General features: G+C 36.3%; 4 protein-coding genes and 1 pseudogene across 5 annotated transcripts; 2 read left to right on the top strand and 3 right to left on the bottom strand.

Annotated features, from left to right (window-relative positions):
• Positions 1 to 3,569: 3,569 nt before the first annotated feature.
• On the bottom strand, positions 3,570 to 4,457 carry LOC143576926 (uncharacterized). The gene has a single exon (XM_077060902.1). It carries the CDS (start codon positions 4,455 to 4,457, stop codon positions 3,570 to 3,572), a length of 888 nt encoding a protein of 295 aa, XP_076917017.1.
• A 14,574-nt stretch (positions 4,458 to 19,031) lies between these two features.
• LOC143576925 (uncharacterized) lies at positions 19,032 to 19,550 on the bottom strand. Its single transcript, XM_077060901.1, has one exon. The coding sequence runs from the start codon at positions 19,548 to 19,550 to the stop codon at positions 19,032 to 19,034; it is 519 nt and encodes a 172-aa protein (XP_076917016.1).
• Positions 19,551 to 24,373: 4,823 nt separating this feature from the next.
• Positions 24,374 to 30,137, top strand: LOC143576928 (mannosyl-oligosaccharide 1,2-alpha-mannosidase MNS3-like). Its single transcript, XM_077060903.1, has 6 exons — positions 24,374 to 24,530; positions 25,763 to 26,652; positions 27,523 to 27,775; positions 28,666 to 28,863; positions 28,942 to 29,090; positions 29,731 to 30,137. Exons 1-6 carry the CDS (start codon positions 24,450 to 24,452, stop codon positions 29,987 to 29,989), a joined length of 1,830 nt encoding a protein of 609 aa, XP_076917018.1. The 5' UTR covers positions 24,374 to 24,449; the 3' UTR covers positions 29,990 to 30,137.
• Positions 30,138 to 30,175: 38 nt separating this feature from the next.
• On the bottom strand, positions 30,176 to 35,682 carry LOC143576927 (potassium channel KAT3-like; annotated as a pseudogene). The gene is made up of 11 exons (XR_013143025.1): positions 35,494 to 35,682; positions 35,162 to 35,418; positions 34,976 to 35,127; positions 34,216 to 34,532; positions 33,501 to 33,503; positions 33,015 to 33,252; positions 32,379 to 32,477; positions 32,242 to 32,274; positions 31,985 to 32,168; positions 30,643 to 31,233; positions 30,176 to 30,535 (listed from the first exon to the last, which is right to left on the bottom strand). The product of XR_013143025.1 is annotated as a potassium channel KAT3-like (transcript).
• Positions 35,683 to 38,447: 2,765 nt separating this feature from the next.
• Positions 38,448 to 38,948, top strand: LOC143576924 (uncharacterized). The gene has a single exon (XM_077060900.1). It carries the CDS (start codon positions 38,448 to 38,450, stop codon positions 38,946 to 38,948), a length of 501 nt encoding a protein of 166 aa, XP_076917015.1.
• The last annotated feature ends 33,141 nt before the right edge of the window (positions 38,949 to 72,089 follow it).

Raw genomic sequence — 72,089 nt, 5'->3', positions numbered from 1 at the left:
TGAAGAGAAAATTTCTTAATATTATTAAATAAACAAAATTTATTTTTTTTTAGTTTTCATTTGTCTTTTTTTTAATTACTTTATTATTATTACTTTTTTATATTCTTCAAATTTTTTTCTTATAGAGGATTGTTTAAAAATTGAATTGGATTTAATTTCGATATTGGTAATGATGTTGTTTACTCAAAATCAGTTAAGATAGCTATTGCACCTAGTACGATATTTGAACCCGTAAAGTTTACGATATCATAAAAAATATATTTTTTGAGTAAAACTCTGTTTTAACAATATTTAAACCAAAATGTCAGAAAAAATAATTAAACACAACAGGGAAACCATAAAAACAAATGTCGGTAGCATTTACAGACCCCAGTGATACCGATATTGATAAAATGTTCAGCCAAAAGTTGTTAGTTTGGTTCGTCATGGTACTGATAAATTAATGATACTCAAGTAGCTTATGATATATAAAGTAAATACTCTAGTATGAATACAATTTTGTATTTCATAAAATTTAAACCTGAATGTCCGAAAAAAAAAATAAACATTTTGCACCCCTAATACATATAAATGAAGCTCGAAGAAAAACAAATAAATAAATAAATAAAATGATATTAAAGCAATGAAAAAAACACAACACATGACTTTTATTTAAAATGGTTTTGATAATACGGGTATGTTATTCTAAAAAGAAGAACAAAAATAAGATTGAGTAAAAGGATTTATGATAAAAAAATGGCTTAAAAATCTAACAATAAATTAATAAAAAAACCATAACTAAAATAACGAACAAATTAAAAAAAAATTGTTTCCCACTCTTCCACGTTCTAAAAAAAACAATACTGAGAAAAAAAAAAGATTATTGTGCCTTTTCATTTATCATTATGTTTTTTTATTTATTTTTAATTTTAAATGTGTCTTTTTTTATTGATATTGTGTTATATTACTCAACATTGTGTTATAGTATACAACATTGTGTCATATTTTGCTCGAATGTATTATATTTTGCGATCTATTATGTTTTTTTTATTTATCATTTTGTTTTTTGTCTGTTGTCTTTTTTCTCGACATTGTGTTTTTTCAGTTTTATTAACAAGAAAGACGAGTTAAAAATTTTAGTTTTTTTTTTTTTACTTTTTTCGTTTTGATCTATATTTTGAGTTATGATTTTTTTTTTATTATTCTTGAACTCTTTAGGGTGTTTTTAGGCCACAAATAATTCTCATACTTATCATTTTTATCTCCCTTTGTATTTTAACATTTTCCTTAATAATACATATTTAAATATATAAATATAAGAGATAGTTTCCAAAAACATATTTTAAATGAAATAAAAAAATAAAAATAAAACTTAAGACTGCATTTAAAATTTATTGTAAATTTACCAATATGGTGACTCAAGTCAATGTTAATTAGCTTCCCTTATGTTCATTTCTTGATATATTGGTATTTTATGTAATTTTCTAAGTACAACTAGTCAATGACGAATTAATATGGCTCATCAAAATATGTAAAACAGACAAAATAGATATTAAATAACTCCCAATATATGTATTGAGTAGCGTATACGAGTATGGTTTTGATAATTGGTTTTGATAATATGGGTATGGTTATTCTATAAAGAAGAACAAAAATAAGATTGAGTAGAAGGATTTGTGATAAAAAAAATGGTTCAAAAATCTAACAATAAATTAATAAAAAAAACCATAACTAAAAAAAAGACAAAATTTTAAAAAAAACTTGTTTCCCACTCTTTACATTCTAAAAAAAACAATACGTAGAAAAAAAAAGATTATTGTGTCTTTTCATTTATCATTGTGTTTTTTTATTTATTTTTAATATTAAATGTGTCTTTTTTATTGATATTGTGTTATACTACTCAACATTGTGTTATAGTATACAACATTGTTTCATATTTTGCTCGAATGTGTTATATTTTGCTCGAATGTGTTATATTTTGCGATCTATTATGTCTTTTTTATTCACCATTTTGTTTTTTGTTTGTTGTCTTTTTTCTCGACATTGTGTTTTTTCAGTTTTATTAACAAGAAAGATGAGTTAAAAATTTTAGGTTTATTTTTTACTTTTTTTCGTTTTGATCTATATTTTAAGTTATGATTTTTTTTATTATTGTTCTTGAAATCTTTTTAGGGTGTTTTTAGACCACAAATAATTCTCATACTTATCATTTTTATCTTCCTTTGTGTTTTAATATTTTCCTTGATAACACATATTTAAATATATAAATATAAGAGATAGTTTCCAAAAACATTTTTTAAATAAAATAAATAAAATAAAAATAAAACTTAAGACTGCATTTAAAATTTATTGTAAATTTACCAATACGATGACTCAAGTCAATGTTAATTAGCTTCCCTTTTGTTCATTTCTTGATATATTGGTATTTTATGTAATTTTCTAAGTACAACTAGTCAATTATGAATTGACATGGCTCATCAAAATGTAAAACAGACAAAATAGATAATGTATAACTTCCAATATAGAGGAAATATAACTCAAATACCCTTATAACACATAACTAGTGTATCTCTTAATGAAATCTAACTAGGTTGCATCTATATATAATGTTAACTCTAACTTAACTAACAAGAAACCTAATAACCCTAACTTGGTCATTAAGCAACCCGTTAATAACTCCATTTATTTCTTGGGATGGGCCATATTATCGAGCCAAACAACAATTGAGACAACAACTCCCCCCCCCCCAATTGTTGTATCCGACTCACACCCTAGTTTCCGACTTGAAATAGACGGGTCTGCAACTTCACGCTTGTCATTCTTTTCTTGATTCTCCAGAGACATTTCTTGATCTCTTGCAGTGTTCTTTGAGCTCGAGTTAGCTTGAACAAACACTTGCTTATTTTGATCCTTAGATGTCTTTCCTTGGGCTTGATACTCTTTCTTGGCCGCACTTTTAGTTTCTTGAACAATCTTCTTTGGACTTTGAATTTTGGAACTTGGATCTTTTATTAAAATTTGTCGTGTACCAGTTTATCTTCTTTCACTTCAATTCTTAGAAGATCCTGACATGCAAATTTCTTCATTTCAAAGCTAGCGCGTTTACCAGGACTTGTTATTTTGTGGCTAATCTTGTATAATCGGTTCTTGGTCCTTATCACCTTCATCAAAAGTATACATGTATCTTCATTAATGGTTAGAAATTCATGCTTCATGTGAATCTCGCATCCACCTTTCGTTGCTTGACCAAGACTTAGGATATTACATTGTAAGCTTGGGATGTAATAGACATCGGTCAACAGGCGTTGCTCCTCCGTTTTTCCTTTAATTAAAACCGACCATTTTCCCTGAATATCAATACAAGATTCATCTTCAAACATCACCTTCCCCGTGACATGTTCATAAAAATACCTTTAATTAGGCATCATGTGATTCGATGCTCCGTTTTCGAGATACCAAACACCTTTCTCCGTCGCTTCGGTTTCGAAATGCTTTGGAATCACTTCGTCTTAATTCAAAAAAACCATTTCATGATCACGACTCATTATTAATAAAGTTGGATCCAAACTTCCGGTTCTATTTAAATTCACTTATTCCCTTTTCTCTTTTTTCTTCATACATTTGGGGAACATAGACGCAAAGTAACTGAATTCATCACAACGGTAACATTGAACATGTGATCTATCCTTTCTTCCCCTTTGACGATCATTGATTCTTCTTTGACCCTTCTGACTTGACCCACGATTTTGACCACCTCGGTTTTCACAACCATCTTGGTTCTTATCGTCCCAGTTTTTGCCTCGCCCTTTGTACATATTTTGGTTCAGATAAAAAGGACCGTTTCTTGAAATCATTAAGTCTCCCTGGTTATTGTTTTGGGTTTGCTCTTCTCGTATACGCTCCTCGTATGCCTTTAGGCGTCCCACAACATCGTCAAACCCAAAAGTTTTCAAATCAACCATTTGTTCAATCGAGTCTACCATTTGAATAAATTGTTTTGGTAACCAGTTAAGAAACTTCTTGGCTAACCGTGTTTCTTCGATTGTAGATCCTAGTGATGTCGCCTTAGAAGAGATTCCTAATAAATTGCTCATGAAGTCATCAACCGAACTCGAATCCTTCATCTTTAAAGGATAAAGCTCCAATAATAGGGTTTGGAGTCTTGCTTCCCATACTCGTTCGATGCCTAGATGTCGGGTATTTATCACTTCCCACATCTCTTCAGCTGAACCGAGATTGCCAACTTGCATAATCTGCTCTTCGGGTATAGATTGAAACAAGAGTGCAATTGCTATATTATCTATCTTTGCATCTACTCCTATTCCCAGTTCAATTGCATCCCACATGCCATAAACATTAAAAATAGCCCGGGTCCGCATCGCCCAAATCGTATAATTTTTCGAAGTCAACATCGGACATTGGAGCGTCGTCGGGTTACTACTAACACTACCCTTCGCAGGTTTTAATGTATTGCCCATGCTCGGCAGATAAATAAAACCTTGGTTAAAACCTAACTCGTTCAACCCGTTTAAAGAAACTATGAATCGAACCTTACTTGTCCAACTCAAATAGCAATCAACAAGATAGAATAAAAACTAAAACAAACTGTTTCGTTTTCCTTCAAATTCTTTCAACTTCAAAATAATTCAAGAATGTGACATTGACTTTTGAACCATATAACCAATCAAGCTAGAGATATCTTACTTTTTCTCCTTGTCTATTCCCAAAACAAAGAAGAAAAGGCACTATCACCATAACAGCTTCAAATCTTCAAGAGCAAGATTCGCCTTTATATCAAACCCGCACCGTTCTGATTATTTAAAAGAATGACGAACAGCCACGTTATCGAGTCAACAACTTTAATTGATGTGGTCGATATACTATTTATCAATCATGACTTTGATCAATAAACACCAAGATCTTAATCGCTCTAATACCAATTCAAGGGCGAATTGATATGGCTCACCAAAACGTTAAATACACAAAATAGATATTGCATAACTCTCAATATATTATAGAGGAAATACACTCAAAAACCCCTATTACACATAACTTGTGTATCTCTTAATGAACCATAACTAGGTTGCATCTATTTATAATGTTAACTCTAACTTAGCTTCCAAGAAACCTAATAATCCTAACTTTGTCATTAAGCAACCCGTTAATAACTCCTTTTAATTCTTGGGTTGGGCCATATTATCGGGCTAAACAACAATTGAGCCAACAACTAGTAGTTGTCTGGCTGTGCGTTGCGGTGACATACGGCTAAGAAATAAATGCTTTACGAAGTCCTTAAGCGGGCCGGGATCTCGGCAAAAAAGGAAGCCCCGGTGAACTTCTTGACCGACCCTTTAGATGGGAGATCAACCCTACGACCCGCTGACATTCTTGTTTTTGGATGGGAATGAGGTAAGCACGCGTGCGTTGATTTGACAGGTGTGTCCCCCCTCGTTGGGCTATGGGACCACGGGTTTGTGGTGGGTCAAACAAGGCAGAGGCGGGTAAAGTAGCTAAGCACGAGAAAGCTTTCCTTGAGAATCAGCATGTGTTCGTACCGTTTGCTTCTGACACCTTTGGCGCTCTCGGCCCTAAGGCGGTACAGTTCCCTAAGCGGGTTCAGCAGGTGGTAGCAGTAACTCGGCTCATGCTAAGGGGAACGTTGTTTTAGTAGAGTAGGGTTTGCTATTCAGAAAGGGGGTAGCGGTGCAGCTCGTTACCCGTCTATCTGCCGTTAGTATGTAATTATCTTTGTTTTAAAGTTGATTAAAATGATATATCAACTAACTAAAACTGAATTGTAGTGGAGTTCCTTGTAAAAGAGTACCCTAGCTAACATCTACATTAGAATTCTAAATTGTTAGCAAACCTCAAAAAAAACTACCATATTAATCTACTTCCCAACATTAGTTATCCAAAAAGCAACATGCATTCAACACTTTAAATTCAATGCAAAGGAATTAATCCAAAAGAACAATAAAAACCTATACAACATCTAAAGACCTGGCCCCAAAAGTTTTTGTTTTCCCTTTTTAAAAAAAGTATTTCTAAGCTAAACTTAGAAAGTAATCAAACATTTCGAAAGCGATAAGCTAAACTTAGAAGTGACTGAAAGAAAGCAATCAAACATTTCGAAAGCGATAATCAAGTAAATAGAATGATAGTTTGACAAGTGACAATTTAAGAGGCCAATAACATACAATTGTCCATTTCATAAAACTACTTTTTGGGAACATTAATATATTTCTCTAAAGCAAAATATTGATTGACGCATATAGAAAGCAATAATTGTCACATGCAGCAACTTATCAACTTGGATCATAAAGCAGAAGGTTGAAGGTTTAATGGTTATAACAACGTTTCTATCTAATTATGGCAAAAGGATTTTACTTGGGAACATGAAATGCTTATAATGCATTCAACAACCTGTCAAGAAATATAAACCAATGTCTTCATATTAATTTCAAACAGTTTCAAGAAATATAGAACTAAAAACTGCATGGTCTTTGCAATACAAGGAGATTAAAAAACAAAAAACTATAGAAAGTAATGATCAAACTTAATTGAGAGAATAGGAACAAGATTGGATTGGCAGTGGCTTTTAACCCATTAATCAGAGAAAGGGTTTTTTTTGTGTATTGTGCTTGTTTCTTTCAACAACCCTCGTAATATAACAAAGGAGAAAGCGGCCACCGACACCAAAAAGCTTCCTCTCCAAGCTAAGCCCACTAAGAAAAGACAGCCCAGTGAAGATCAGGATTTGCAGCTATTGATATAGCTGCGTTATTATCACAATGTAAGGATACAAGAAGATCTACGTTGACTTTTAACTCTTTTAATAAATTTTTTATCCAAATAATCTCTTCAGTACATGCACACATAGCCCTGTACTCGGCTTCAGCGGATGAGCGGGACACAATCAGCTGCTTCTTGCTTCTCCAAGCCACACGTTATTCGCCAAGGAAAACACAGAAACCTGTTACAGACCGTCGAGTATCTAGGCACTTAGCCCGGTCCGAATCAGAGTAACCAGAGATATTAAAATATGCCCCCTTTTTGAATAAAACTCCCAAACCAGGAGCTTTCTTTAAGTATCTTAATAATCTCAAAGCAAGTTGTAAATGAGCATTAGACGGTTTATACGTATATTGACTTAAGAACTGAACCGTATAACAAATATCTGGTCTTGTATGGGAAAAATATATTAATTTCCCAATTAATTTTTGATACCCGGTAATATTTGTTAAAAAAGATTTATCTTTATCACATATGTTCATGACAACATAATTTTGTTCTATAGGAGTGTTAGCCGGTTTGCATGCACTCATGCCATACTCAGCTAACAACTCCATATAATATTTTCTTTGAGACAAACAAATTCCTTGGTCTGACTTAACAACTTCAATACCCAAAAAATATTTAAGTAGACCCAAATCTTTAATCAAAAAATACGTTTTTAACATTTGTTTAACTTCATCAATAGCAATAACATCATTTCCAGTCACTACAATATCATCAACATAAACAAGTAAAATAGCAATCACAGATTTTTCAGACTTAACAAACAAAGGATAGTCACACATAGACTGGGTAAATCCCATTTTTAACAAAGCAGAAACAAGTTTAGCATTCCACATTCGTGGTGCTTGTTTTAAGCCTTATAGAGACTTAACAAGTTTACACACACGAGTATCATTTTTTGAGAAATATCCATCAGGCAATTGCATATAGACATCTTCATGTAATTCACCATACAAAAAAGCATTATCGACATCTAATTGAAACAAAGACCAATTATTTTCAACAACCAAACTTATAACACACCTAACAGTAACCATTTTAACAATCGAAGAGAATCTCTCATCAAAGTCAACTCCTTCTCTCTGGTTGTAACCCTTAGCTACTAAGCATGCCTTATATCGATCAATTTCACCATTGGATTTATATTTTATTTTATAAACCCATTGAAAGCCTATAGCTTTTTTGTCATTAGACAACTCAACAAGTTCCCAAGTATTATTTCTATAAAGAGAATTCATTTCATCATTCATGGCATTAACCCAATTAGTATCCTTTGAGGCTTCATAGTAATTTCTAGGCTCAACTGTTTTGTTGAGACTAGACACAAAAGAAAAATTCTCAACAGATAAATTAGAGTAATTAACCACCTTTTCAAAACCATACTTTACTTTTTCTTTAACAACAAAATCACTAAGTTTTTTTGGTAAAGCTGAACTCCTAGAAGATTTTCTAAGAGGAGGTTAAATAGGAATACCCTCAGAAGAGCTTTTTCACTTTCAACTCTAGGTGAATCTACCTCACTAGTGCCATCTCTAGAGCTACCGGATTGTGAAACATTAGTTTCATCTGAAGCCCTAGAGTTGCTACTAGGCTGCTGATCCTCACTAGAGTGATCAATGTGCACCCCCACATCATCATCGGGATTTACATCATTTAAGGAACATTTGGAAGCATCTTCATCATACAAATAAAAAAAATTAAATTATTTACAGATGAGGATTCATAATTTTCAAAAGTTTTCCGGGAGTCATTATTTTAAAAGGAAAAATATTTTCATAAAACTTCACATCTCTTGAAAAAATAACTTTTTTATTATCTAAACTCCACAACTTATAGCCCTTTTTTTTATTAGAATAACCTATGAAAACACATTTCTCAGACTTACTATCAAACTTATTATTACCATTTAAAATAGTACTAAAACACAAGCAACCAAAGTTCCTTAAATGTAACAGCGAGGGTTTAAAACCAAAAAGACACTCATAGGGGGTTTTACCTTCTAACACAAAGGATGGTGTCATGTTAATAATATACGCAGCAGTTAGAACACATTCAGACAAAAAAAATTAGTGGAACATTCCCTTGAAAAAAAAGTGATCTAGCAACATTCAATAAATGCTTATGTTTTCTCTCCACAACATCGTTTTGTTGTGGAGTATAGGTACACTAGGTATGATGAATCACACCCTTGTCTCTAAAAAAGTCTGAACTTGACTATTAACAAACTCAGATCCATTATCACTTCTGATAATCTTAACTGTTTTATCAAACTGAGTTTTTAACAAATAAAAAAATGTCTCAATATTAAAGAAAACTTCATCTTTATTTTCATTAAAAGAATCCAAACGGCCCTTGTATAGCCATCAAAAATAGTTAGAAAAAAATCTATAACCTTCCTTACTTTTAACTCCATAAGGACCCCATACATCAACATGTATAAGGTCACCTATATGTTTAGATTGATGATCACTCAAAGGAAAAGGTTCTCTGTGTTGTTTAGCCATGTGACAAGTTTCACACGGATAGTCATTTTTCTGAAAATTAAACTTCAAATCAGTTTGTAAGACATTTAGAACATTATCAGAAGGATGCTCTAGCCTAGTATTCCACATATTTAAGGTATCAAAATTACTTAAGCACACCTGAAAAGAGCTAGACCCATCACCACAAAAATAGAGACCATCAACTTGATTACCAGTCACCAGGATTCTCCTTGTGAGTAAATCCTGAAGATAACAATTATTTTCATCATAGATAACTTTAATCTTACTATCCTTAGCAAGCTTATGAACAGACAATAAATTCACATGATACTCAGGAACCACAAGCACATCGGTTAAAATAACATTTTCACTCAATTTTATACTACCAATTTTAGACACTATCGCATTGAACCGTTAGGATGTTTAACAGTTACATTAAAGTCAGACACATTTACTTGATCAAACACATTTTTATCAGATTTTATCAAGTGTTGGTTGGCACCTGAGTTACATAGGGATGCAAAGTTACTAGCAAAACAGAAAACTCTATCACTGAAACTACTAGCAGAAAAGGAACCAAGAGGTTTAACAGGTTTAACAACTTGGACACCTAGTCAGGAGTAAGAGAAGTACCATAACTACAACCTGATGGATCAGACTTATGTTGAACAACATTATTAGACACAGCAGATTTATTAGATTGATTATGTGGTTGACCCCCTCTGGTTCTTGGTCCCGGGGGTACCCAACAATTTCAAAACATCTTTCAACAGTGTGCCCAAACTTATCGCTGTAAGGCCCCGTCACCGGTGTCTCACATTTGGACATTGGATTTACTCATCAACATAGTTCTAATCATCAGAGTTAATAAATCATTCGTGGAATATAAAAACTTTCATAAGATATTACATAACTTGTCTTAAACAAACATCTTTGTCTTTTAAAATAAACAAAACATTAAACATAAACTGATAAACGTCCCGACTCTTCCTCATCCTACTCACCTGCGTGCATACTAAAAGTCAGCAACGCTTAGTGAGTTCTAGTTAATCACGTAACATACAATTCATTCTCATACATTCTTCCCGTATCCGAAGACACGTATTACAACCTTAACCTAGTATAAATATCCATAGGAGGATCGTCACGTAATATCTATTAAAGGAACCACTACTACTACCCATACTATATATTTATTCTCCATAAGAGGAACACTCTATATACTTTCCATAGAAGGAACACTATGTTATGCATAGAAGGAACACTATACTATCCATAGAAGGAACACTACACTATCCATAGAAGGAACACTACACTATCCATAGAAGGAACATTATACATTATACATAGAAGAAACTCTATATATTATTCATAGAAGGAACATTGCATATACACTATCATTTAATATCCATGTAAGGAACTAATTTCTTCCCTTGGCAATACGTGCAATATCCGAAGATCGTTCACGTACCGACAAGCTTTCTTTCATAACGTCCATACGTCATTCTTACATTACATACAATATTCATATCTTTATTCATAACCTGACAGTACGTGCAATATCCGAAGATCATTCACATACTGACAGGCAATCAATCGTATCTATCACGTATATCATACATGGCATACACTTACCATTTAAGGTAAGTGTATTAATTGTCACATCGAGTATGCACACAGCCCCGAAAACATAACACAGAAATGGGGCTAGAAACTCAACTGAATCCTGTTGCGTTCGCCGTTAATTGTTATCTCCTTTTTTAATTGTGCACGGCTAACTGTTGAATATATATATATATATATAAATTAATTAACCGTATAATTATTTAAGTTGGTATTTTAATTAACCAACACTTTTCTAAGTTGGGCTTGTTTAGTTAGATGGGTTATGGGCTTAAAGCTTGCGGGTTTAGTTAGGTCAGGCCCATCTATCCATTAAAGCACTTAGGCCCAACTAGGGTCAGGCCCAAACAGAAACTGGGTCAGCCGAGAACTCTTGGCAGAGAACCCCTGCTTGACCGAGAACCCATGTTGACCAAAACTCATACCTGACCGAAACCCGTATTCGACCGAGAACTCGGTGGCCGAGAAATCAGTGGCCGAGAACCCATGCTTATCGAAAACTCTAACTAACCGAGGACTATTGGTGACCGAGAACCCCAGTCACCGAGAATCCATTTTACTTTCAGTTCGCATCATCCTACCCTTAGATCCATTTTAGGCTATACTAACGGTTATCGATCCGAAATGGCTCTTTTAACTACCAATAACCCAACCCTCCTTAGTCGTTTTACATTTGCTACGTTCCATCATCAAGATCTAGTCCGTTTCTGGCATAAAGCTCGAACCTTTAATCCACAAAACGTTCTTTACTAGATTTAGGGTTTCCTTTAATCAAACCGTTCACAAGCATAAGTTTGTTAAGTCCATTTAACATCAAGTTTGCTACTTTATGGTTTGTCTAAGTTCAATCTACTGTAGGTTTGAGTTTCATGATCATTGGTTCTTAAAAAGGTAACCTTTAAGATCAAGAGCATACCTTTATGATGCACCTCAAGCTACGGTTAGGGCAAGTACGTGATCTTGGCCTTTTTTGCTTGCTTGTATAACAACGATTATGTCCAAATAATGTTTTCTTGCTCTTTTTTGACCTTCTCTCTCTCGGCCGCCACTGTAGAAGGTGTGTGTGTGTGTGTGTGTGTTTTAAGGTGTAGAATGGATGGAAATGGAAAGGATTAGAGTTTTAGGGGGTATTTATACTCCCTTAAGCCCATGGACCTAATGCCCATCTTTCCTTTTTAGTCTATGATTAATCCATCTAATTAGCCTACATATCTTTCCCTCTTTACTATTATTTTATTTCTTTATCAACTCAAGTACTAGTCTATTATCGGAAATAATATATAAAATATTATTATTCAAAATTTTGGGATGTTACAAGTCTTCTCTCCTTAAAGGGGTTTGGTCCCCGAAACCTAGCTTACTCCTGTAAAGGAACACTTCTAATATTCACACACTTGCCGAATCCTCTTTTATGACATTCGTCAATTTCGGGTCTCGTTTGTATTCGTTTTTGTATTCGTTTATCATGTAAACCGACCCATTTTGTAAACCAAAGCTTATGATATAATCAAAATGATGGATTTTATGTTATAATATTGTTTTACACTTGTTTGGTCTTGAAAACATTTTTTTGGTCCTTAAAACTCTTTAAAAATGACTTAAACCAAACTTTGGGGACTATTATTGCCATTTACCAAAAAACTTGTTTGACCATTTCAACCATCACATGCATCTTTACCCTATTTGTATGAACCATACTCTTACCATTATAAAATCAAGGCTCCATACACCATTTTGGTTGTTCATCTTCTCCAAATCTCTCTCAAATCCAAGTATTCATCTTCAACATTTTGTTATTTTGATTTCTTAAGGTCAACTAACTATAGTCTTTCATTTTAACTTGTTCATCTAATATTACTAACACTTGAATATGGTGGTACAACATATATATAATACACACCCCTTGTGTCCTTTATTTGTTAGTTCACCGACTCCGGTTGGTTAAGTTTCGAATGTCATAAGGCAAGGCTTCATGGAGGACTTCGTGTTCTTAATATATATTTACACACACATAACTTATTATACATATCACTTATGACTAAATTCTAACCCTTTTTAGTTTGTTCATCTTATTTACAAGTTCCATGGTGTGGGTTTGTATAAGACTAACCTCGGTTTAACCGAAACTAGTCCAAACCGGAAACCGAATTTTTGTTTACTAGGTTTGTTAAAATAGTTGTTTAAACATGTTTATAGCTAGATTTGAGTTTCAAAAATCATTTTACAAGTTCTTTGATATTAAGCATATGAAATCCATCTATGAACTCGTTGGGAGATGGAAACCGAACTAAACCGAAAGTTTTGCTTAAAAGACTTGTAGTTAACTTTATAGTTGTAAAATTTAAGTTTTCTTCATTTATAAATCAATATACAAGTTCTATGATATTTGGGCATGTAGAAACCATCTATGAACAATTTTTGAGATGGAGACCGAACCAAACCGAACTATACCGACTTTTACTCGCTTAAGACACACAAGTGTGTTTTTAACTATCAAGACTTGTATATTTCTTTAAAAATAGTTTACAAAATGATTTTAATTATTTTCTTAAGTACTTTGATCCAACTTGATCTCATCACATAGTTTGGACCGACAAAACCGAACACTTGCTTAACGTGCGTTGTTAGTTCTAAACAATAGATCTACATACTTGGTTAAGTGTTAGTATATTTTAATGAGTTATCTCATAAAAATTAATATGTTGGAAAGTTGACTTTGGGTTTGACCATTTGTCAAGACCCGAACCGACAACCCGAACACTCGTTAAAGACCCGTTTTAGTATCTTTGTCCCAAAGGAACTTGCATTTTAGCATTTTTCCCACCTTATTACTTAACATTGGTTAAATAAATATTAAGATTAGATACTTTAACCCGGTTTCGAGCAAACTTACATTTTTAAAGGATTGTTATTATAAATTCTTAAATAGTTACATTTTAAACCTTGAACTTTAATTGTTTACTTTTTGCAACAATTATTTTATTTAAAGATCTTCAAGACAACCATTCTAAATCCAAGATTGTATTGTCATTTAGGCCTTGCTCGTTAAACTTCATCCATCCGGTTATTCATCTTTTACCGATCAAGTTTTATACTTGAACGTGAGTAACTTCATACCCCGTTTTCTATCTTTTATTTTGGGGGTGACATTTCATCTTATCTAAACTAAATGTTTTATACTTGGGTCTTAAACCACAAACGTTGTTGTATACTTTACTTGAATAATTGCTCGATTTGGTGTTCTATGCTTATTTGCCTATGTGTTTATCATTTTTGGATGGTGGAACTATAAATCCTAGACCATTTGGCAACCCCTCATGGCAAGGTGTCGTTAACGTAATGCAATTAACGATAACTATAAAATCCTAAACTATTTGGCAACCCCTTATAGTTGGGTGTCGCTAACTTGTTAGCGATAACTATTTATCCAAGTTTATAGCTATTATTTATGGTTTTGTATACTAGTTTTGTGGCTTTTCATACTATATATCTATTGTTCAAACTTATGAATTGCTCACCAACCTTTGTGTTGATAAACTTTATTTTATGAAATGTTACAGGTTTGCATCTAGGTTGATTTTGGAGTTCGGTGAAGAAAACGTCACAAATACCGTTAGGATATTAGCAAAAATGAACAATATTTGATTTGCTATATTTTGTTGTATTTGACTTATGAATATTTGGTTATGTGACATTTTCGATGTTGTGAAATGAAATGAGTTTGTTAAATATTGTCGCTTTAAATAGTGTCATGCGCTTATGAGCAATCCTTACACCCCGGCATGTTCCGCTGCCTTTGATCGGGGTGTGACATCTTTGTTTTCTGGATTATCCTTCTTTCTTCTGACTTTGCAGTCACCGAGTGGTGTTCACGGGTTTTAGCTATTTGTGGTAGCTCGTTCCTGAGGCCCTCGATGTACCAAGTCTCATCTCGTCCCTCCAAGGGACGTTGTTTCGTACTATATAACACTACTAATTAAACGACATTTTATCATAACGTATGTAATCATGCATCTAAGACAATTCATATAATTAATAAACACCAGTCTAAACTTCAATGTAAAGAAACACACATTGAGTCTAATACGTCAAACATAAATTAAACTTATGGCTAGTAGCTAGCCTTCTTGAATGGTCTTCTCTAAGCAAACGAAGGAAACTGTTCTCAAGCATTCTTCTCTGCCATGCTCTCGTCCCTTGGCTTCCTGCAGTCCCTTGCTAGGTGTCCATGCCCTCCACAGTTATGACACCTATGGTGATCCTTGCACTCCCAAGAGGAATGTCCTGCTCTCCCACACATGTAGCAAACACCTAATCCCACTCTGCATTCTCCCGGGTGCTTCTTTCCACATTTTTCACAAACAGTGAACTCATAATGCCTTGCCTTCTTCTTACGTGGATCCTCTTCGTTAGCTTCCTTCGGTTTTGGGGCGGGGTTCTTTTTCTTTGGTTCGCTCTTCTCCTCTTCACTGGTGGCAAGGTCCTCATAAACCATCTCGGCCAATTCCACAGCTGAGTCAAACGTTGCGGGTTTACTAGCCTTAACCAAAGTGCGAACATTCTGTGGAAGTCCCCTGATGTAACACTTGACCGTCTTAGATTCAGTGTTCACCATGTCAGGTACCAGCCTAGACATGCGGTTGAATTCAGTAGTATACTCCCGGTGGGTCATCTTACCGGCCTTCAAATTCAAGAATTTCATCTCCGCCCTTTCAACTTTAGCATCGGCACAGAACCTCTTCATCACCAACTCTTTCAGATCCTCCCACTTCATTGCCCTAATCTCCTATTGACCTTTCCTCTGTTCAACCGTCTCCCACCAGTACATTGCTTCGTCGCCGAATGATTGAGTAGCATAACCCACAGCTTGGCCAGGACGGCATTTGATGATGCGGATAATTTTATCCATGGTGGTTATCCATTGAAGGGTAGCGATTACGTATTCCAAACCAGTTAGCTTCGGCGGGTCACATCCCTTGAAGGACTTATAGTTGCACCCACTTCGGCCTCTTTTCCTGTCATCGACTTTCACAGACTTAACCCCACTCGAAGCATCCCTCTCTCCTACCATCACCACCCGCCTCTCCAGCAGTTTTTTCACGGCTTCAAGCAGACCCTTAAGGGGTCAAGTTCTTCACAGCAGTGGCTACAGCTTGAAAGACAGCTGCTTGAATTGCGGGATCCAGTTGAACCCCTTCATTGTTGTTCTAGTTTCCTCCAGCTGTGCTTCCATCATCTCCGGTGTTAGAAGCTGTTTTCACCGAAGGTCTTTGGACACGACGAGGCCTGCCACGACGTCCAGTGCGACCTCCAGCTCTCACAATGTCTCCAGTTCCCACGTTCCCTCCCGTTCCATCCATCGTATTCTAAAAGGGAAAACACAAACGTCATCACTCAAGGAACTGTTTAGTACAAGGATAGTAAGGCTAACAGGTAATAACAGTGGCCAGCTGTGATTAGATAATCACGTTACTTTCCGTGTCCTACACACTTCCCTTTATGAGTCTATTTGTGCTGGTTCTACTATAAGTAGTTAGTCAATTAAAACAATCAATTGATCCTATCCCTAACATTCACATATCCTTCCTTAGCATTTTACATACGTTATTTAACCATAGACTTTACCTTTACTGAGCTTGCTTGAGCGACACATGCCATTCTTGAACTGGCATCTTCTTTCTTTTTCTTATTTAAATATCATTCTCTGTTCAAGTCTAAGCATGTAGGATGCTTAAATCTCTCGAACTTTGATCTGATACCAACTTGTAAGGCCCCGTCACCGGTGCCTCACATTTGGACGTTGGATTTACTCATAAACATAGTTCTAATAATCAAAGTTAATAAATCATTCGCGGAATATAAAAACTTTCATAAGATATTACATAACTTGTCTTAAACAAACATCTTTGTCTTTTAAAATAAACAAAACATTAAACATAAACTTATAAACGTCCCGAGTCTTCCGATGCCAGCCTCTCATTTCATGCCACGTGTTCCCCTCAAGCGAGCTGCCTCATCCTACTCACCTGCGTGCATACTAAAAGTCAGTTACGCTGAGTGAGTTCTAGTTAATCACATAACATACAATTCATTCTCATACATTCTTCCCGTATCCGAAGACATGCATTACTACCTTAACCTTGTATAAATATCCATAGGAGGATCGTCACGTAATATCTATTAGAAGAACCACTACTATTACCCGTACTATATATATATTCTCCATAAGAGGAACACTCTGTATACTATCCATAGAAGGAACACTATCCTATCCATAGAAAGAACACTATGCTATCCGTAGAAGGAACACTATACTATCCATAGAAGGAACACTACACTATCCATAGAAGGAACACTATACTATCCATAGAAGGAACATTATACATTATCCATAGAAGAAACTCTATATATTATTCATAGAAGGAACACTGTATATAAACTATCATTTAATATCCATGTAACGAACTAATTTCTTCCCTTGGCAATACGTGCAATATCCGAAGATCGTTCACGTACCGACAAGCTTTCTTTCATAACGTCCATACGTCATTCTTACATTACATACAATATTCATATCTTTAGTCATAACCTGACAGTACATGCAATATCCGAAGATCATTCACGTACCGACAGGCAATCAATCGTATCTATCACGTATATCATACATGACATACACTTACCATTTAAGGTAAGTGTATTAACTGTCACATCGAGTATGCACACAACCCCGAAAACGTAACACAGAAATGGGGCTAGAAACTAACTTGAATCCTGTTGAGTTCGCAGTTAATTATTATCCCTTTCTTTAATTGTGCACGGCTAACTGTTGAATATATATATATATATATATATATATGTATGTATGTATGTATATTAATTAACCGTATAATTATTTAAGTTGGTATTTTAATTAACCAACACTTTTCTAAGTTGGGCTTGTTTAGTTAGATGGGTTATGGGCTTAAAGCTTGCGGGTTTAGTTAGGTTAGGCCCATCTGTCCATTACAGCACTTAGGCCCAACTAGGGTTAGGCCCAAACATAAACTGGGTCAGCAGAGAACTCTTGGCAGAGAACCCCTGCTTGACCGAGAACCCATGTTGACCAAAACTCATACCTGACCGAAAACCCGTATCCGACCGACAACTCGGTGGCCGAGAACTCAGTGGCCGAGAACCCATGCTTATCAAAAACTCTAACTAACCGAGGACTCTTGGTGACCGAGAACCAGTCACCGAGAATGCATTTTACTTTCAGTTCGGATCTTCCTACCTTTAGATCCATTTTAGGCTATATTAACGGTTATCAGTCCGAAATGGCTCTTTTAACTACCAATAACCCAACCCTCCTTAGTCGTTTTACATTCGCTACGTTCCATCATCAAGATCTAGTCCGTTTCTGGCATAAAGCTCGAACCTTTAATCCTTAAAACGTTCTTTACTATATTTAGGGTTTCCTTTAATCAAACCGTTCACAACCATAAGTTTGTTAAGTCCATTTAACATCAAGTTTGCTACTTTATGGTTTGTCTAAGTTCGATCTACTCTAGGTTTGAGTTTCATGATCATTGGTTCTTAAAAACGTAACCTTTAAGATCAAGAGCATACCTTTATGATGCACCTCAAGCTACGGTTAGGGCTAGTACGTGATCTTGGCCTTTTTTGCTTGCTCGTATAACAACGATTATGTCCAAATAATGTTTGCTTGCTCTTTCTTGACTTTCTCTCTATCGGCCGCCACTAGTAGAAGGTGTGTATGTGTTTTAAGGTGTAGGCAAGGTGTAGAATGGATGGAAATGGAAAGGATTAGGGTTTTAGTGGGTATTTATACTCCCTTAAGCCCATGGACCTAAGGCACATCTTTCCTTTTTAGTCAATGATTAATATATCTAATTAGCCTATATATCTTTCCCTCTTTACTATTATTTTATTTCTTTATCAACTCAAGTACTTGTCTATTATCGGTAATAATATATAAAATATTATTATTCAAAACTTTGGGATGTTACAATTGCAATGAGTGCACTTAAGGTTAGGGTTAGGCCTCATGTTGAACTTCTTTTTTGAGTCATAAGATTGATTAGTTTTAGAAAAGAAACCCATATTTTGGGTTTGATATTTTGATGTCCCACTAGAATTTCTATGAGATTCCTACCTAGACACAATTGAGAAAGCAATATTAATGGTGGGTAAAGGGTCTTTAGTTAACAAGGAAGTTCTAACAGACTGATAAGTATCATCAAGACCCATCAAAAATTGCATAAGTTTTATAAGATGATAAAAGTCATTGAATTTTCCAAAAGCATTGCAACTACAAGAAGGCAATTGAACCATAGCATCAAACTGTTTCCACATAGTATTAAGCCTATGATAATAATCTGAGACTGTACTACAATTTTGATTAACAGAATTTATCTTTTGATATAAACTAAACATGGCTGAACCATCTACCTTATCATATCTTTCTTTTAATTCTTCCCACACATCAAAAGCAAATATAGAAAACACTTGTCCTAAATACAACTCATCAGAAACAGAATTAAGAATCCATGAAAAGACCACAGAATTACACATGTCCCATTGTTTAGCAAGAATCTCATTATTAGTTGATCTTTTACAAGATTTATCGATAAAACCAATTTTATTTTTAACTTGTAAAGCAAGAAGCATAGCATTTGCCCAAACAAATGTAATTCTCTGTTCCTTTCAACTTAATGTTTATCACAGTTAAGGTTCTAGAATCACTTGCGTGAAGATGCAAGGGATCACTAGCATCTAATTTACTAATTTCAGTAACAATAGAACTACTAGAATTACTCATTTATCAAACAAGAATAGAAAACAGAAAAACGAGCAACCACACAGCACAAAGTGACAAATAACCTGGACGACTAGCCTAGAACATCAAGGCCTATTGCCAACAGAAAGTAAAAAAGATATGGAACGATCTCACCAGGATTTTAGCAAGCCACCGATATTTATCACCTTCACTTAGGGTGATTAAGAAGAAAAAGATAACAACACCTTCCTTTTGAGTTGTTTCTTCAATTTCAGAATATAACCCCCTTTGAGAATAACAGCAACACAATAAGCCCTAATCTTCTTTAATGCGAAGAAAAAAATAGGGTTTCTTGATAAGAACCCTACATCTTGGTAGTGGCAGCAACAAAGAAGTAGCGTATACTAAGGACAAGAGAGACGCAGCGGAATTATAAATCACCAGACTTGTAGCCTGATTCCAATCGGAGACACCACCACAAACGTATAGATCGACTTCTACAGGTAACCAACTAATACAGATCAATTAATTGGCTCTTGATACCATGTCAAGAAACATAAACCAATGTCTTCTTATTAATTTCAAACAGAATCAAGATATATAGAACTAAAAATTGCTTGGTCTTTGCAATACATGGAGATTAAAAAACAAAAAAAACTATAGAAAATAATGATCAAACTTAATTGAGAGAATAGGAACAAGATTGGATTGGTAGAGGCTTTTAACCCATTAATCAAAGAAAGGGTTTTTTTGTGTATTGTGCTTGTTTCTTTCAACAAACCTCGTATTATAACAAAGGAGAAAGCGGCCACCAACACCAAGAAGCTTCCTCTCCAAGCTAAGCCCACTAAGAAAAGACAGCCCAGTAGAGACCAGCAACCAAGACGTATTACAAGCCCATAACCAATATACTCATCATCCACATGTTAAAAACAATATATTAGACAAAGTATAAAAGTGTAAAACCAATATAAAAATGAAAAATATCATGTTATTTTAACAACCCCCCTCAGTTTTATATCCAAATATATTAAACAAACCCATGTTTTGTAACATAACAGAATGTTTACTTACCAAAAGTCCTTTGGTAAACATGTCAGCCAATTGCTTGTCAGATCTTATAGACACGGTCTTAATCACACCAGATGATATTCTTTCTCGCAGGAAAAACAAGTCAACCTCAAAATGCTTTGTTCGATTATGAAAAATAGGATTTGCAGCTATTGATATAGCTGCGTTATTATCACAATGTAAGGATACAGGAATATCTACGTTGACTTTTAACTCTTTTAATAAATTTTTTATCCAAATAATCTCTTCAGTACATGCACACATAGCCCTGTACTCGGCTTCAGCGGATGAGCGGGACACAATCAGCTGCTTCTTGCTTCTCCAAGCCACAAGTTATTCGCCAAGGAAAACACAGAAACCTGTTACAGACCGTCGAGTATCTAGGCACTTAGCCCGGTCCGAATCAGAGTAACCAGAGATATTAAAATATGTCCCCTTTTTGAATAAAACTCCCAAACCAGGAGCTTTCTTTAAGTATCTTAATAATCTCAAAGCAAGTTGTAAATGAGCATTAGACGGTTTATACATATATTGACTTAAGAACTGAACCGTATAGCAAATATCTGGTCTTGTATGGGAAAGATATATTAATTTCCCAATTAATTTTTGATACCCGGTAATATTTGTTAAAAAAGATTTATCTTTATCACATATGTTCATGACAACATAATTTTGTTCTATAGGAGTGTTAGCCGGTTTGCATGCGCTCATGCCATACTCAGCTAACAACTCCATACAATATTTTCTTTGAGACAAACAAATTCCTTGGTCTGACTTAACAACTTCAATACCCAAAAAATATTTAAGTAGACCCAAATCTTTAATCAAAAAATTCGTTTTTAACATTTGTTTTAACTTCATCAATAGCAATAACATCGTTTCCGGTCACTACAATATCATCAACATAAACAAGTAAAATAACAATCATAGATTTTTCAGAATTAACAAACAAAGAATAGTCACACATAGACTGGGTAAATACCATTTTTAACAAAGCAGAAACAAGTTTAGCATTCCACATTCCTGGTGCTTGCTTTAAGCCGTATAGAGACTTAACAAGTTTACACACATGAGTATCATTTTTTGAGAAATATCCGTAAGGCAATTGCATATAGACATCTTCATGTAATTCACCATATAAAAAAGCATTATTGTTTTCAGAAGCTCTTGTTAATAATAAAAATGTTAGTATACATAATTAGTGTGCACAAAAATAAATATGTTAGCACATGAATAAAATGTTAGTATGCATAAATAAATGTTAGTTTCATAAAAGTAATTAGATTCATAATTAAAAAAAAAACAAATTGAATTTTAATAATCTCAATTAAATGATATAGCTGATAATAATCTCAACTTAGTTTATTCCCACCATGAAAAGTAGTGGGTTTTGAAGCCACTTGGTGCAAACTACTTTTACCTTTTTATTCCTGGTTACAATCCAAAGAAAAAAAAATGCACTACTGAATCAAAAATCAATTCCGTCTTAACGTCGTTAGCTTTAAATATAGTTTCGTTCCTAGTCTTTCAAATGACCCACCACGTAATAAACATAATTCATTCCACAAGTTGTTTCTTCTTAGATAGATGGCGTTTTCGAGCCAAGTATAAAAGTCTTTCAGTTCAGTTTTGTTCGGTTCAATTAGATTCAACCAAGAGAGGATCGATTTCCAAGCCGCTAAAAGCCACTTCACAATAAGTAAAGATATGATCATTTGATTCTATGTCTCTTGAACAAAACAGACACATTGTAAACTGGACATCTAACCCTTTATTAGAAAGAGTGATCATGGTAGGTAGCCTATCCAAAAAAAATCTCCAGGCAAAGATGTTAACTTTTTTGAGAATACATGAACTCCATCTAGTTTGCCACGCTACTTCCGGGAGCATTTTATTAATATATGCTTGGTCGACTTCTTGATCAAGATATAAACGGGTCGCACTGATAATGCGTTATGATATAACTATTATTAACACGAGATTGGTGTAGACTAATTAAAATATTAGGGTGTATCTTTCATTGAACACAAATGTGACATTTATACTACAAAATCCACCAAGATACATTGTATATGTACTAGTAGAAAGCCCGCGTTTTGCGCCAGGGACGCACCGGAAGTTTGGCTAGGTAGTGACTCACTTTGTTATGATACAGAGGCTTACTACTTATAATTTTTTTTTTTAAAATACACATATCCAATACAATCAATATTATTCTTAAGCCCAAGCCTAAATTAACTATTAGGCGTTAGCGTTTTGATAATTCAGAGCCTAATACATATCACCATTCGCAAGAAGGGTGCTCATATGATGTTTAGTAAAATCCATATGCTAGAAATGTAAAAGGCAAGATTTAGCATAATATTATAGTCCATTTTATAATGGAAAAAGAAGTTATATATAATGTAAAACTGAATCATACTAGAGATACCTTAAACACATTATTCCTCAATCCCTATAAAGCAATCTGATATCAATATAGAGCATTAGAACATTTTGCTTAAATTGCTTCTAAAATTATAACACATACCAAATGATAGCGCAGTATATATTTTTCCATTTTAGTAACTATTTTGACATCTAACTATGGGTGTTTATGGTTTGGTTTGAAACTGTGAAACCGTTCAAACCGGTCATCGGTTTGGTTTCACGGTTGGTTTTTTCATTAACTATCGGTCGGTTGGTTTCAAAAAATTCAAAGCGTAGCGAACGGTTTGGTTTACGGTTTACAACGACAACCAACCGTATACAACCGAACCAGACCTTATGATTTAATTATTTTTAATTTTTAATTTTTAAATATTTATATTTTATATGTATATACATATTCAAATTTATTACTATACATAATTAATTTAGGTTTATTGGATTTTAATAATCTCTATTAAATGGTATTGGCTGATAATAATCCCTATTCATTTTATCACCACTAGCGGTCCCAAATTTAATAAAGTTGCCCCCCAGTAAAAAGAATTTAACGCCGTTATACTTTTTTCCGAATTTCAAACTAATATTTTAAGGTTTTTGATCGGAACAATGATATGAATCGACTGATGTAAAACTTACCCCGAAACAGTGATCTATTTCCATAACACATAACACATTTCCGGTTCAACCCGATCAATAAAAAGTGACTCAAAAGTTGTAAACCGATATCTATCTATTTCCAATTGAACCGGTTCGATTTTTAAAAATGATAGAAAGAAGAAGGTTGGAGACGGTGATAAGAGTTTCTCTACACAACAATGCAGGTATGGTTAAAGGAAACTTTCGAATCCCGTTGTTTAGCCCGAAACATCTCTAACTATTAACGGTCATGCCAACTATGGGTAAGCATACACCGGATAAAGCCCGAGAGACCTGCCCCAAATCAGACGTAATTATTTACAATAGGGTTGGTTTCCAGGTCCTAAAAATACCATTAAACAAGTACATGCCGGGTTTGACCATTTTCCAGGTCCTAAAAATACCATTAAACAAGTCTAGGTCCAGAGTCTTGAGAATACCACTAAATAGTTTCAAGGTCGAACATAGTTAACCGAACCGAACCAAACCAAACCAACACTTATTATACCTATCAACTCTGTTTGAAGTACAACCAGCAGGAACACAACACAAGCATATAATAATAATAATAATAATTAAGTGAGAATCGTCCGGTAATCGGAGCTTCAGATAATATAACAGATCTAGAATCATCCAAAACCCTAGCTCTTTCAATGTCATCCAAGACACTGCCGTACTCAATGAAAGATATACGATACGATAATGCAAAGTTTCGTCGTCGATCCTTGTTTCAGGTACCTACCTGCTCGATCTCATCATTTTCACCGGTTATTTTCAAATTCGATTGAATCCGAACGTATTGAGAGTATTTGATTGTAATTTTGTGTTTAATTACTGTTTCATTGACCGATTCGGTTAGTTTTTCGGTTTCCGGCTCGGTTCGGTTAATTTCCGTTAGTAACTAAAATCAAACTAGGCTAAAATATCCACTTACAATTACATAAAATGGATGCATGAAATGAGATATAAATACATGAAATAGAGGTATACATGCATGAAATGGAGGTATAAAAGCTAAAATATCAGTTAATTTCGGTTCGGTTATTGCTCGCCCCTAGTTTTAGGCGCTGGTATTTAGTTCTAATTGCATTAGGTATGATGTATGTGGTGTGTAAGCTGTAAGTTACATGAATTGATAACTGTGATTCTGGATTCATGAGTAGGATTCAGTATCTCCATATTATTATTGTTATTGTTGTTAATTTATTAACGTAGTTGTTAAAAGCCCTACCCTAGCTTCTTGCGCCTAGGACCAATATATGCGCTTCTATTTCCTAGGCCCTCGCTTCTTGAAGTTGACGACACCTCTTTTGGTATTGATGACGGATCAAGAACAATGATCATTTGAACTTTTACTATTTATTACTTTTTGAACATTTTGTTATTCAAGTTTTGGAATTACATTTGAATATTGACTCTTTTAGAACTTTTGGTACTAATTAGATGATATTAAATGCTGTATAATAGCTTTTGTCTATTTTATACAAAGAATAGTATTATTTTACTAATACATAATATATTTTAATTTTTTTTATTTAAGTGCTTTTTTTTTTTCTTGGGCCCTCACTTTTTCTGCGTCTTGCGCCCTCACTTTTTCTGCGTCTTGCGCCTAGCACGTTTGATAACTATTATTATCATGAATGATCAATCCTTGATATATTAAAGCGTGAGAGGCTCCGAAGCATTTAGGTCCTGAAAATCGAGGCGAGAGCTTCAAGCGCGGGGCAATCACATGTTATGTAATATTTAATGATGAGATCAAGGATCAATCCAAATTGAATTGTAGATTTGCTTTTACTTTTCTGCAACAGTTGGATAATACATTGATACGTGTAAACATGTAGCAGAAATTAAGCATTAAGTGATGTGTAAAGCTAAATATGATGATATTAGTTACAGAAAGTTTTCTGATGATATCGAGATCAATAAGTATTCAATTATTAATGGTAATATTATATTTATGCAGGTTATTTCACAGACTTTTTTCACTAAAAAAGTGAAGCGCGAATGTATGTCTTGTAGTACAGGAAAGTTTCTAGCTTTATTGATGATCTGTGGGTTAACATATATTATGCTCAATCACACAACTCCTATACATTCTATAACTAATCATGTATCTAATGGTGGCATTGGAGTTAGAAGGTTTTGGAGAAAGCCACCTCAGCTGCCACCTAGATTATCGCCAGATGAAGTAAATAATATCAATAAAACAAATATGGGATCTGAATCGACAGCTAGACAAGAAAGTGTTAAAAATGCGTTTATACATGCATGGTCCGGTTACAAAAGCTATGCAATGGGTTATGATGAACTTATGCCAATAAGCAAACGAGGCGTTGACGGTTTAGGTGGTCTCGGGGCTACTGTTGTAGATGCTTTAGATACCGCCATGGTAATGAAACTCGATGATATTGTTACCGAAGCTGGTTCGTGGATCGAAAACCATCTTCCGGAACGAATATCTAGTAAAGGTCAAGTTAATCTGTTTGAAACCACGATTCGTGTTGTCGGTGGTCTTTTGAGTTCTTATCATTTGAGTAGTTCGAATTATACAAAAGTGGGACCAAAACCGTCTGTTTATTTAGAAACTGCTAAAAACTTGGCGGATAGGCTTTTAGCGGGCTTTACGTCTAGTCCGACTGCGATTCCGTTTAGTGATGTGATTTTGCATGATCGGACCGCACATGCAGCTCCCGATGGACTCAGTAGCACATCGGAAGCTACCACCTTGCAACTCGAGTTTAATTATCTTAGTTTTCTTACGGGTGATCCGAAGTACGGGTTTGAAGCAATGAAGGTTCTAGAACATGTGAAGAATCTTCCAAAATCTGAAGGACTTGTTCCCATCTACATTAGGTATGAACTTTATGAACAATTTCATGTAGTAACTTAACTGCACAATAGGGTTCGATTTGGGGCTTAAACCGAACCAAAAACCGAAATTTTGGTTTTTGAAAACCGTTCAGTTTTTTATTTTCACAATGAGTTTGGTTTCGGTTTTTCGGTTGGGCTCAATAATTTTGGGCTGAAAAATGCCCAAAATTATGAATTTGGGTGTGAAACTTTGGGCCTAAGTTTCTTTTATGTTTTTTAATTATTATTGATTATTACACATTCTGGATCTAATTTTTTGGATTGCACCTTTTATTAATATTCTTTTTTTTACAAGGTACTTTAGATCGGTTTTTTCGGTTTGGTTTGGTTAATGCAAACCAAAGTTGAAGCTAAAATTCGATTTGAAAAAAAACATAAAACCAAAAGTAGGTTTTTGACTGGGTTTGGTTATTTGGTTTAGTTACATCTAGGGGTGTAAACGAGCCAAGCCGCTCGTGAGCTACTTGAGATTGGCTCGTTTAATTAATGAGCCTGAGCCCAAGCTTCACTTATCGAGCTCGAGCTTGCTTGCGAGCCCAAACGAGTTTATTATTTGTTATTTTATATCTAATACATTAAATAAATTTGTTTATAATAACTATTATTGTAAGAAATTCTGATAAAAATAATATATATTATGATTTGTTTCAAAAGTTACAATGAAAATATGTATGCAAATAGTTCTAAAAATATAAATTAATTAATAAATATAAGCGAGCTGAGCCGATCTTTAAAAATTAAGTTGGAAACGAGCTGAAATTGACTCTCATAAATTAAACAAGCTGAGCTCAACCACAAGCGCTTTTCTTTGCTACACCTTGACTGAAAATATTGACTTTTATTAACTGCCAGCCCATCATCTGGTGAATTTTCTGGAAGCAATATAAGATTAGGTTCTCGAGGTGACAGTTATTATGAATACCTTATCAAAGTGTGGCTTCAACAAAGACAAAGTAATTGGACATATTTACATGACATGTATGTTGAAGCCGTTAAAGGCATCAAGCATCTTCTTGTTAAAAAGTCAAAGCCCAATGGGCTCGTTTTTGTTGGCGAGTTGCCTGATGGGCTTGATGGTGGATTTAGCCCAAAAATGGATCATCTGGTGAGTTGTATATTGTCTTCTGGTTGTTACTTGTCACATTATACCATTACATCTGTAAAGATACCGAACGCTCAGTGAACTGTTCGGCTGGAAGTTTGTTTATGTATGAATAAACGAATGAACATGAACAAAAACTTTTGTTCATTTAGTTAAATGAATGAACATGAACACATGTCTCATTCGTTCATTAACGCTTGTGCATGCTCATTAGTATACATTGTTTTAAGTTCGTTAGTGTACATTCTTTTATTATTTTTAGAACAGATTGATGTTCATGTTTACTACTTTACTTTTAGTCGGTGTTCCCTCTGTTATGTTGGTTTATCTTAGTTCAGTTATGTTCGTTCGTTTGTGTTCATTTAATTTATTTACAAACGAACGAACATGAACAATTTTTTTTTTCATTTAGTTAAACAAACAAACATGAAAGCATGTCTTGTTTGTTTGTTTATGTTAATTTAAATTCGTTTATGCTCTTTTGGTTACGCTTATTTATGTTTGTTCGTTTATACATTCATTTAAAATTTGTTGGCTCATTACAACTTAGTCTCGTTTTTAATAACTTTTTAGATCCCACACATTGTTCTTCATGTTACTCTTAATTCTTAGGTTTTAGCTTAGTTACGTTCATCTATGTTCAGTTATGTTCGTTTACGTTCGTGAACCGTTCGTTTATATTGTTAACGAACGAACATAAACGAACACGAACATGTTCATATTCTTAACGAACAAACATGGACCAGAAATCCATGTTCGTCTAACTGTTTGTGTTCTATCATTTGCTTGGCTAAAGTTAAACACACGAACATGAACATGCTCCATTCGTGTTCATTCAGTTTGCTTACAAGCTTATGCATGTGTACAATAATTTAATAATCTCACATATATAGGTCTGCTTCTTACCCGGCACTCTTGCACTTGGAGCCACCAAGGGTTTGACCAAGACAAAGGCTATGGAAAATAATTTGTTGACTTTTGAAGACCTTGAAAACCTTAAACTAGCCGAAGAACTTGCTAAAACTTGCTTTGAGATGTATGCTGTCACATCCACTGGGTTGGCTCCCGAGATTGCTTATTTCAATTCAGAGGTTTGTTGTTTTAATTGTCCTTTTTTTCCAAATAGTTTATTCTTCTAAATATTATGTTTCGGCATCTACTTTAACCAGGGCTATTCCGAGAACGGTCTTGATGGAGGAAACAAGACTTCTGAGTATGTACATGATATTGTTATTAAACACCCAGATCGACACAACCTTTTGCGTCCTGAAACCGTAGAATCATTGTTTATTCTATACCGTATAACCAAAGATTCAAAGTACGTTTTAACATCTTTACTGGGGATTATAAATTTATAATATACGTTACCATTAGGCCTGTAAACGAACCGAACCAACACGAACGGTGCATGTTCATGCTCATGTTTGCTTGTTTAACCTAAACTGAACAAACAATAGAACATGAAAAAAATAAACGTATGGAGTTTTCTTGTTCGTGTTCGTTCGTTAAAAAATTTAACTTGTTTATGTTCGTTCATTAACTGTATATAAACGAGAAGTTCATGAACGTAAACGAACAAACATAACTGAAAACATCTTATTGTTGGGACTTAAAATTAATAGTATTAGACTAAAATATGATGCACCTAAAAGTTTTAATGAATATAAAAACGAACAAAATGAAACAAACATAAACTAACAAGCATAAATGAGCATAAACGAACGAGCATTACCAAACGAGCATAAACGAACAAAATGAACGAATGAGACGTGCTTTTCATTTTCATTCGGTTATCTAAGTGAACAAAAATTTTTGTTTGTGTTTGTTCGAACATAAGCAGACTTCCCAATAAATGGTTCACTGAACGTTCGGTTCGTATACAGTCCATTCATCGTAATTTGAATACCTGGTCATTCCAGTATTTATTAATATATTTTTTTGGGAATTTATTATTACAGATATCGTGAATGGGGTTGGTCAATCTTTGAGGCGTTTGAGAAGTACACAAAGGTTGACTCTGGTGGCTACAGTTCTCTTGATGATGTCACCGTGATTCCACCTAGACGAAGAGACAAAATGGAAACGTTTTTCTTGGGTGAAACGCTTAAGTATTTATATTTATTATTTAGTGACAGTAACGTTATCCCGTTAACAGAGTTTGTGTTTAACACCGAAGCTCATCCCATTCCTATTATTACAAAAGACCAAAAGGAATGAAATCATCTATATTATACAAAGGATAGTCAAGAGAATTTAAGTGAGCACATCATGATACAGTGAAGGATTTGACCATATTGATACTCAACTACACAAACATTTGATCAATTGTGAACCTAAAGAACCCTTTGATACATTTTTAACCTTCAAATGTGTATTATCATTACATATGTTTATCTGTGATATTTTTACCGAGTGAAAGAGTAGATAGAACATATATTGTTATAACTGTTTTCGAAGGCAATGAGTTAAGATTATTGAGTCGGTTATACTTACTGTCAAGATCCCATCATTTAGTCACTTTTGTTTGATTTTGATTTAATAGAGTTATAGAAACCTGTTGAAGACGTGAAGCTACCCGCTCTAATTTCTCTTAATTTATATTATACTGCTTCTAATGCTCAATAGGTGACATTCAATCCCTACATTGATGATCATTTGGAAGGAAAAACAAGTGGTCCTCATCGTTGATAACACTCAGATCATCTACTTCTGCACCCTCAGAGTTCACAACTTTTGCAAAATTTTGGCCCCCAAACTTTTGACCTGCAGTTGCACAATACCCAAGGTAATGAAGAGGTATCACACATTATGTTTTTGTTGCATGTTTACTGTCACTCAAACGTGTTTATGATTGATTATATAAAGCTTACCTGCAATGATCAACAATTCTTCTAATGAATCTGGTAGGATTATGAGCTTTGGAAGCTTCTTTTCTGACATTTTTTCCTGGAAGTTTGCATGAATGGTAACCCTTTTCATCTGTTTTTCAACTTTCGCGTCAGCAGGCTCGGTGCATGAAGTGGAGCAACATGGGTCCTTGTTTGTTTTTGGTAAGTACCTACCGTCATGCTCGATGGATTCTGTTTGTGTTCGTTTTTCTTGTTTTCTTGACTTAATAGAAAGTCATATATGCTTTTGTTTTCTTGCTGTTTAGCTAGAGATTTTGGTGTGCACCCTCGTACATCAGGCTTGTTTACATTTGCTCCTCCTTCTAAAAGAAGTCTTACCATTTCTAAATGGCCTTGGTTTACAGCAACATGAAGCGCCGTTTGACCTTCCTCTGCTGGTATGTTGACTTTAATTTCATTCTTATTTGATATATGATGGTTTATCTGTTCTTTCTTGTTTATATCACTTGTATTTAAATACTCTACATCACTTGATTCCCATGTGACCTGATTTTCATCCTGATATTTATGTAAATCAGTAGAAGAATTCTCCATGGATAGTCCTTTCATTTTCTGCACATAGATAAGCACAAAGGTGTACATATTTCTTAGGTTCATAATAAACTAAAGATATATGACTTCAAATTAGACGTGACAATTGTGACCCGTTTGAAATGGGTCAAGTAAACAAGTTTAGCTAAAAAGGGAAATTGTTAAATGGGCTGAAGGAGCTGAAAGTTGCCCAAAACCTAAATAGCTGAACCGTGACCGGAATAACTGATGTACTCGAACTAAAATAATAAAAACCCAATAAAAACCGACGATTAGGTTTAATGTTTGTTCAATTATTTTTTGGTTCGGTTTCGGTGTTATTATCAACCAAAAACCGAAAACACGGAACCAAATCAGTTGGAACCTTGCAGATCCAAAAACACCGATTTTAAGTAATTTGTAAGAATTTAATAAATGATGTAGCCCGAAAGTTTTTGGTCCAAATGTTTAATAATCAATTAATCATTATTTAGCAAAATATTTAGATCCAAAGATCAAGGCCCAAATTTCATTATAATTTGTGTCATTAATTTTTCGGCCCAAAGTTTTCAAGCCCAAATGATAAAACCGAAAAATAGAAACTAAACCGAACCCATTGTGAAAACCGAAATCTGAAACCGAGCGGTTTTCAAAAACCTAAAAATCAGGTTTGGTTTATGTCCAAAACCGATCTATGCACACACCTAACTTTACATACAACATCCTAAATCGTTTTATTCAAGGACTTAGATTATTATTTTAATAACACTGTTTCTGTTATCATATTTAATACCTTGTAAAAATTGTTCAAGATAATAAAACAGTCTTGTGTATTTGTGTGAATAATCCGTAGTAGCGCAGAACCTTCCATCCTTAGTATCTGAGAAATCTCATTTGTTTGATATGTGAATGGCTGAGGTGTGTTGTTTAAAACTCCTGTCTCCAAATATTTCTCCCGACACAACCTTTCCTATGATCTGCAAGTTAACGTTTCAGAATTAAGGTGGTTTTCTTGTTTCTGAACCGACCATTCCAATAGGAATACAGTACCTGATCTTGCCCGTCTTTTTGTGCAATTATATCCTGCCATTGGAAAATAAATTACCAACCCATATATATTTCACATACCTTAAGTTAATAGTTTGAGATACTATGCATTATGTATTTAGGTAATTATGTTAACTTACTACTGCTCCGGTAACGAGTATGTACAAATTAGTTGGAATCTCATTTTGTAGAATGACGACTTCCTTTGGTGGAAAATACTCTGCTTCCATTTCAGAAACCTGTTCATAATATAGTAAAACACTACATTATTAACCATAGGTTTGTAAACGAACTGAACGGATTTTCGTGTTTGTTCGATAAGAAAATGAGTGTGTTCGTGTTCATTTGTTAACAGTATAAACGAACGGTTCATGAACATAGATGACCAAACATAACTGAGCGAACACCAATTAAAATTAAACGTGAACATCAATCTTTCGAGTGTAAAAAGTTAATAAAACTAGACTAAATTGTAGTGGTTCTATAAAATTTTACTGAATGTATAAATAGACGTAACCGAACGAAATTAAACACATAAATAAAGATCATAAATGAATGTAAATGAACGAACATAAATGAACTAGACATGTGTTCACGTTCATTCGTTTTACGATATGAAGAAGAAAATTTGTTCATGTTCGTTCATTTATTAAATAAACGGACATAAACGAACTTCTTGCCGAGCAGTTCACTGAACGCTTGGATCGTTTACAGGCCTAGTTATTTGTGAAAAATGTGCATTGATTTTTATTATTGAATAATGAAAAGAATATTACCAGCTGAAAAAGACACTCATGTGAAATGCCATTAAACAAATGGGCTTTCTGTACAATGGGGTAAAAAAGATGGCGGGAAATGCTGGCACGGATGGCTTTTGGCAGACAGTTTAAGGTATCTTGCTGTTTTAACCCGCGCGTTTTGTAATCTAGGCAGATGTGAGACAGTATTTGCTCTCTAATCTGTGGTGGAAGATGATTCCGTTTCGCAAATTCTGAAGCGGCAGTTACTTTATCCCTATGCACCAACAGGTTTGCCTCATAAGTAAAATTCACACATTATCAGTTTGATATCTAATATGTTTGCTATCGCCTCATTTGATATTAATATAATATTTTTGTGGTTATATGACTATATCTCGTGTCAGTAGGTTGATATCCTTGTATAATGGTAAAAGAAAGTATATAATGTTTTTCTTTGCTAAGGGTAGGGGTGTAAATGGGTCGAGCCTGAACTCGACTAGTCTCAAGCTCGACTCGTTTAACTTACTAGAGCTCAAGCTTGGCTCGTTTCGAGCTTTTTTTCTAAAGCTCGAGCTCGGCTCGTTTATTATTGTTATTATTAATTACTTTTTACATTTATAATATAACATTTATTAGTTATCTATATAATAAAAACCAAACTTGGATTGTGAGGGAAACACACTATTAATGGAACAGTGATCTTGAATATTAAAATAATATAAAACTAAATAATTGTTTTCTTTTTTAGTAATTTTTTTTCTCTAATAAATTGTGTTCTTTAACTTAAAAAAAATTAAATACGCGGCTGTGATTATTTTTTTTCTCAACGTTCCAATATAGATTCTATTAAAACGGAGTTGTATTCGAAACAAAACATTTTTTAAGTATCGTAAACTATACTGTGTAGTGTGTACCAGTACTGTACCATTACTGTGACGAACCAAACCGATTTTATCATAAAAAGTTAATATAAATAGTAGGCTCCTTTAGGCTCGTGATGCAGCTCGAGCTTGATATTTGAAGCTTGGACTTGGGCTCATTTATTAAACAAGCTTATTGATCTCGAGTAGTTAACGAGAAGTTTGACGCGTTTACACTTTACTCACCTAGTTACCTTTTGATTAACATATATGAATTACTTATGCCTAAACGTTGTTAAAAATAACTTAAACGTTAAAAATAACGTTTTAACATCTTGAACATAAGACTGAAAGATCAAAAAGCACAAACGACTTACAAAGTCTCTTGTTTTCCGGTCCAGTGAACAACAAGATTTGTCATGTTCCCAATGAGGTAAGCTGTTAATCCCAAGTTGAATAACATATAGCAGATACTAAACACCATCTCTTGTGTATTCTCAGCATGGAGATCCCCATAACCGGTAGTTGTTAAAGTCACAATTGACCAATACAATGCTGTTACATACCTATCCCAGATGCTTTCGGCTTTGAAATTCGGATAAACTGCACCTATCCATGTTTTATTTGGGTCTGGATATCTATCGGCTATTAAGTAGTGAAAGCATCCCGCACAGTGTATCGAAAAGAGGGTCACCTATGTTTAAATATAGATAGCCTAAATATAATTAAAATTTACTTATCCACAGATTAAAAACGTTCATTTAGATAATTAGTTTTTAGGTCTGTAAATGAACTAATGTTCAATGAATAGTTCGTGAACTGTTCGGTGAGAAATTCATTTATTTTTAAAACAAATGAATAATGAACGAAAAAAGTTATTTATCTATGCTTAGTTGTGTTAATTTGTTTACGTTTGTGAAAAATTCGTTAATACTATTTATGAACGAACACAAACAACCACAAACATTTTCATGTTCTTAATGAACGAAAACAAGCAAGAAAATCATGTTCGTGTTCGATTGTTTGTTCGGTTAAAGTTAAACGAATGAGCATGAACATACTCCGTTTATGCTTGTTTGGTAAAAAATTTATGTAAGCGTTTATGTTCGTTTGGTAAAAAAAGATTAGGTTGCTTACCGATATCAGCTTGGTGCATCTCACCCAGAAATAGTTAAACCTGATGTCCTTTTCAAGCCTGAATCGAACCATGTAGAGATTTTGTCACTTGTTTTTTTAGGTATACTTTACTAATGCAAAATTTTTGTTGACAAGTACCTGTTCACAAGTACCTGTTCACCATGCTACATTTTTGTTGTTAGTAACATATGCATTGAATTTTAGAAAAAAAATGCGAATATAATGACCTCACTGCTATTTTCTTGTGATCATCAACAAGAGCATACGTCCGGCTATCTAGATACGCAACAAAGAAAGTTAGAATAATATCAATGGCAAAGAAGCCATTGACAATGTTGTCGAAGATTCGTAAGGCGCCTTCTTTTTTATCAAGAAAGGCTAAATCAAATGGTGAAATCCATGCCGAGTAAATGACTAATATGATCAGAAACATCTCCCATGCCCTTAAGAAGAAAATAAAGGTTAGAAAGTGGAAAAAAAAGGTGTCCTTTACTATAACCGATTTATCGTATGCTCACCTATAGCGTCTATCAAACGGGTTGATTGTGTATTTTCTTAGAGCAACCGAACGGTTATAATTGGCTCCTAGAGACGGGAGTAGATCACTCGAGAAGAAGCCACTGTGTGTAGACTTTCCCGTTTGACAATCCTCGATACATATACATCTTAACAAGTTGTTGGAAAACGACATTTTGTAGCAACTAATTAGAGAGTTAAGGGTTAAAAGTTGGTTATTGGTGAAGGTGTTTATATACTACTACAAAAGTGGTGGCTGCTGAAATGATCACAAGATTTTCATGGGTTTTGGCCTTTTTTATTGGTGGAAAAAGAGAAGATGATGGTTATTAATTGAAGTGGTGGACATGATGCAGTTGAATAAATGGTCCTAGAATTGGTGTGGTGTGGGGCGATTTCATGTCAAATTCTAGATATTAACCATACAAGAAGGTCGCGCTAGCTTGAGTCTGATGCATGCGTTCTTATCATACATTTACGTAACAGACTATTTCCACAGGCCGAACCCGTAACCTTCAGGTGGCATGTTGTCTCATGGCTAATCCCTCTCATCTCAACATTCTAAAAAGTAATAGTTTTCAATGTTTATGCTTTACACCACGTCGTCACTTTACTTGATGGACTCCTATGACGATTTCTTTACCGTCTATGATCGAAGCATCCTAACATTTGGTATTGACTAATGTTATATTTTGTGCGGTCTAAGGTGTGTTTGATAGACACCATGAGAATGTGGTTACCAATTCGCTTGGAAATCCTGCTGTATGAATACACTAACATGCAACTTTACGAGCTTAGATACCCGAATTCTTTGAAAAATTTCAAATTTTTTAAAAAAGGGATTTTGTGTCTTATTTGAAAAAGAAATTATTACAAGGTTCTTGTAGAATTAGGAAATTGGGGTGTTTGGAATATAAATTTGGTTTGGAAAGAAAAGGAAGCAATGGATGCATCCAACTTAGAATAAAACACAAAAGAAGAATGTGAATTGGTTTTGGCTACACCCTCTTCTAAATTTTGTGCCTATCAACTTCAAGCCTAGTGAATCAAATTAATGGGAATCAAACGTAGTCGTTTTTAGTTTCATCCTTCAAAACTATTATTGATAGTGTAGTTGAAGTAGAAACCGGTCAAACTAGGGGTGTTCATCAGTTTGGTTCATTATTAGCTTTTCACTTGAACTGAATACCAAATTTGATTTCAGTTTAGTAACGATTTCAAAAGAAAAAAAAGGAATTTTAACAAGATTTTATCTAGGAGTGTTCATCTATTAAGGTTCCTCGGTTCGGTTTTCTCGTTTTGTAAGGGTCAAATGTTTAATAAGATGAATAAATGGGAAAATTCATAGCTCAATATATTAATATGATTTTTGGTACAATTAAATTAAATTTCTTAAAGCCTGACTGAAAAATGAATAACAAGTAACCGAACCAAAAAGCGAAAACTAAATATGTTTTGGTTTGGTTTCAAATGGTTTTTTTCTGTTTGATCAATGTCTTAATTCAAACTTGTTTTTTTAACTAATCTATAGTCTCACACAAACAATTCTCGTGGCTCACTCCTTCACATTCCAATTCGACGTGTTACCTGAAAAATACATATCACTTAATATTAGCAAAGTTAAATGAATACATATAGGGTCTAGCCATGAATTAAATTCAGAATTTACAACATAATTCATCCTAAATATTCATTAACCAATTATTTTACATATATTTGAGACATCATATGATTCAAATTCACAAAAAAACATCAATCTAAGTGTAGGAGAACTTTAAGATTAGGAAGTCAATGGTGTATGAGTGTGATAATTATAACACTAAAAAGTAAAATATACCAAGTCAAAATGTGTCAAACCAAACTTAATTCGACCAACTAAATTCTCACTAATCAAGTTCTCGAAATCCGAAATTCGTATGCTCCCAATTTAGTTGTGGGAACCGCAATTTGAGAATCGAACACCTTCAACATAACCTTACGAATGTAAGTTTCTGCCATTTGAGAATATACTAAACTACATTTTTAACACATAAAGTCTAAAATTAGCACATAATTACATAGCAATATTTAATGTCACTCGATGTATATTTGCTTACAAATTGAATAATTTGGGTAAGTTAAGTACATTTATCCTTAAATAGATTATATAAGTGTATACTAACTTTTAAAAAGTCTTATGTATTGCGACTATATGGTCCTAGCCAAAGTTGATTAATTATCTACAGATTAACTAAAATTTCAATAAGCATAGTATTTTTCATAAAATTTATCAAAAAATGAATTTATGACCAAACAACTCTTGTTTGTTTCTAATCATTTGTATATAGAATAGAACTCAGCTTAGTTGACTACTGGGTCGGAGAATTATAAATTTATTTAAATGACAATTTCAGCCGAAAATTATATATTTACACAGTTAACCTCAAATTTTGACATTTTATGACATTTTTGTTAAAATTTTAAAATAATTAATCGAAATCACATTAAATTATACTTATTATGAATTATGTATTTATGGTGACTCTCCACCATTATATTGTGACTCTCCATGTACTTAACTTATCTATGTGTTTATTGTGTAATCAATGTAATGAGCCTATAAATAGAGAGCTCATACTCCATATTAAAATATCAATAAGAACTCATTCTCCAATCTTCTCTATTTTGCTAATAGGTTTATAATATGTTATCAGCACGACTCTTGAAAGTTTAATCCACATTATCATACGGTGAGTATGCATATCTTGAGATGTGTTAGAGATTTTATTGTTTCCATATAATATGTTATATAATGAAATCATCCACACCTTATTATGGTGATCGGTTGTATATATTGTCATCATATTGCTATGTTTCTTTCATAATAATCAAAACTGTAACCAATGTTGTTTCAACATTGATGTGAATATAACTTGAGTGACATATTAATTCATGTGTTTTGATATAATAGTTCAATATGTCAAGCCTAGCAAAGCTTGAATTTTTAGCTTTGGATATTACCGGAAAGACCTATTTGGCATTGGTGTTGGATGTGAAAATACATTTAAATGCCAACAATCTTGGTGACACAATTAAAGAAGGTAATACAACATCCACCCAAGATAAGGCAAAGGCGATGATTTTCCTTCGCCATCATATCCACGCCGACTTAAAAACCGAGTACTTAACGGTTAAGGGTCCACTTGACTTGTGGACCAAATTAACAGAAAGATATGATCACCAAAAAACAGTAATATTACCAAGAGCTCGTTATGATTGGGTCAACTTAAGGTTACAAGATTTTAAATCAATAAGCGAGTATATCTCGGCTATGTTTAGAATAACCTCACAATTGATTTTACGAGGGCAAAATATTACTGATGAGGATATGATGGAAAAAACATTATCCACATTTCACGCATCGAATGTGATATTGCAGCAGCAATATCGTGAAAGGGGTTTTTACAAAATATTGTGACCTTATTTCATATTTACTTGTGGCCGAACAAAACAATGAGCTCTTGATGAAAAATCATGAGACCTGACCGGTTGGCACAACCCCATTCCCTGAAGCAAATGTGGCAACATATAACGACCAAAGTGGAAGTCGTGGTCGTGGTTACCATCGTGGCTGTGGTCATGGTCGTGATCGTGGACGTGGATATAATCGGGGAAGTTATCATGGTGTTCAATTTAAGAACACAAGATCCTATCATAAAGGGCAAGAAAATGAAAAGAAGCCCAAGTATGAAAGTGATAAAAAGACAAATGTAACCACATCAAATGCATGTCACCGATGTGGAAGTAATAACCATTGGGCACGTACTTGTCGTACACCAAAACATTTGGTGACACTCTACCAACAATCAGTCAAAAATAAAGGAAAATGAACATAAACAAACTTTACATATGGCACCATTGATATCCCCAATGATCACAATGAGTATACTAATACAACTGCTTTTGATGTGGATGATTTCATTATTGATCCAATCGATATGAATTCCGGTGATATCATGGATGATACACCCAAGTTGGATGCTTCAAATTTCCATTACATATGAATGATTGGACTTTAATAAATGTTTTCCTTTATGTTATGTCTAGATGTTTTTTGGTTTTCTTTATGTTATGTCTGGACATTTATTTTGAAATAATATTTTCATTTTAAGCATATGGTATATTTTGGACTACTTGTGTTTGAAACGCGTAAGCCATTTTATTTATGTGATTTTTTTTGTTTTGAAGTGTATGGAGCAGTTAAAACGTCATATTAATGATGAAGACATATGTCTAATCGATAATGCAACCACGCATACAATTTTCAAGAAAAGAAATTTTTTCTCCAATTTAATTATAAAAGAGGCAAACGTTGGTACTATATTGGGTAGTTCAAAATTAGTTGAAGGCTTTGGAGAAGCAAATGTTGTATTTCCGGGTGGAACACGTTTCAAATTTAATAATGCATTGTTTGCCCCATTGTCTCAAAGAAATTTAATAAGTTTTAAAGATATTCGTCTAAATGAATATCATCTTGAGACAACATGTGAGGGACATGATGAGTATTTTCAAATCACAAGTACGATTTCGGGTGAAAAACATGTATTAGAAAAGTTAACCGCACTTGCCTCCGGTTTGTACTATACTAAAATTAATATAATCGAATCAAATATGGTCATAAACCAGAAGTTTATGGACTGGGAAAATTTTATTATTTGGCATGATCAGTTAGGCCATCCCCGATCAATTATGATGCGAAAAATTATTGAAAATATATGCGGGCGTCCTTTGAAAAAACAAAAGGTTCTTCAGCCTAAGGACATTACATGTGTTGCATGCTCGCAAGGAAAATTAATTACTCGTCCATCACCGGCTAAGGTGGGGACCGAATCTCTTAGTTTTTTAGAAAGAATACATGGTGATATATGTGGGCCTAAAAATCCCCTAGTGGACCATTTAGATACTTTATGGTCCTGATTGATGCATCAACTAGATGGTCTCATGTGTGCTTATTGTCAAGTCGTAATATGGCATTTGCACGACTACTTGCTCAATTAATAAGTTTAAGAGCACATTTCCCATATTACCCCATTAAGAAAATTCGGTTAGACAATGCTGGTGAATTTACATCCCAAACATTTAATTATTATTATTGCATGTCTATTGGGATAAGTGTGGAGCATCCTGTACCTCATGTCCACACACAAAATGGGCTTGCTGAATCGCTTGTTAAGCGACTTCAAATGATTGCAAGACCAATTATTATGAAACCAAAATTACCGGTTATTGCTTGGGGGCATGCGATTTTACATGCAACAACACTAATTCGCATCAGGACAACGAGCTATCATACGTCTTCCCCACTAAATTTGGTTTTTGGTCATGAACCAAATGTTTCCCATCTAAGGATTTTTGGTTGTGTCGTTTATGTTCCAATCGCTCCACCACAACGTACAAAGATGGGACCTCAAAGGAGGTTAGGAATATATGTTGGGTATGAATCACCATCCATTATTAAGTATTTAGAGCCAATAACAGGAGATTTGTTTACGACTCGTTTTGCTGATTGTCATTTTGATGAATCAGCATTCCCAAAATTGAGGGGAGATGAAAAGCAGCTAAAAGGTGATATATGTTGGAATGAACTATCATTATCTCATTTGGATCCTCGAACTAAACAGTGTTAACATGAAGTTCAAAGAATAATTCATTTACAAAGATTAGCAAATCAATTACCAGATGCATTTACTGACCCAAAGAGAGTGACTAAGTCACATATACCAGCTGCTAATGCTCCAATTAAAATCAGTGTCCCAAAAGGACCACCACATATTGGTAATGAATCTAATGCACGCCTAAAACGTGGCAGACCAATTGGTTCCAAAGACAAAAATCCTCGAAAGAAAAAAGGAGCAAATAATGAGCATAGTCAAATTGAGATAACAGTAATGCCAGAAAAAGAGTCTCCTACAGATACACTAGACATGATGGTTCAAGATGAACATAAGGTACCTGAAAATGAAGAGATCTCAATAAACTATATCATGTCTAGGAAAGTATGGAACCGAAACCAAGTCGACGTCGATGACGCCTTTTCTATTAATGTAGCGCTAGAGATAATGGAAAACAATGAGGATCATGAACCAATATCTGTTGATGAATGTAAACAAAGAAATGATTGGCCAAAATGGAAAGACGCGATTGAAGTAGAATTAAATTCCTCACGAAACGGGAAGTTTTTGGTCCCGTAGTTCAAACACCCGAAGGTGTAAACCCTGTTGGATATAAATGGGTCTTTGTGCGAAAACGTAATGAAAAGAATCAGATTACACGCTACAAGGCACGATTGGTGTAAGGCCCCGTTACCGGTTCCCTACATTTGGTGTTGGATTTACTCATAAACACAGTTCTACAAATCAGAGTTAATTAAAACTTTACGCGGAATATAAAACTTCAACCATAATATCTTACATAACCTCCAAATCTTGTCTTATAAAACATTCATAGTCATTTAAAACAAAACATAGTCTTTAAAACATCGCAACATTTCTTCGAGATGCCAGTATCTTCGATTCCATGCCATGTGTCTTCAATCACGCGAGTTGCCTCAATCTATTTGCCTGCGTGCATACTAAAAGTCAGCTACGCTGAGTGAGTTCTAGTTAATCACATAACTTACTTTACATACACATATACGTGCCCGTAGGTACGCATTACGTACTTAACCTGTCCATCGTTCTTTCATATACATTCATAAATAGCCTTACGTTATAAAGAGCATTCACCTTACATACCTCGGATATTATTAGGGTCCGGTACCCTCCATCCTCGGATATTATTAGGGTCCGGTCACCCTTCATCCTTGGATATTATTAGGGTCCGGTACCCTCCATCCTCAGATATTATTAGGGTCCGGTACCCTCCATACTCTGATATTATTAGGGTCCGGTCACCCTCCATCCTCGGGTATTATTAGGGTCTGGTACCTTTCTTCCATACCTCCTTAACATACTTTCTATATACATAATCGTAAGTTTCGCACATACATACATCATTCATTCTTCATCTTACAACAAACATATAACATCAGCCATTTCCTGGCAGTACATGCAATTCCGAAGATCGTTCATGTACTAGCAAGAAACCATTCATACATTTCACTTAACACATATATGGTATACACTTATCACTTAGGGTAAGTGTATTAACTAATCACATCGAGTATGCACACAGCCCCGAAAACATAACAAGGAATGGGGCTAGAAACTCACCTGAATGCGGTTACGTTCACCGTTTATGGTAATTCCTTTCTTGAGCTGTGCACGACTAACTGTATAACAATTACACGTATCAATTAACTATCACTACTTATATCATCTTTCTAGTCTTAATTATTACCCTCAACGAACGGGGGTCCGGGGGCAGCGCCCCTGGCAGCGGGGTCTAGGGGCGGCAGCCCCTAGCAGGGTCCAAGGGGCAGAGCCCCTGGCTGGGGTCGAGCTACCAGGTCAGCTTGAAAAACTTGCAGTTTTTCTAATTCATTCCTTTTTCTAAGTCCAGGGGCTGTTATGTCATTTTGTTAAACTTGCAGTTCGTTACTCAGTTCTTAACGAATTAACTATCATAACGAACTGGTCCTTGTAACGAATTGGACCTCATTCGTTGGTCTGGCTAACGAATTGAAATTCATAGCGAACTGAACCCTTATAACGAACTGAACCTTAAACGAACTGGGGTTCATCTGCCAGTTCCCCCTTAACGAACTACTTAACGAATTGGCATACGAATTGCTTAACGAATTAGTTAGCGAATGAAGCTAGTTCGTTAGTCTTCCATGGCGAATTAGCTTAACGAATCATGGGTTAGTTCATTAAGCTTCCATAACGAATTAGGGTTAGGGTTTGTCAGAGAATGTCAGGAACATTCCCTGACATCCTTAAATACATGCGCCGCCTTTCTGGCGCCGCCGTGCCGGAAAACCGGGCGGTGGCCGGAAAAACGCGGTTTACCCCATTTTACACCGTTTTTCATCGTTTTTCGTCCAGTTCGATCCGGATCTGAGCTAGGGTGGTCCCTAAGCTCATCTTAGGTTTGGTTTATACCCGATAATACCCGGATCTCGTAACTTAACGGTTTAACGGTGTCGGCTCGTCGTTTCGTGACTAAATCTAACGGGTCTAAGTTTATAAACATGAAACTATTATTACCTCGGGTCGGTGCTCGGTTTCCTTATTGGTTTCGGCTTAGAGAAAGGAAGAACTAGAGAGAAAGCTTAAGTGTGTGTTTTGGGTGGTGTATGGAATATGTGTGAAATGAGGGATTTAATGGTGATTATGGTTTATATATTTAGGGATCATGGGCTTAAGCCCATGGTCTTTCCTTCTTTCTTTATAACCCAAGTCCATAACCCATATCCATTTAACCTAACACTAGCCGAACTCATATTCTATTTATCTAAACTGATAACGACCCATTATAAAATAGACGAAGTTTATTTTATTATTATAACCGAAAGTAGGATGTTACAATTGGTAGCACAAGGATTTTCACAAAGACCTGGAATTGATTACGAGGAGACGTATTCTCTGGTGATAGATTCAACGACTTTTCGTTATCTTGTTATTCTGGTAATAGAACAAGGTATTGATATGCGTCTAATGGATGTTGTGACAGCCTAACTTTATGGCTCACTTGATACAGAAATTGACATGAAACTACCTGCAGGATTCAAACTACCAGAATCATGTAAATCAATCTCTAACACATCTCGATAACATCTTTAAATTAAACTAAACAAATCATTATATGGGCTAAAACAATCTGGGCGTATGTGGTATAATCGCCTTAGTGAGTATTTGTTGAAAGAAGGTTACAAAAATGATTCTGTTTGTCCATGCATTTTTACAAAAAGATCAGAATCTGAATTTGTTATAATTGCCGTATATTTTGATGATTTAAATATAATTCGAACTCCTGGGGAGCTCCAAAAGGCAATCGAGTATTTGAAAAAGGAGTTTGAAATGAAACACCTTGGAAAGACAAAGTTTTGTCTTGGGTTACAAATAGAACATCTTAAAGGTGGGATACTTATGCATCAAGAAACTTACATAGAAAAATTACTCAAAAGGTTTTACATGGACAAATCACATCCACTGAGCACTCCAATGGTTGTAAGGTCGCTTGATGTGGAAAAGGACCCATTCCGACCACCAGGAGACAAAGAAGAAACTCTTGGTCCAGAAGTACCGCATCTGAGTGCAATCGGTGCATTAATGTTCCTTGCGAGCCATACACGAACAAATATATCATTTTCATTAAATTTGTTGGCAAGGTATAGTTCATGCCCAACAAGGAGACATTGGAATGGGGTAAAACAAATATTTCGATATCTCCAAGGAACTAAAGATATGGGATTGTATTTTATTAATCGATCGAAAACAAGCTTGTTGGGTTTGCAGATGTAGGGTATTTGTCTGATCCTCATACTGGCCGATCCCAAACAGGATATTTATTCACACACGCAGGCACTGCAATTTCATGGCGTTTCGTGAAGCAAACAATCACAACCACTTCATCTAACCATGCAGAATTATTAGCAATCCATGAAGCTAATCGAGAATATATTTGGTTGAGAACTATAATACAACACATTCGTGGATCTTGTGGTATTTCTTCTGCAGACGAGGGACCAACAATTTTGTATGAAGACAACGCAGCATGCATTGCACAACTTAAGAAAGGATACATCAAAGGAGACAGAACCAAACATATCTCGCCAAAGTTCTTTTTTACACATGATCTACAAAAGAATGGGGATATTATCGTTCAATAAATTCGTTCTAGCGAGAATTTGGCAGACTTGTTTACTAAATCTCTTCCGACCTCAACATTCAAAAAATTAGTTCACGGGATCGGGGTGCGTCGACTCAAGGAGCTAAAATCATCAGGGGGAGAATAATACGCGTTGCACTCTTTTTCCCTTAGCTATGGTTTTATCCCACTGGGTTTTTCTAGCAAGGTTTTTAACGAGGCAACACAAACAAGCGTATTTCAGCATGTGGATAGTCAAGGGGGAGTATTATGAATTATGTATTTATGGTGACTCTCCACCTTATATTGTGACTCTCCATGTAGTTAACTTATCTATGTGTTTATTGTGTAATCAATGTAATGAGCCTATAAATAGAGAGCTCATACTCCATATTAAGATATCAATAAGAACTCATTCTCCAATCTTCTCTATATTGCTAATAGGTTTATAATAATACTAACCTAATAAAGTGGGATTTTATCACCACTATACGAATCATAATATTCTCATCACAACGGGTTGGTAATTTGGAATGTTACTATTTTTATACATTTTTTAATAATGTTAAACTTCATCTACCAAGTAATCATCATTTAGAGGCTAGAGGCTGTTTGGTAGCCTTTTAATCCCTAAATCGGTAAGATGTAAGGTGTGTTTGGTTCATTAAAAAAGACACATCTTAATGATTCATGGAGCCTCTTAATCAGTCATGTCTCTTCATGATACAACACTCACTACGTGAAAATTGACCTTCGGCCACACGAAAAAAGTGTGGCCATAGGCCTTTAGCCACACACATTTGGTTCAGGACATATGTGACCAACGGTCGCGACACCGTGGGTATGATATGGCCACACAGAGTTTTTAGTGGCCTTATGTGGTAATAAGTGTGGCTAAAGGATACATGCATTAGTTGCTGGCCATCAATAAGCCTCTCCAATAAGTGTGGCTAAATGTAGAAAATGGCCACATGTCAATTTACTATGAGTGACCAATGCATCTATATAGCCACATGAATTTATGTTTCAGCCACATGAATTTTATATTAATGTGGCCAAAAGGGTTGTGTTAAGATTACATTGTGACCTATACCATGTGAATATAGCAAAGAAATGGTCACTTAAATTTAATAATAGCGTGGCTAATTATATGATATAGACACTAGATATTACATTAAAAGTGGCTAAATATGTTTACTTGCCACTCAAAAACTCCTTTGTAGATTATAGTGTGGCCATTGTTTTACCGTTTGTCACACATAATGTTTTTCCTAATTAAAAGTGTGGCTATTGTCAAACTTTTTGTCACACATAGTGAGGTACTGTGTGGCTAAAAATGTCATATAGACACTGGAGGGTGTTGTCAATGTGGCTAAAAATGTGAAGTTGCCACTCAAACACTCTTTTATAGTTTGTGGTGTGGCCATTGTCTTACCGCTTGTCACGCATAATGCTTTTCATAATTTAAAGTGTGGCTATTGTCAAACTTTTCGTCACACATAGTGAGGTACTTTGTGGCTAATAATATCATATAGACACTGGAGGTTGTTGGTGCATGTTTGTCAGTAGTTCATAGTCTTGTAATTGTAATCGAGTCTGTATTGTAATTGTGTATTTGATTATGTTTTAGATTGTGTAACTAGCAAAGTTGTCAACAAGTTTGCTCAGGCGAACTTGTTGAACAAGCGAAGTTGTCAACAAGTTCGCTCAGGCGAACTTGTTGAATATGCGAAGTTACAGACAACTTCGCCTGTGGCGAAGTTGTCGTGTATATATTCACTGTTTCAGCCGAAACGTGAAGAAGTTGTTCGTTTAGGGTTTCAGTCAAGTGTTCGAGTTTAAGCAGACGTGTTTGCTAGTTCCAGAGTCTGTATTAGTGACTACGAGTCACGTGTTTGGTTATTAATATAACGTGTTTGATTCATTGCTCGTGTTCTTCTATATCTACACTCGTAACCTACCTACGCAGGGATTCCGCACCTGCGTTGTTAGAGAATATCCCGTGTACGATCCGTCCAGGAACCTACAATTGGTATCAGAGCCGATTGGCTCGATTGTGAGGTTCGGGATTTCACGCGAGTGTAGTTTCGTCTCGTTTGACCTATTCGCGAGACGTATTTTTGTTGGGATTGTGTTCTAATAGTGCTTGACAGTCATTTTCAAGCCTTAGCATTGATCGGGAGCTTCTGGTTTGAAGAAAACAGATCTGGAAAAACTTCCAGGTTCATCGGGCGAACTTGCTGATATTCAGGCGAAGTTGTTAAATTCTGGCGAAGTTGCCGTCACTGGAGTTAGGGTTTTTGGCGAAGATATAAGGTTTGGCGAAGTTAACCACAACTTCGCTCAACTCATAAGTTCGCCTTAGCGAAGTTATCCGCAACTTCGCTTCACACTTAAGTTCGCAGATTTCATAAGTTCGCCTTAGCGAAGTTATCCACAACTTCGCTTACTACCCAAGTTCGCTCAACTCATAAGTTCGCCTGAGCGAAGCGAAGTTAAGACCTCAGCGAATTAAAGACCTCAGCGAAGTTCTCTATTCAGCGAAGTTGACCTTCAAGCGAAGTTATCCTTAACTTCGCCTACTGAGCTGTTTTAATATTTTCTTTTTTTTTCAGGTTTTTCAGGTTTTTACAAGGATGTCGTCTATCAACATCTCCGATTTGGTCAAGATGGAAGTTGAGGCAGGGTCAGCCACTAAGGCTCCGAGGTTGATGAAGGGAACAGACTTCGTGGCATGGAAGGACAGATTCATCCAATACATCAAATATCAGGATGCCAAAATGTGGGTGTGCATCCAGGATGGATATATCCCTCCAACTGCGCAATACGAAGGACGTGACGTGGTGAAGAAGTACAGTAAAATGGAGGACGAAGAAAAGAAAATGTATGAGGCCGAGAGCAAGGCCCATGCAGCGATAACAATGGCACTTCCTCAAGAAGTTCTCCATACGTTCCGAAAGTACACTTCTGCAAGAGAGCTTTGGGATGCTCTGGAAAACAGATTCGAGGGGAACGTAGGTATCCGTGCCTCAAAGATTAAACTCTTGAAGACCCAGTTCTCCGTCTTCAAATATTTGAAGAATGAATCTTTGGATGATATTATCACCAGATACTATCATCTAATGACAGAGCTTAGCAATTATTCGATTGCCTACCGAGAAGAAGAGATCGTCGAAAAGCTTCTCGATGCTCTCCCACCGAAGTGGGAAATGTACACCGTCCTTATGAGGGAAGACAGAGACTTTCCTAACTGTGATTTGGAAACTGCAGTAAACAAGCTCAGAACTTTTGAGCTCAATATGGTTCGAAAAGAAACACCAACAGACCAGATACAAGACCCTGGTATGTATGGTGCAAAGATTAACTCAGGCTCAAGCTCGAGACCTGAATCTGCAGCTTTTTACTCAAAAGGGGAGTCAGGTCCCGACTCTCCTCATGATGGAAACGTTTCTGTAAACACGAATGGTGATGTATGTTTCGTTGCTGGAGGATCTAGTACTTCAAAGCCTCAAGCATCCACAAGTAGTTTTTCTGTAAATGCATCAAGCAATAATTATACCAAGATGCCTATGAGTGTAAAATCTGCTGAAGAGCAGTTTGCAGTCTATGCTTCATTTATTGCTTCCTACGAAAACTACATCCAGGGGAAGATTGTGGACCCTGCTGTTCTGGATGAGGATTATGACCAGATCGATGCTGATGATCTGGAGGAGATGGACTTGCAATGGCAAATGGCCATGATAGTAAGGCGAGTCAAGCGTTTCATGAATAAAACGGGGAGAAAGTTCGTTGGTGGTCGGCCCGGGTTCGACAAGTCCAAGGTAAGGTGCTACAATTGTCAACAGTACGGGCACTTTGCCAAGGAATGCAGAAATGAGAGGGTTGAACGTGGACAAGGTCGACCTACACAACACTCAGGAGTTAACAGAGAGATAAATGCCATGTTGACCAGAGAGGCAGGAGAGTACAACTGGAATCAACGCCCAAGTGGTTCTGGTGAACAGGCTAACATGGCTGAGACTGAAGCTGAAGAATGTGAGAAGGTTGAAGAAACAGAGAAAGCGAATGAAGAAGAAACCGCCTTCATGGCAAATGACAAAGATAATCGCTCCGAGGTAAGTCCTAAAACTATTTGTACTAGTTGTGAGAATTTGTCTGAGCAACTTAAAACAATAACTGATCAGTATGTCCATTTAGATGCTGACTTTAAAACTGTTAAAGAAGATCACCATTTTACGAAAGCAAGAGAAACGAGTTATAAAATTAAAATAAAAGCATGTGAAAAAGACGTTCAAAGCTTAAAAATTAAACTTGCTGAGAAAATTGAAATAATTGATCTTAGTTATGAAGTTTTGGAGGAAAAAACTAAAGTGATTGCTGATCGGGATAAACAGATTGCTGACCACCAGGTAAAGGTGGTGGAACTGAACCGCAAACTTGAGCAGTTCAGGAATTCCTCAGCCATCCTTGATCACCTCGTGAGTGATCCAGGTACCTCTGCAAAGAGGGGAGGAATCGGATATAATGAAGTTCCACCACCCTTTAACCACAACTATACTTATAATCCGAGTGTTCAGAAATCTGTCGATTTCGAAGTTCCTCAGACAACTCCAATCAAGATTACAAAACCAAATGTTAGCTGTGGCGAAACAAGTACGCCTGTTTCTAGTGTGAATATTTCTGTATCAAGTCCAGTCTCATCAGATTCGGATATGTTGTCCGAATCTGGTCAGACAAAAGAGAAGGTAGGTTTACCCACCGATGGAGATAAAAATGAAGTTTCTAAAAAGAGTTCTCCACTCAATCCGTACGTCCCACCTTATGTGAGACGAACGGCTGGTAACACTGCCTCTACATCCAAACCAACATTTGACAAGAAAATGGAGGGTAGATGTTGCTTTAGATGTAACAAGTTAGGACATCTTGTTGCAGATTGTCCTTTGAAACCGAGATTTAGAGATGTGAAGCCAAATAAAAATGAGGATAAGCGTCATTTTGTTCCTGCTAAAAATGAAAACTTTAAAAAATGCCAAAATGTAACGAATTCAAGTTTTCATAAAAACCAACCTCATTTTTACAACCAAACCACAAGAAATAACACTTTCTATTCTCAAAGGTTTGGAAGGCATTACACTCAATCTGCAGGGAGATTCCCTAACAGGACGTACAGAAATTATCCTGATGCTAACTTGAGAAAGCCAGGATACGGGATGTATCGATCCAAGACCAATTGGTCTTGGGTCCCAAGATTCTAACTCATTGTTTTATTGTGCAGGAACAGTTGAACAGGGCTGCCAACAATCTGTGGATTGTAGATAGCGGCTGTTCCCGGCACATGACTGGCAACAAACACTTGTTGCAAGATTTAAAACCTGTTCAGGGAGCTAGAGTTAGTTTTGCTGGTGAAAGCGGAGGAAGAATAACTGGGAGAGGAACTGTGTCAAATGGGAGAATGACACTTGAAAATGTAAACTTTGTGGAGGAATTAAAGCACAATCTGCTGAGTGTGTCGCAGATCTGTGATAAAGAATACACTGTCCATTTCACTAAGAATGAAGCGATTGTATTGAAGCCTGGTTTTCATATACCAGAAGAATGGATAGTAATGAAAGCTCCACGTGAAACGAATACATACGTGATGGATATGAGGTCTACTGAAATGGCCACCAGAGAATCATGTTTAATGACAAAGGCAAGCGAATCAGAATCAGAGTTATGGCACAGGAGAATGGGACATATTCATCTTCGTAAGATGAACTTCATTGTCAAAAATGGGCTTGTGATGGGCGTTCCCTTAAAGAGTTTTAACTTTGAAGATAAATGCATAGCGTGCAAGAAGGGAAAACAACACAAGAAAAGCCATCTCACCAAGACGATCAACTCAATTGATGGTACTCTAGAACTACTTCATATGGATCTCTTCGGTCCGGTGAATGTACAAAGTTTAGGCGGTACTTCTTACTGCTTGGTGATAACTGATGATTACTCGCGATACTCGTGGGTATATTTTCTGAAAACGAAAGACGAGACGACTCAGATGGTAAAGAATCTCATTACAAAAGTCGAGAACGTCATGAGTAAATCAGTTAAATTCATCAGAAGCGACAATGGGACAGAGTTCAAGAACTTTGAGATGGAAATCTTTTGTCTTCAGAAGGGTATTGAGCATCAATATAGCGCTCCGTATACTCCACAACAGAACGGAGTAGCTGAAAGGAAGAACCGAACGTTGATTGAAGGAGCCAGAACTATGCTGGCCGACTCAAAGCTTCCTGTGATGTTCTGGGCTGAAGCAGTTGCTACAGCCTGCTATGTTCTGAATCGGGTGTTAACAGTTAAGAGACTTGGAAAAACTTGTTACGAGCTTATGCATGGAAGGAAGCCCAACTTGTGCGGTCTTGAACCTTTTGGGTCTCCTTGTTCGATTTTGAAGACTAACTCGAAATTTGGTGAAGTAGCCGATGAGGGAATCCTAGTCGGTTATGTTGTTGGGACTCCCAACAGACGGGTCTTCAATACGACAACTTGCAAGGTGGAGGTGGTTTGTAACACCGACATTACTAGTTATCAACCGCCAAAACCAAGCAATGGACCTGCTGAGCTTTTTGACTATGTTAAACTGTTTAAGTCGTTTAACGTACCTAATTTGGAAATTGCTGAAGAAGACGAAAGAGTTGTGACGAAGATGATATTTGATGAGGAAGAGGAGCTAGTGCAACATCAGATGATAGAAAAATCTCAACCTTCCACATCAAACCCTATCGATACCCCTGCGGCCTCAACTGAAGATGAGTTTATTAATCCTTTTCACTCTCGGCCTGAAACTACCATAGATGAGATCTCTTCAAACTTGGAAGACAATTTACATGTCGGTGCTGTTCCGACCACGAGAATTCACAAAGATCACCCTTTGGAGAATGTTATAGGTGATGTGTCCTCTAGTGTACAAACCAGAAGTAGTTTGAATGAGCACACCTGTGTTTATACAAGCATTAAAGATACAGGTATTATGAATGAATGTTTGTACTCTTGCTTCATAAGCCAAATTGAACCAAAGAATTATCAAATGGCTTTGAAGGACAGCTCGTGGGTCGAAGCTATGCAAGAAGAGTTGGCTCAGTTCGAGAAAATGGAAGTTTGGACTTTGGTCGAAAAACCAAAGAATGTGCATGCTATAGGCACGAAATGGGTGTTCAAGTGCAAGAGAGATGAAAAAGGGATTATTGTGAGAAATAAGGCGAGGCTGGTTGTTAAAGGTTTTAATCAGCAAGAGGGTATTGACTACAATGAGGTTTTCGCTCCTGTTGCCCGGTTAGAAGCGATTCGATTGTTTTTGGCGTTTGCTGCTTTCAAAAAGATGAAGGTGTTTCAGTTGGATGTAAAGAGTGCGTTTCTTAACGGGAAAGTTGACGAGGTTGTGTATGTTGAGCAACCACCGGGTTTTCCTGACCCAGACTTTCCTGATCATGTATACAGGTTGAGCAAGGCGTTATATGGTTTACATCAGGCACCTCGTGCCTGGTATTCAACTCATCGCCTGGTATTCAACGTTATCGGACTACTTGCTGGAAAATGGTTTTGAAAGGGGTTTGATCGACAGTACGCTGTTTGTGAAGAGAGAAGGATGTGACTTCTTACTGGTTCAAGTCTACGTGGATGACATCATTTTTGCTGCATCAAGAGTATCCATGTGTCAAGATTTTGAGGCTGTCATGAAGAAACGTTTCGAGATGAGTGCTATGGGTGAACTAACTTTCTTTCTAGGATTGCAGGTTGATCAGAAGAAAGATGGGATGTTCATTCATCAAACAAAGTATGTTCATGATGTGCTGAAAAGATTCAAGATGGAGGACAGTTCTCCATATGACACTCCAATCTGCGTCAATCACAAATTGGGAGCTGAATCAGATGGTGACGCAGATGTGGACCCTACTCTGTATCGGGCGATAATAGGTTCTTTAATGTATTTAACTGCTTCTAGGCCTGATATAATGTTTTCTGTTTGTCTTTGTGCTCGCTTTCAGGCAAACCCAAAGGAATCTCACATGAAAGGTGTGAAGAGGATTTTGCGGTATCTCAAGGGCAAGCCGAAACTAGGATTGTGGTACCCAAAGGGAGGAGACGTTGAACTGGTGGCATATACTGATTCTGATTATGGAGGTTGTAATCAGAGTCGGAAGTCAACAACAGGAGGCTGTCAGTTTCTTGGAGGAAGATTAGTTTCCTGGCAGTGCAAGAAACAGACATCAGTTGCAATTTCAACTTGCGAAGCTGAATACATGGCAGCATCCAACTGCTGCTCTCAGGTTTTATGGATTCAGCAACAATTGCGCGACTATGGTCTGAATTTCTTACTCACTCCTATTTTAATTGATAACACTGCCGCCATCTCAGTAATTAACAATCCCGTGAAGCACAGTAAAACTAAGCATATTGACATTCGTCATCACTTCATACGGGATTGTGCTGAGAAGAAACTGATCAAGATCGAAAAAGTTGATACACTTGAAAATTTTGCTGACTTGTTTACAAAAGCGTTTGATAAATCCAGATTTCAAAACCTAATTGAGCTAAATGGGATGATCAATCCCGAGTAACCATGTCTTTGTTTTTGATTTAAAAAAAAAAAAAAAAAAAAAAAAAAAAAAAAAAAAAAAAAAAAAATGAGTCTTTATTGCTTAAAATTAGTCGGTTACCTCGGTTTGATGGACATCTCCTCGGATATGTTTTGGTCCTTGTTTTCGACTTAGGAAATGAGGATAGCCATTAACCGGAAGACTGAAAGTAACTGGGGCAGTGTTGACATGTTTTTCTTTCAGTTGCTGAAAATTAGTCGGTCATTCTTAGTAAGAAGGACACATACTTGCATGTGGTCGGTCCAGCTGATCCAATGGATCTTCAGGATAGCCGTTTACCTGATGACTTTGACATGATTGGGGCAATTGAATTCAAAACTTTCTTTCGGGAAATGAAATTACTTTTCAAGTCTATTACTTCGTAAGAAGTTCTTTGCTGTGTTTAAAAGAAAATTGATCCAACCTTGGAAAATGATATATATACTGACTATGTGTGCCTAACTAGTGAAGTTATTAAGCTTAAAAGGCTTTAGAACAGTCATTGTATGTCATGGTAATTTTAATGGTGCGTAAAAGTAGATGTGATACTAACTTATATTTTACTCGAATTTACGTGGAAACTCCTTAAGAGTTTTGTATGTCTTCATACATATCTTTTCGAAGGATAGGCAGAAAAGCGACTACCCAGTCATACACGAGCCCGTGAGTGTTCTGATTCCCGTGAAGAAAGCATTTCAAGACACTGCAGTGATCCAGATTCGGGACTTGCAGTAGTTTAGTACTCCGATGAAAATTCTTATGTTTGATTCAAAAAAAAAAAAAAAAAAAAAAAAAAAAATACATGTATAATTTTTGTACTTATGAGAAATAGTGACAATAAACACGAGAACCAAAACGTCTCAAGATTTCTCAAGTTTGGAGTAAGAAGAAAACGGGAAGCAGACAACGAGTATCTACAAGTTAATCAGACACTATGGGTCGAAGTCAATTCGGGGTGACTTGGGTATAGCCAAATACGCTTTGAGAATAGATAGAAGGCATCATTACCTCTGAGTTGTTGCCAACTTAAATTTTTGAGCTTAACTGAACCTTAATCCGTATCACAGAAACAATGAAAACCATTTAAGTTATTACATGCTTATAACCTGTTTCTCTATGTCATAATACAGCCAAACACGGATCCAAGTGACAGTCACATAGTTAGTATGATTCCTGTTCGGATCTTTTCTAAAACGTAGTGGTCCCTGGCTAGACTGAAATTTGATCCCTTATTTCGTTAAAATTTTATAAGTATTTTCTGTTTTTGTAGTTATATTTTTATTGTTGGTTACTGGGTCTTGATCATTTTTGTTTAACTTTTTTTGGTAACTTATAAGGATATATTCAAGATTTTTCAAACTGAAAGGGCTGTTTTTGTAAATATCGGGCGAAGTTGTTGAATCGGCGAAGTTGTACTTAACTTCGCTTAGGCGAAGTTAAGAATAACTTCGCCTGAACCAACTCAGCCCTATAAAAGGGGTTTTAAACAGTAAATTTTTTATTATTAACTTTTTCCGGCGAACTTAACCTTAATTCCGGTTAACATCTCTTATATACACTTTCGATTTCGATCTTTTGTTCTTTGTTTCTACTATACTGAGTGGTATGTGTTGTCGATTTCATCCTTTCATTCTCTTTATAATTTTACCTCGGGTCGTCGAACACTCGAAGAATCCTCGAAACCAAGGTTTTCGACCTCACGTTACGTGTTCATGGACGACCTTTTCGTCCATACACCATTGAAATATGTTGTTCTTCATGTTTATATCGTCAAATCGGTCCGAAAACATCGGATTTCGACCTCTGAATCCGAACAGTCGCCGATTCTGTTTCAGGCGAAGTTATGGTTTTGGCGAAGTTAATCTCAACTTCGCCAGACGCTTAAGTTCGCCTAGGGCGAAGTTATCCACAACTTCGCCTGGCGAAGTTAACCACAACTTCGCCGTGGCGAAGTTATCATCAACTTCGCCTTGGCGAAGTTATCCACAACTTCGCCTTGGCGAACTTAACTGTAACTTCGCCTTGGCGAAGTTATCCTTATCTTCGCCTATATCCTTTTATTTTAACTGTTTTGTAGACGAATTTACTGATGAAGCGAAGTTGTTCCCAACTTCGCCTCAACTTTAATTTCGCCTGTGTATCTTACATCACAACTTCGCACTTGCTACACTGCGAACTTGTGAGTTACATAAAACGTCTCTAACTTGATTTGTTTTGTGCAGATATGGCTGTAGTTGGAGGAACTGGTGGTGATGATGGTGATGAGCAACGACAATTCTTTCCAGCTCATAACCAATACATTACTTTGGATCCTGACGCACGAGGCGTTGACGACTACAGGGAGATTATCACTTTTCTCCAGAGATCAAGGGTGTTTCACGCGATCACTAATACACTACCCATATCTCTGCCTAACATACAAGATTTCTGGCAGACGGTGTATTATGATTGCAGACCTGAGCCTCCGGTGATGCGAGCAACCGTCAATGGTCAAAACATACAGTTTTCTTCGGAAGACATTCGGTTGGCTCTGCAGTTCGGCAATGAGACACGAGACGACCCAACGGAGTTCGTAGCTCCTTTCCGTGACGGAGCATACTTGAGAATGGGTTATTCGGGTCCGCTGGGGGACTCGCAGAGGAGGAAAGGCTTTCTGCTGGACCAATGGCGTTTTCTGATGCACGTGTTAATTGTGTGCATGTCCGGCAGGAAAGCAGGAACAGACGGGATGGGTGCGACGATGCAATCTGCCATGACGGCCCTGACTTACAATCGTCGTTACTCTTTTAGTCAGATGATTTTCTATGAGATTGATCGTCAGAGACGGGCGACGGCGCGAGAACGATTTATCATGTATCCGCGTTTTCTTCAAATGATTATTAATCATGTCGCTCCGTCTCTACCGCAACGGCGTCCTATTCGATATGTTGAGTGTGTTACAAAGCGTATTTTTGCTCAATGTAGGACGTCGAGCACTCGTAGCAACCCTGAACGCCGTCCAAGGCATACTCCACTTTTCGGGTATCTCATCAACCCGGAGTATGTTCCTGCAGGAGGGGACGAGTTCAGGGATCCCCAACCACATCAGGCGGCAGCACCTCATGCTGTATCAGCTGCGCCTGTTGTATCTTCTGCTGCTGTGCCAGCTACTATTGCACAGACTATGTCCACGGCTGAAAACGTTGATCTGGATGCTGCTTTCAGTGGATACGGTTTGTTTGATATGGATATCTCGGGTCCTCAAGTTATGGATGCTTCAACAGCAGCTACTTCGGTAGCTGAATCCGAGTTAGATGAAACGTTTGCTGAGGCCAGACGGCTAATGGTGACTCGTGAAAGGATTTCGGGTAAGAGGCCGAGAGTTGAGGAAGAGGAAGGAGATGAGGAAGAAGCGGTACAACTTGTGATGAGACGTTCGCGACGAGAACAACTAGGTATGGCTACTGGAGCGGGGGAGACTTCAAGGCATGTACGTTTTGCTCCGCCTGTCTTGTCAGGTATGTCACTGCTTCCTACTACTGCACAGGTTACGACTGTCGAAGCGTCAGCTCCAGCAGTGGTGTCTCTACCACCACAACCGTTTGATCCACCGGTGGTAGTCGCACGCTTCGTTGATTCGACTATCACAACAACTGCAGGGTTACCAAGTGTACCACCTGCGGTCACTTCTGCTACTGATGTTCCACCAACTCCATTGCCTACTTCAGATGCTGAACGGATTACATCACTAGAGCGTATTGTTGCCGAACAGACTAAGACTATTGAACGCCTAGTGGAATCCAATCGACTACAAGCTGCCCTCCTGGTAGAACATGGCCGAATAATTGATGCCTTCAAGGATTACTTGGCATCTCAGGGGGAGAAGACGAGTAGGGGCGATGAGTTGAGAACGAAAAGACGAGAAGATCATGACGATGATCCCAATGCACCTTCGGGTGCAGGTGGTGAGCTGCCAAGAACCTCTCAGGCTCTTGGGGCTTCCACAACTGAGGGGGAGTCTACAGATGTAGCTGGTGATGTTGTTGTTGGTATGGGTGATGATGCTGATGTTGAGGACGTTATCGATGCTTTAAAGGAGTTGGATGATGAGGAAGACGATGAGTTTATGGATGATGACGACGTGTTGCCCGTGGATGAGATAGAGAGGATTGGGGAAAAGATTAATGTGGAAAATGTGTTAGAAGAAGGTGAGATAATGGATGATGATGTTGAGCATGACATTCCCGAAGTGGAAAAGTCGGGTGTTGGTGATGAAACGGTGTTGGATGAGACGATGTGGGAAGAGCAGCCTAGATGGAAGGAAGAATATGCTCATTGGTTTGTCAAGACCAAGAAGCCTGCTGTTCCAACCATGTTCAGAAAGAGCTACAATATTAAAGGGTATGCAGAGGCGAAAAAGGGGATTATTTGTTGGATCTATGATGCACAGCTCAAGTTGTTTGTGGTGAAGCGTTATGATGGCGTTCAATATTTCAAGAAGATGTTGAGATCGTTCAACACATTGCCTGAATGCGAAGTAAAAGATTTGGCCAGGTTGGGCCTGATAAACCGAAACAACGACAATATGGCTAGAATGATTGAGAAGATAATGTGGAAAGAAGGAGTAAAAGAAAAGAAGTTTGAGTTGCTAAAGCCACAAAAGGGAAAATTAGTGAAGGATACAGAGAGAGGTATGAGAGCAGATGGTAAACCGTGGATGGTAATGAAGTACAAACCAGTCCGATGTATCAAGGAGGTACCCATGAAAGCTATGCCTCGAGATGTGCTGAAAGATTTGAAATGGTGGTTTGTGGATTGTGAGACTGCAGAGGCAGTAATGGAGGACGAGGATGAACAAGAACTGCTTCGGGTTTACGACCCGATGCATCTTGTTAACCTGTCGCAAGCTGATCTGGAAGTACTCAACAACAAGAAGATCTTCTACATTCCTGCTTGGAAGGATCAAGCTAGGAGATATCAAAGTGTAGTGACAGTATGTGTGAGAGAAGGGGCGCACGCTTAGAGATGCAGATTACAAGATTCGAGATTTGAAGATCAAGATATGAAGCTACTGCCAAGGGGGAGTCTGTTGGTGCATGTTTGTCAGTAGTTCATAGTCTTGTAATTGTAATCGAGTCTGTATTGTAATTGTGTATTTGATTATGTTTTAGATTGTGTAACTAGCAAAGTTGTCAACAAGTTTGCTCAGGCGAACTTGTTGAACAAGCGAAGTTGTCAACAAGTTCGCTCAGGCGAACTTGTTGAATATGCGAAGTTACAGACAACTTCGCCTGTGGCGAAGTTGTCGTGTATATATTCACTGTTTCAGCCGAAACGTGAAGAAGTTGTTCGTTTAGGGTTTCAGTCAAGTGTTCGAGTTTAAGCAGACGTGTTTGCTAGTTCCAGAGTCTGTATTAGTGACTACGAGTCACGTGTTTGGTTATTAATATAACGTGTTTGATTCATTGCTCGTGTTCTTCTATATCTACACTCGTAACCTACCTACGCAGGGATTCCGCACCTGCGTTGTTAGAGAATATCCCGTGTACGATCCGTCCAGGAACCTACAGAGGTTGTTGTCAATGTGTCTAAAAATGTGAAATTGTCACTCAAACACTCTTTTGTAGTTTGTGGTGTGGCCATTGTCTTTACCGTTTGTCACACATAATGCTTTTGTAATATAAAGTGTGGCTATTATCATACTTTTCGTCACATAAAAATGTTTCTGTTGTGGCTAATGGTCATTTATATACTCTAATTTTTGTAATTTCAGGTGTGGCTATTGTCTTACTTTTGGCCACACCTATTTAATGTGTTCTATGTGGCCAAATTATGTGTAATTAGGTAATATATAACTATTTTTATTTTTTGTGCAGTAATATAAAACATCTATAAGCAAGCATGACAAAAAAATTAGAAACAAATTATATTAACAATAATATTCACTTAAGCAAATGTATATGCAAAATATCTTACAAAATACAAAAATAACGACTACCTATATACTAGCTAAGGCGTCGGTTTTCTTGGCACTGCTCCTTGTATTCTGTTTGGTCACCCGGTCTGTCGTTGTGTACTTTGCCTTTGCCTTCTTGCCAGCTCTGTCTGTTTCTTTTGAGGATGGGAGTGGTGGTAGCTGGAACAACAGAATATGAAAAACAAATATGTATAATTAATGTCGTATTTTGTAATTGAATAGAACAAAATAGTATGCATACATACATACCGAACGTTCGTTTAACTGTTCGTGAACCTTTCGGCAGGAAGTTCGTTTATGTTCATTTATCTTTGTTCAATTACGTTAGTTTAGATTATAAACAAACGAACATAAACGAACACAAGTGTTCATTTTTTAAACTAAATGAAAAAGAACATAGATATTTGTTCGGTTAAGTTAAAAGGGAACAAACCTCCTGGTCACATAAGATTAGGTGTTCTGGCCAAGCAACAAAAGTACCAATTGCGTTGCCAACAGTCGTAATTTCACCTGCCTCACATGGAATAATTGCTTGTTCCTTTATGGCTCCATCAATACTAACTTTATAGCAACCCTCCGGGATTGCTTTTCCATGCAACTGTTGTGGAACCAGTGACCAATAAACTTTACCATTTGCCACCTTGTTACGCTTGTCATGCACACACAAACGACACTCATACACCTATAAACCAGCATGTGAAATTAAGATGGCTTAGTTGAAGTAAATATATAAGTACATACCCATGTTGGTGGGAAATTAACAATGTTTCGCGCAGTACATACCTTTATTTCAGCAGGTGGGGAAGCTTCATCCGTAGATACATCAACTTTTCTTTTACGGCTTCTCCGTTTTACCTAAAAACCATTCAATGAATCAATCAACAATTAAAGAAAAAACTGAAATTGTCAAATACTTACTGATGGTTTTTTCGAGCCGTTACTATCCGGAGTGTGGTGTAGTTGTGTTGATGCTTGGTCAACATTGTTCTCTATAGGCTTCATTGGTAATATAACAGAAATTGGAATTGTTAGACTTATTAGGTTATAAAATATAAAAACTGAAACTGCCAAATACTTGCTGATGTCGCGCTATGGGGATCGACTATCGTTTGGTCAACACTTTTTTCCACAGACTTGGCCTGCAATTCGGTAAATAGAAAATGAGCACACTCACATTGGAAACAAATTATAAAAAGTACTGAAATTGTAAAAAATACTTACTGATGTCGCGATATGGGGAGCGGGTACCGTTTGGTCAACACTTTTTTCCACAGACTTGGCCTGCAATTCGGTAAATAGAAAATGAGCACACTCACATTGGAAACGAATTATAAAAAGTACTGAAATTGTCAAATACTAACTGATGTCGCGATATGGGGAGCGGGTACCGTTTCGACAACTATTTTATCCGCAGAGTTAGGCTACAATTAACTAATGCAAAATCAGCACACTCACTTGGAAAGTTAATTATTAAAACAAATCAATCAAACTGTCAAATGCTTACCTGAGAAGCGGATTCTTGTTGCACAGCCTCACCTGAGGTTAAGATGTTTCCCACAGAACTGGCCTACAAATCAATTTATTAGGTTATGGAAAATGAAAAATCACATGGAAAGTTGAAAAAAACAAAGAAACTGTCAGATACTTACTGGTGCTGGCATTTTATTTTACGCCATAGCACTAGTACTTTGGTTAGAACCAACCTGGTTGGGAACATGATTTACCTACGAATTGTGACAAAACAGTGCCAATCATGTACGTCGAATGCATTAATTAATATGTAGCATACGTCACTTACTTGACTTGCAGACATTTGCGGCAACAATCCTTCGAGATGTCTGAACCTGGCCTCAAATGCTAACCGTTCCTTCTCACGTCTTGCTACCATAGCATTCGTGGATTCAAGTAGAGTCGTCAACCTGTTCACCAATTCATCTCTCTGCACCGCCTCATACTCAAGTTGGGCAACCCGTTGCTTAAACGAGCCTTTTACCCGACTCACACCCCAATATTTACCTATTGTTAATCCGTACCCAATCCCTTTTAAAAACCCACCTTTCTTTTTGCCAAGCACTAAGGTGACGACATCTGTGCGCGGTTCAAGTGCCAGGGCTCCGGAGGCGATCTGCTCCTCATGTTGAGCCCGCAAGAAAACAAATATTCTAATACACTTGTAACACGCTTATGTATCCACATCAAGTGTTGAGACAAGTTATCAGACTCAAGTTTTTTTGACACCAATATAAGGCAATGAATTGACTTTAACATGATTTAAAAAGTTTAATACTAAAACATACTAATTTGGTTGCCACGCCTTCGACAACAGCATTCATGTATGCACCATCTTTTTCCTCCCTTCCTTTCATCCACATTAATGCACGGCCGGGGATCTCATCCGGTCCAATTTCCTTCTTTTTGACCTTGTAAAATATTCAAGAGAAAGCAGCTGACGGTCATGCGTTAGACACATAACCAACAAATCATTGAACTAGAGATAAAGCAGCTGACGGTGGTTACCAGTTTCTCTCGAAGGTAGGTATAACCCCCTCGTCCTATGTGATGATCAAAAACATTCTTTGGTCGAGCTCCCTTTGATGAAGCCGATTTTTTTCTTCAACCACACATTATAATCATTTCATTATATTTAAACATAAAACATAAACCATATATAGTCGATCAATCTACGTTTGCAGAGTAGAGGATTTATACCTGAAACTGCTCTGATTGTGTGTACTCAACGAAGCGATCCCAGTCTTCTTGCCTTATCATCGTCCTGTGTCCCTTGGGTATCGCCTTCAGCTTCAGAGGTTTACCGATGTTCGGCATAATGTATTTGGCATACATTTTTCTTCTGAAATCCCGAAGAAGGTGTCCAAGCCGATTCATCACAGAAGGCCTGCGACACGCCTCAATCTCAAAATATTTCTGCATAATATAATACAGTAAAGGTAAATTACATCTCAAAATATAAAATGCACAAATAAAAATAAAGAATAACCGTTATTTGTTCCCACAGTTTATCTCTAAGCTCCTTTGTGACCTCCCTCCAACTTAAATGTCTAAAGCCAACTATTTCCCTTACAACATCCCCTAAAAAACTTGCAAACTTTGATCTTTTTTGGCCAGTGAACCTACCCAGATTATCAAACTCCACTGCCAGTTTGACACCACCAGAGTTTGCATATTGGGTACGCAGCTTAGGTAACCTCGTCAACCCCCTTGTAGGTTTTTTCGTAGCCTCCGAACTGTTTATGGGTTCGATAGCCTCCAAACTGTTGACGGGTTCAATAACCATCGTCCCTATATCATCGTATTCTTGACCGTCATCGTCATTGGCTTCCTCGCTGGAGTAGCCTTCAGTGTCATCTGATTGAGCGTCGTCGTAGTCGTTGGCTTCCTCATCGGAGTATAAAACATGTTTTTCTTCGATTCTTTCATCTATAAGCTTCATCGTCGATTGTTTTTTAATAATTTGGAGTGTAATTTGGAGTATAAATCAATGTCGTCTGATTTGTGGAGTGGAAAATTTTTAATAATTTGGAGTGTAATTTGATTTTTGGAGTGTTAAATGTAATTTGGAGTTTTTGAATATTTGAAGCCAATATTTTGGAACTTTTTGAGTTTTGCCTCCCTTTTAATTAAGAATCAATAGAATCAGAAGATGGTTGGATAAACGTGTATTGCGTATTAGGATATTTATATATGTTTATGTACATTAGCGTGTTACAAGCGTAGTAGTGTTTTTTAACAAAGTGTTTTTTGTTTTATTTTTAGATTTAACCATAATTACCATTCATTAAAAGTTTTCATACAACAGGCACCATCACAATACATTCCATGAAACAAAATAAGAGTGAATAACAAAATAGATGATACAAGAAACTATAAAATTAAAGCATTTAAAAGCTAACCAACCAACATTCAACACAATAAACTAAAAAGTGTATCAATACAATCATACATATACAAATAACCAACCAAATCACAAATGTTCCAAAATTCACCAAACATATCACCAAATATTTCCCAAATGTCCCAAACATCACCAAATCACTAATAAACTTTTGAAACTAACAAAGTAGCTTCATTGAAGTCATATTCAAATATGCACTTATCACCAATCTGTATTTCATTTTCCACCTTGAAATTTTTCCATTTTGGTAACCTATATCTGAATTTCAGGTCCAACAGTTCACCATGAAGTCTCATTTTTTTTACGTCCTTCGGGATTGACCAAAGTTATTGGCATTCCATCATAGGCATCAATCTTGGTGGCAATGTGACGCGGAAGACGCTGTGAAAAGCAAATTTCAAATATACTTGTAAATGAAAAAGAAATTTAAAAATTCAATTTACAAATTTCTTGGTGACTTTCATGTGGAAGACGATTTTAAAGTCATCATCTTGCTCATCAAGATGAATTGGGTTTTGGGAGGAACTACCTTGATTGCTTAATTGATAGTTGAAAAACAGCTGATTTGGACCAGGAAGGATAAATTCTATGTCATCTTCATGAAAGACATTAATATGAAATGTCTTATCTGATATGATTTCAAACACAACAAACGAACCACCTTTCAAGTTGGTTTGTTTAAAAACCTCAATCCATCCATCCTCTAGCCTACAACCCATTCCATCCCAAAGACATGAAACTTTAAACATATATCTATCTGGAGCAATAAGCTCGAAAAGCGAATTCATGTAATTGTCACCAAATTCTTGAATCACGTACCACTCAGGGAAATCCTATTAAACATGTTAATTAAAAGACATTTGAATTTGGAAACAATCATTAAAAGCAGAAATTAAAACTTACCAAGTAATGGACGTGTCGGTTTCTGACTATAATACATATCACAGTACCAGATTGATCATTTACGTTTCTTTTGAAAGTAAACATATTCAACATAGATCTTTATTTAAGCTCAAAAACAACATATATTCCAGCTTATATACAACATTCTCTGATTAATTCAGTCCAACCGGTTCCAAAATAAAAGTCATCAAGTACTTTGATTATAACAACAGAAAACTTTCTACCACTTTGATCGTAAATCAAACAACAGCCGGTATTCGATTTCATGTCAGCAAACACTGGTTGAACAAATTTAGGAATGAGCTATAAGTAACACAAAAAATGTTCTTAGAATGTATATGTTGCAAAACTGTAAAATGTTTCATAAAAAAAATTAACCAGATAACATTAATATACCATCCTACTCATGGAATCGCTGTCGATATCTACCAGGAACTTAACTCCATTATTGAGACGTGGCATTTTTATGTTCTTACCAGGATAAGCGACGTCTACGAATTACAGTAAAGCGAAGTAGAAGTCGATTTAGGGTTTTGAAGTTAAAAGGGTTTTGAAGTTAAAAGGGTTTTGAATTTTGGTTTTATTTATTTCTACACATTTAATTATATATATATTTTGGTTTTTGTTTTACAAACTTTTTAAAAATAGTATAAAAACATTTACTTTTAGTTTTTTTTACTAACATTCCGGTATTAAATTTTGTTAAAAGTTGAGTTCATTTAATAAATCGCATTTTTTAAATAAATTTAAAATTTTATCCATTATTGAAGTATTATCTTAACCGTTAGTAAGATTTTCTGGATAAGATTTTCAACTTCGTAATAGAGAGGCTCATAACATTCTAGTGTTATCATTATCATATGTAGTTTTGTATCATTATCATCTTCTAGGTTATCATCATCACCATATGTGTTATGATGATGATCAACATCAAAAAGTTATCATCGTTATCATGTATTATAGTGGTTATCATCATCATAATCATCGATCACCGTCACCATGAAACGACATCATCATCAGACGTGCGGGTAATCAATGTGGTCATTGTATAGGCTATCGTAGTCGGCGTTGATCATACGGGTAACATATATCTCGCTATCAGTGTCGTCATCATCGTCACACATCTCCATCATCATCATCATCATCATCAGCATCATCATCATCCGATTGCCATGTACGGGATATAGTCAGCATCGTATGGGTTATCGTAAACAAAACGCCCAATATTAGCGATCATTGTCGGCACCATCTTATGAATTGTTGTCGTCATCAAACGACATCATCAGTCGTACATGCTACCATCAGTATGACCATCGTATACGTTATCATGGTCGTCGTCGATCATACGGGTTACATGTGATTAAACATCGGTGTCACCATCATCATCAACATATATATATATGTGTGTGTGTGTGTGTGTGCGGGTGCGCCTGTGTGGCGTATTGTTATATAGGTACATATAATTGGTCCTCGTCATATATATGTGTGATCATCATCATAGACGTCATGCTCGTCATACGAGCTACAGTCGTCGTCGTATGGGTTGGCGTAAGCAAACCGTATATATAGGTTAGCAGCATCAATATGATAACCACCACCAACCCAGGTAGTTATATTAGCATCGTCTCGTCATAATTGGGCCAATCATCATGGTCATAATACGGGATAGCACCATCATTGTCTCATGTATTACATATCCGCAATCATACTACACACCACCTACTACCACCATCCACCGCCCACATTCGCCACAACAACCCCCAGCACCAACCACTAACCACACTCCACCACCACCCACCACAACCGCCCACCACCCCACCACCACCCACTAATATTACATATAAATATATATACATTTATTTATACCCATGTTTTATTGTATGTATGTGATTCGTGTTGTTATCCCCTACCCCCGTGTTTTATTGTATGTATGTGATTCAATTGTCGAAAAAAACAAGACTGATAAAAGGAAGACTAAAAAAGTTGCTCCGGTGGGGAAAACAAAACATGTTGTGGAAGCAGACTCTGATTCAGACCTTGACACAAAAATCGACAGGTTGTTGTCAAAGCGGAAACAGGTGGAACACAGCACCTCTGGCCCGGACTTTCAGCGTCCGAAAAAGAGAGCCATTAAAGAAAAGAAGCTAGCCGAGAGGGGACAACCTTTTGTTGAATTTGTAGACAAAAAATTGATGAATAGGTGTGCACTTATTAATATTGTTGATGCAGTGAAGGCAATGACCATTGCCCAAAAAACTTGTGTAGAAGAAATGGGTTTCGGGTCAATGTTAAGACTTCAAGTAACCCAAACTCCAACAGCTTTGGGATATTGGTTGCTCATGAACTATAATAACCGTTTAAATGAATTGAACACTGGGAGCGGTGTTATTAAGATAACACCACAAAAAGTACATGAAGTGTTGGGGATACCAATGGGTAAAATTCCTGTTTTAGGCAAGAGTAGACCAAGATTGGGGGAAGATGTTACTACAGATTTGTTCAAAACTCAATTCCCGACAAATGCAAGAATAAGTATAAAGCATGTGAAAGATAAACTGGTCGCGGATCAAGGAGTTGGTGAACTGTTTAAGATTTATTTCCTTGTGTTGGTCAACACCTGTATAGGATTTGTGACAAAATCAACAACAGTCAATCAACGATTCATCGCCGCAATTGATAAAACCTCGGATATTCCAAATATGGACTGGTGCATCTATGTAATTGAAAACTTGAAAACGAAAAAGGAAGAATGGAGAGGTATCAACGTTCAATACAACGGTCCGATCATCTTCCTTGTGATGCTTTACACGCATGAATACCGGAAAAAATATGGTCCATTTGGGACTCCCGTCACAACGCCTGCAGTCAACTACATAACAACTACTCTTAATAAGATGGAAAAATACTTGGAGAATAATGGTCCTCCCTTAGAAGAAGATGCTACTGAGGTTGTTGCTGCTGCTACTGCTGTGACGTTTAGTGTTGACGGGAAAGGGACTGATGCGGCTACTACTGCTTCTGCTGCTGTGACCGTTAGTGCTGCCGGGAAGGGACTTGATGAGACTGCTGATGCTGCTGTTGCTGATACTGCTGCTGTGACAGTTAGTGCTGCCGGGAAGAGACTTGATGAGACTGCTGCTGCGGCTGCTGCTGCTACTGCTGCTGTGACGGTTAGTGCTGCCGATAAGTCTGGAGTTGAAGAAAACACTGCAGCTGAGGAGAAACAAGAACATGGTATTAAACTTGTTATTTTCTTCTAAAAAACTCTCATATCTCTTATCTCTACATTCATTTTTTGTAATACAACATTGTATGTAATTAAAAAACAGATGGTCAAAGTGCATCTGAAACAGATAATGTCGATCAAACAGCTGAACAAGATTTGGATGATTATGTAAGCGATTATTCACCTTTAAGTTTGCAAATGCCTATCGTGCTTGTTGACTATTATTTAACTCCATTACAACTGGCTGGGATAAATTGAAAATGTTTTTGAATTAACAATAACTATATTTTCTTTTTACAGTCTTGGAATAAGGCAATGGATAACAAGTTGAAATTTGATAAAATTTGCTCCGAGATCAACGAGTTGGTCCATCAAGGAAAGGATAGACATCCATCAAATGAGAATATCTTTGCTAGATGTTGTGAATGGGAAAACATATTCACTAATAATGTGGTCCCTAAAACACAAGATTCAGATGTTGGTGTTGGTGGTCCAGTGGCTGCTCTAAAAGGTATTTGGGCTAAATTAATTATTAGTATAATTAAAACGCTCTTAAAACACTTATGCTGTTATTTTAAACTTATTACATCTGTGTGATGCAGTTGATTCAGATGTTGGTGTTGGTGGTCCAGTGGCTGTTCAGAAAGGTATATCATATATGTACCAGCTTAATTATATACCAGCTTAATTATAATCACAGTTGAACATATTACATCTTTGGCTGTCTTAAAAAATGATGCAGGTGATGCATGTCAAGAAAACAATGTCTCATGCGCAGATATTGATGAAGTTGTTAATACAGTGGTTGCGTGGGCAAAAGAGGGTATTTAATTACAATAAAAACCAAAGGGGGTTGAAAGTATTTAATTATAGTTACAATTATTTTCAGCCAAATTTAAAGTGAGTTGTTTTATGTTTAACAGATGACACCGGATTGTCAACAAGTGATAGCCTCATTACACTGAACTCTCCATATCTTCTGAGAGATGTTGACGTATCCGCTAGTGTCACAGGAGATGAACAAAAAGTTTCAGAGTATATATTTTTTTGTCTTGGAGACATTTGGGAGGAGGTCTACAAGTCCGCTCATACAGAATCGTTCAAGGTGGTGTTTGAAAGCTTCTGTCCTGGCATTTATATAGCCACCAATTCAATGGATGCATAATGAACTATGAAGAAAAGAAAAAATCTGCAGCATCACCGTTCAGATTCTTTGCTTCAAGCACTGTGCTGGTACAAATTAATCTATTTTGTTTGTACTATTAGAAAACGCACAATAAACGCTTTAATCATCTGCATTTTAATTATTATACAGACAAGTGACCATTATGCTGAGTCAAGGGGTTACACAGACAAAGAAAGACTGGATGTATTTTCAGAGAACATCGAAAGAGAAAGGGCAAGGAGTGGAATTCTATCACTCAAGGAGGTTGCTATAGTGCTCGTGCCAATTCTACAACGCGATCACTTCTTTGTGGTTACCTTCAATCTTCAAACAGGAGTGATATAATTACTTGACAACAGTGCAAATCAAGAAATACCAGCTGATGCAAAGTTTAAAAGCTTAGAAGATAAATCAAAAGCAATTAGAGAGAAGTTTGAAGAAAGATACGGAAAGACTCTTGATATACTGGTAAACATATATACCTTTAACCCAAAAAACATACATACCTGTTATAAAAATTGTCAAAATACTTAAATTGCTTTATATTTTGTGTAGAGAAACGTCTTTTGCATGTATCTTAAAACAATCAAACACCCCATTACTCATCAAATCCAAGTAGCAACAATCAATATATTGAAGATGACATGGAGAACAACAAGTAATGGAATAGATTGTGGTATTTTTGCTATGAGACACATGGAGAAATATGATGGGAAGAGACCATGGGGGTGTAATCTCAAAAAGGAATGCCCTATACAACAAACACAGCTAAAAGGTTTGAGGTTCAAGTATTTGTGCAAACTCCTCCTCTCGGATATAAACCAACACAGAAATACTCTTATCAAGAAAGCACTGCTATTCCATGAAAATGACGACACACGTTTAACCAGAGAAGAGTTGATTGCTGAACTTATGAAAAGGCAACAAAAAATTTGAATGATTACAAAACTGACTGCTATGTACTTTAAGATACTTGTTATGATATGGACTTATGGAGATCTCTAGTCTTCTATTATCAGTTTGTAATACACTTTAAGATAATAGTTACATGTTGAATCAATGTTTTAACACAAACATAAAAATTTTATTATTACCAAAACACACATATAAACACACCATCACAAACATACAAATTTTATTACTACTAATCTTTGAGTGACATAAGAAACTTCAACTTCAATTCCATTGAGCAATTAAGTTCAAGAATTTCCTTGCCCAAAAGTTTTAACTCGTCAAGCTCTCTCTGTCCTACATCAACCATAAACAAAACAGCAAGATCTCGGATACAACTAGCGGGCATCCGAGTAAGAACTTTTGTAATGAGATCCCTGGCATCCAAGCTGTTGCTAGTCTTTAAAAATTCTTCAGTAAGAGTTTCCCGACAAGCTTTATCTACCTCGATTTGAGCCTCAATTCGCCTTCTGAGGGCAGCCTTGTAGGATATGGATGATGATGATGATGACGAGCAATCCATTATTAACTAAAAATAATAATTTAAAATTATGTAGGTATATGAGTTTCACAAATGTGGTGTAGGTATATATAACCAAAAGGCTCACAGACAAAACAAAAGGGTGTCCCATGCATGGGAAACGCACACGGACGAATAGTAACTCTGTAATAAAAAAACAAAAGGGTGTCTCACGCTTGGGAAACGCACCGGACGAATAGTAACTGTAATAAAAAACCAAAAGGGTGTCCCATGCTTTGGAAACGCACCAAATTGTCTCATGTGTTTTTGTTTAATCTAGAGATTACTTGCATTTATATCACCTGTCAGAATTAATTGATCACAATTATACTCACCTGTCAAAAATGCCGGGAAAAATATTATGGTAATGATAGCCTACATTAAAGTTAAGCTATATCTTACTAGATCTTACTACAAATCAAACTTAACTACATTAAGTTTGGTTATTCAATCACACTAACAGTTTCAGAAAGATAATAAAAATGAATTCTTCTGAGAAAACCGTGAAGGCCATAGTGAAAAAAAAGATGGATTTTCAGAAAGAAAAAGACGACTCTTTGTTGAAGAAAGTCGAAGCTATTAGGGCTACACTCTCTTGGGAAAAAACAAATACCTTCAACTCCTGTAACCTCATGTTGTGGGAAGACGACAATGAGTTTCGAGCAATGGTTGCTGATGATTATCAGCAACAACAGTCTGAATGCTACGACTGAGTGTGTGAGACCCTGGTTGACACCATAACTACGGTGTCAACCAACATGAGTTTTAAGGAGATGGGGGCGGAGACAGTGGACAAGGCGGAGTGATGGTGATGCTTGTCTTGGTTATTTTGTGATGTATTGTAATTAATGGTACTTTTTGTATGGCATCTTTTGATGAATGGTAAATATATTTTATCTTAAAATACTTTCTTAACATGTTTTATGTATTGTAATTAAGGGTACTTTTTGTGATGCATCTTTTGATGAATGGTAAATATGGACTAATGGTTCTCATCTTTCTTTGTTAAAAATGCGTGTAATCAATTAGGTTAAAATATGTTATATAATTTTTCAAAAGAGTCTATTACGCTTGCAACCCGCTACTGTACAAAGACATATATAAATATCCTAAAACGCTAGTAACACGCATGTGTACAAAAACACGCTAGTTTTGTTTTTAATAAAAACTCATTTTTCACCATGGAAGAAATCTCATCGAGGACCACCACATCCAGTAACAGAAGCAATCGATCTCAGGTTTATTGTTTTTGTGGTCAAGAAGCCATTCAAAGAACATCAAGCACCACCAAAAATCCAGGTCGGAGGTTCTACAATTGTGCATCTCAGGTTAGTGAAATTGCAAATAAAGTTGGAATTCATCTACAATTGTTGACCATAAACCCTATATTTTTTTCAACTTAGGGCAAAAAATGTGATTTCTTTATATGGTCTGATTGTGTTTTGTCCACATGATCTTATGTGTGCACAAGATGTACAGACATAATTCCTATATTTATAAGGGCAAATAAGTCATTAGAGGATCAACTTGCAAGGAGTATAGCTTCAAGGATTGAATCAG

This window comes from Bidens hawaiensis, unplaced genomic scaffold, assembly GCF_021521415.1.
Source record: "Bidens hawaiensis isolate Kalapana, Puna unplaced genomic scaffold, B.hawaiensis_p1.1 tig00028346_1, whole genome shotgun sequence".
Taxonomy (NCBI): Eukaryota; Viridiplantae; Streptophyta; class Magnoliopsida; order Asterales; family Asteraceae; genus Bidens; species Bidens hawaiensis.
Note: the sequence above shows the minus strand (reverse complement) of the source record. Positions and strands in the feature narration are given on the sequence as shown.

Coding starts and splice junctions, on each gene's coding strand:
- LOC143576926 (XM_077060902.1), bottom strand. CDS start 4,457: ATGGGCAATACATTAAAACCTGCGAAGGGTAGTGTTAGTAGTAACCCG.
- LOC143576924 (XM_077060900.1), top strand. CDS start 38,448: ATGTCAAGCCTAGCAAAGCTTGAATTTTTAGCTTTGGATATTACCGGA.
- LOC143576928 (XM_077060903.1), top strand. CDS start 24,450: ATGTCATCCAAGACACTGCCGTACTCAATGAAAGATATACGATACGAT. Junction 27,776..28,665: donor GCCCAAAAATGGATCATCTG/GTGAGTTGTATA, acceptor TCACATATATAG/GTCTGCTTCTTACCCGGCAC. Junction 29,091..29,730: donor CGTATAACCAAAGATTCAAA/GTACGTTTTAAC, acceptor TTATTATTACAG/ATATCGTGAATGGGGTTGGT.
- LOC143576925 (XM_077060901.1), bottom strand. CDS start 19,550: ATGCTTCTTGCTTTACAAGTTAAAAATAAAATTGGTTTTATCGATAAA.